The sequence below is a fragment of the Chelmon rostratus genome, chromosome 6, assembly GCF_017976325.1.
Source record: "Chelmon rostratus isolate fCheRos1 chromosome 6, fCheRos1.pri, whole genome shotgun sequence".
Taxonomy (NCBI): Eukaryota; Metazoa; Chordata; class Actinopteri; order Chaetodontiformes; family Chaetodontidae; genus Chelmon; species Chelmon rostratus.
Genome location: NC_055663.1, coordinates 23,419,377 through 23,491,465, shown reverse-complemented (window position 1 = coordinate 23,491,465; position 72,089 = coordinate 23,419,377).

Here is a 72,089-nt window from a genome sequence, read left to right as displayed (position 1 = left end):
AGGAGGAGTAAAGCCACTGAGAGGCTGAGGACGGGGGCCGGACCAATTAGAGGAAGAAATACAAAGCACAAGAGACTGCTCTTAGATCAGCCAAGCAGGGTAGTGCCAGGCCTTGTTTTTCAGCTCTCATACAGGAGGTTACCGGTGTGTCAGCTTGAGGAGAAAAGACCACTACCTGCAGCTTGTTGGGAAGATTGCTGTTTCTTCTTGTATCGAACCTGGATAACAAGGAGCCATAAAGACAGAGGCTGCTTTTTCCTGTTTCATTCGCATGTCTCTTGTCAGCTCCCTCGTGTCATTTGTCTGTATGTTCTTGTTTGTGCACAAGACGCTCGGAACAAACTGCCCCTAGCGAGATTAAAGTTGCTTGCATTCTATCGTGTCGGCGCTGCTGACGTTTCCTGGAGGCCAGAAGACGACTGTAGATGGACAGCTTTCCGAAGAGGCCATTAACAGTGCCGGGAGTGACGGAGAAGTTCCATAAACGGAGCAAAATTCACACCTCATGACTTAACCTCTCCCCGTTTGTTCGATGAGATGACTTCCATCAAACCATTAGCGCGCTCTGGTGGGACAATTTCTGCCCGACTTCAAGGTGAGAAAAGACCCTTATGGCGGCGAGAAAGGCGTCGCCGCCTCCCTTGCGGGACATGCGCAGGTGGCAAAGTGGCAGAGCTGTTGTCATGGCAACCCCCCTCATTTCAGCCACCCCTGGCAGGTTCTGACAGATGTGTCAAGCCTCGTGGTCGACTGGAATCGAGAGGATTTGACCCTTTCTTGCTTGTTTTCTGTCGGGAAGGTCTGATTCCGGTGCGCTCAGAAAAGAAAGAGGGAGCCGGAAAGCGAGGGAGGAGAGAGAGCAAACGTGATCAGTCGCCTCCTCCCAACTCTCCCCGCTGTGTAATCAACGTGACATTGCAGGTGGAAAGCTCTGGGAACTTTTTTTTTTTTTTTGCCAACAGGCCGCAGGGCAGGCTGCAGGGATCGCTGGCTGACAGAGGAAGCCCAGCTCAGGGACTTGTGATGTTTTCTCTCAGTCCATATCAGCCTCACACAGTCCGCAGCGTGAGCCCAGTCCCTCCACCGTCCCTCGGATTACTTCCAACGAACAGCATTTCTCGTCAGCGCCGTCGGAGCCAGGAGGAGAATATCGCTTCTGTCGTAGAAGATGCACGCAAATGCAATTTGGGTGTTTTTCCTGTGACCACTTGAATTTGAGTGACCCTTTGGGCCTCAGATGTTTGTTAAGGGCCCAGTTTACAACTTGCAGGGAAAAAATGAAACCAACCAGATTGTTAATATCTGTATTTTCTTACAGCGGTCATGTGAGATCCATTGAAGGCACCTCAGCTCTTAAAACTGGAGCAGTGATTGAAATTCCTCCACCGACATGTGGAAAAAAAAAAGTCAAGGGCTTGTGGACAACATGCTGTCACAAAAATAGCTTCTTTTCCCGCTCACTTTTGAGATTAAAGTAAATTGAACAACACTGGGTCTTCGGCTGTTGTTCAGACAGAAATAAGTGCGTTAAGCGCGAGCTCTGAGGGAAAAAAAAATCATCAAATAAACTTAATCAAATCAAATAATTTTTAGTTGAAGTGCAGGTGTAGTTTGGTTTTCAGTCTTCACTGTTTTTCCCTCTGGAGTTGATTGATGCATCAAAAGACAACACGCACACAATGCTAGACTCAACAAGCTCCTATTTTCAGTGACAGTGGCCGCATTCTCCATCAAGAATAAACATCCACGAATCTCATTTAAAATTATATTTAAAAAGACGCCTCACAACTTCAGATTTTGCCTCGTTTTGACTTTTTCTTCTGTATCAAAGTACACTTTATTTCTAACTGCTGGTATATTATCTTGGAATATTGCAGGAGACACACTGTCTCTGTATTCTCCAGTCGCTCTCTGCCGTGCAGCGAAAATGAGGTTAGACTGAATATAATCTCCAGTGCCAAAAACTAGAGCATCAGCTGGAAGCCAGGCTGTTTTGCAGACACAACATGCGACATATTTTGATGTGTCGAGCTTGTCACTAACACATTCAAGGTTAATGGTTCAAACCCACTGGGGCCACATGTACACAAAATGAAAGCACTCGTGATATTTTCAGGCACTTTAGATAAAAGCACCTACCAAATGGCATATGTTCCGTTACAAGTACAGACTCAGAGGGAGTGGGGAGCGTAAAGTGGCAGCGATTATGTTTTGAACCACATAATACAAAACATAATTGTTTGCAAATAGAATTTTCCACCAAAATGCTAAACGCGCCTTGATATGCTGACAGCCAAGATATGAAAACAAATTGATGGCTGCGGTGTGGAAGGAGGGTGAAGCACATACTGAACACACACCGTCACACACGGCGACTTACAGATTACGCTCAGCGCAGGTTTGGACAGCGTTTGCGCTGCATCCTGGCTGGGGCTGTTGATCTACAAAAGATGCCATTTGTTCAGCCATCCTTGCATTACTCCTGCACCATTTCTCCACACTCATTTTTGCCTTCTGCATCCATTATCGCTCGACTGATTGAGTTCGGCGATTCGGCATGCTGACTTAGGTCGACGCTACAATGCACAGGCTGTGGTGTCTGCTGCCGCGCTAATGCAGATTAGATGCAGAATACAGTAGATGCTGTCTGTGGAGACTGTGTCGGCTACCAGAATAATAAGGTTGTGCTAGTCTTATTAGCATTTGCTGGCATTGCCTGAAAATGTGTCTGCGAGCGTGTAGCACACTTGATTACGGGCCAAAAAATGTGAAGGAAGGTGTCCTCAGTGCTGCTCCTTTCACAGTCTGAATGACTTATTTTTACATGCGGAACTCTGTTTACATGATGGCACCAATAAAATATATAGCACACAGGAAATATACCAGACCGATTCCCTCTCTCGCCACTACAGCCTCATTACCCCAGCTGAATGCAACATTGAGTGAATGTCAGTGTTTCATTGCATATTGAACTGACTGCAGTGAAGCTGTTCCAGGCTGCAGCCAGACAGATGAGGTCTGTGGTACAGTTGTCAACATCCTGTTCTCTCAGTTTTTTTGCTGCTGCTTTTAGATCTCGACTTGCAGGGTGTCAGATGCCAGGCAGATGTCCATCTGTTGCAGTTTGTCAGCTACCTCTTAACCCCATCGGATGTGACATAGCACGTCACATTCGCTGACTTTAACAACATATCCTGTTTTTTTGGGGGGGGTATTTTTCGCCAAAGGTCACAACAGATGTATGTGCCAGAACTCCTGCCAGCGCCTGTATTTGTGTCGACATATTGTCATTGATGTCTCTGCACCAGAGACAAAGCAACCCCCCCCTCCCTTATCTCAGGGGACTGCTGCTGTGGTTGTTGATGTGGATCTCACTGCATAGGTGCCTAATTATAGTGTAAAGTGGAGAAGCATCTGAGACGGGGGTTCTCTGCATCCTCCTGCAGAAGGATTTGGGGAATTTCAAAGCATTTTGAGATTAAACAATTAAAACGGGTGCAAAATAAGGCCGGTGTAACACTGTCATAACCGCGTCATTAACATTAATTAGACTTTACGGTAGTTTATGACTGTCACTGCACCCTATCACGGCTTTATGAAGCTTCGAGACTCAACCACTTTACGTGAGGTAGCCTAATTAATTATGCATGACACTGTTGTAAAAACATTTCAGGGTAATAACAGTTTATTACTGTATTTAAAACCTGCCAGGACATGTTTATGACAGTTTATATCCCTGTGGCTAATGTCAAGTTGTCTCTAAAGCAGTGTCAATATGCCTCTGAAGTGACATTAACAACCAAAAGGCACTTTATAAATCATTTGTTTTGGCTGTGTTATAACACCCCCTTCAAATGAGATCAGACCAACATGATAAAAAGCTAATTATTTAGAGACAGGAACGAATGCATGTACAGATTTTCTCAGCGCACATAATGTTCTGTTATTACGATTTTAACTGCAACCAGGAGTGAGTATTGATTAACTGCCAGTTGGTTTCAAAATAAAAATGACTTTACAGCGACAAAGACTCTACAAGGCGGCTGACTGCTGCGTCACTTCAAATTTATTGATCAGTTGGTAAAGAATATGAGGTTTTGCTGTGCCAGCAGAGGTGGATTGACCTGAAGCAGCAGGAGGTGGCCCAGGGTTTAAGAGCAGAGGGTGGTGTCTGTTGTACATATTGTAAAGCCCTCTGGGCTTGTGAATCCGCGCTGCATAGATATAATTGACTCGGCGGAGGTTGGGTGCAGACAGGCTGGATATAGATGGAAAAAGTTTTTAAAAAACGCAGTTTGGTAATCCTGTTCTGAACTGGCTAACAAATGCAATACAGTTGGGCCTGTGGCAGGATCATGAATTCATCAGATCTCATGAGCCCATCCTCCTTATTCTGCTGCGTTAACTTTGATGCATTCTGTCTTTCTGGGTCTGCAGCAGGGCGCTAATAAGCAGAACGTCTGACATTGAAAATTTTGGCTTCTTCAAAAATGTTTTTCTTTTTTTACTTATAGCCTTGCTGTTTCCTTGTGCACATGCTGGATGGAAGAAGACCAAAATATTATCGAAATTTTATGCGTATCTGCTGGTGTGGGTATCCATTTGGGCAGTAAGCCTACGTTAAACGGTTGATCTGCTGTCTGCGGTCACCATTAAAATAGTGATGGGTTTCATGATTAGTACTCTCACACAGCACCATTTCAATTTGTGTGTTTGGTAAAATTTGTGCCACCACTGTACATTCTCAAACAGTGCATGGAAAGCATGAAAAGCCACAAGCTCACTTGAACATTAGTGCTGGAGGAGTTGCTTTTCCTTGTGCTCAATTATTCAGGCGCTTATGTCCCAGCGGTTGGGAAAGTAAGAGTTTTAGCTACGGATCAGATAAATCTTATGTGTGTGTTAAAAAACAAGGACTGCAGCTTATTTGAGGTTATACTTAAGGAGAGAAAAAAAACCTAATAGCCAGTCTTCCTTCATTATTTCCTTCTCATTTCCTTTTTTCTGTTTTGTTTTCTTCAGTTTTAGCTCCCTGTGCATGCCATTTATTCGTGAAGTCAGGACATATGAAGTTTTGTAAAGGCCAACTGACCCATTAAGTGCCCGTGTCCTAAACCATGATTGGCTATCTGCAGGTGAGAGGCGGGACCTTAGTTTGACGAGCAAAGCAGATATTTTAAAACCTTATTAAAGTGTTTGCAAGCCAACACAGGAATAGGCAAATTAAACTGTTTCAGATGTCCAGGATGGTTGTAATTAACAAATATTCCTTGTGTTACAGGTGGCAGTGAGTAGCTCCAGTGGCCTTTCACTGGTCTGTCAGTACCCTGCTCTACTATTGTTTACTTTAGTGTTTCATTTGACTTGTATTTGAGTTACAAATGTACATTTCTAAATGGAGACTGGCTCAATAATGTCTTGCACATAAAATTTTTGCAATTTTGTTTTGTGAATGCAACTTAAATCTTCTCTGTGTTGCCTCTGTCTATTCGTTTAGCACTGGACCTCCTTCCTTCGTCTGGCCATCCAAGCACCGGCTTGACTCGTGTAAACCCCAACAGGCACTCATGTATGGATTCTAATCTATGCAATGGAGTTTGAACAATATAAATTCACGTTTTTGCCTTAAACCTTTGCTATGAAGCTGCTGCATTACCATAATTCCTTTGTTCGGTGATTTATTAAACACACACAAAAAAAAAAAGTTGGGACGCTCTGTAAAACAATAATAAAAACAGAATGAAACTTTCCCACTCTTCTGTTGCTCCTGTCCCAACGTGTTTGAAACGTGATGGTGGCATTAAATTCAGACATTAAATTCAGATATCTGTAAAAATCAATGATGTTGCTGAGGTCAAACATTAAATATATTGTATTGGTACTGTTTTAAATTGAGTATATATCAAGAAGGATCAGCAAATGATCACATTTTATATTATTCATGTTTTACACAGCGTCCCAATTTTTTTTGGAACAGGTGCTGCACTATATTCAAACTTCAGATGAGCAAAAGTGCTGAGTCAAAAGACTCAAACAGAAATGTACGTTAAAGGCAAAATTCACCGTTTATCATTTCTACCAGGGTACGCCGAGCACCGTCCATGAATTACATCCAGCAGACAGCAGAAGAAAAACAGCCGCGATGCTCCATCAACCATTCCGGCTTCTTAGAAGGTCATGAGCGCCTTCATTGGCAACACGTGCGCTATATGTTGATGTGTCCATCTCTATCAGGCTGCTCAACTGCACATCAGGAAAGATGGGAATTAATTTAGAGGTTAATGTTTTAATTACTATTATTGTTGCTGAGGATCGCTGCTGTTTAGTAGGATCATTTAAATCATGCTCATATTCTATTATCTAGTTTTAGATTTCATTATTCCTTAAAAAATGAGAATCCAGAAGGTCTAAATGCGTTAGTCATTCACTAACATCTCAAGCTGAAGCAGCCACAGTCGGAACCTGCGGTGCTGAGTGGATTTACTGATGGGAGAAAACAGTTGCACTGGAGCTCAGTGTCACTCGGAAGCAAACCATCGCTAACAAAAAGGAAATGAGATGCGACTTGCATAAAGTATCACCACAATACGGATTCAGACAAGCGGATGTATGCAAGTCCCTCTGCAACACCTTGTTCTCTGATATCTTCCTTTGGCCTGGTTAACAGCAGACTACGATACTCCACACTGCAAGGCCAAGCTGAGCAATGCCGGGCGGCGGGGAGGCTGAGTGTGACTGCTGTGAATACCGCTGTGCCAGTGTTTGTCAATGATGTATCGTGTGTAGAATGAGGCAGCGGCTTGGGGGTAGATTACTTTCCTAAACAAGGCAACAGTCTTAAAGGGTGAGTTACTGCCCTGGCTACTGGTTTCTCGTCCAGGGCCCCTTGACAGCAGCAGCATCTTAATACTGGCTACCGACCAAGTGACCAAGGCAGCATATTCCCTGCCAAGTGGCAGCCGCCTGGCTAGTCTGACCAACTACAACAGAGAGGCTAGACACAGAATGCTGACAGACTCAGCACTGCGGGAGAGGAATCTCAATTTAATTCCACAACAGACTTGTGTTGTTCTATATTTCAGGCCGCGCTTGCGTGGGATGTACTTTATAGCAGGGGGGCTGACCTGAATGATGCGCATGTGCATTGATATTTAAAATAAGCAACCAACATACATGGTACATTTCATATAGTTAAATGTGAAACTTCCGCATGCCATATGAGCGAGGATGTTCAAACCCGCAGCAAGCTCAGCTGCCGACGCTTCAAAGCTACGAAACGGAAAAGAAAAAAAGAATCATGCAGGCTTCACAGGCATGGGTTGATTACCACCTACTTTGTGGTGTTTTATTCAACATGTAACTAATGATGCATCATGTTTCAGATCCTGATACTGTCTGTCCTTAGAATCAGCACCTGTCTTCTGCACAGAGCGTTTGTTTTAGAAGTCGATAGTGGTTTAGGCGCTGCTCTCTGCACACAAGGCGACGCCGAGGGCTCTATTTTCATGAACTCAGTGTGACCGGAGTGCGCCGAACACACCTCTCATTTGCAGGCCAGGCTCGCTTGGTGCACATGGGCGTAAGGGGGGGGTGGTAATCAGAAAGAATACATTACCATGCATTGTAGATGCATGCGTTCAATGCATGCGTTCCAATCACATTCTATACTTTCACCCCCTTTAAACTCTCCCCGTCATAACGCACTGACAGTTTGGAAACCCTTGAGCGTTTTGCTGTCGGGAACCTGCAGAGTTTCAAATATGAATACAACTCAAACATCCTGCCAAGAGCAGAGGATGTCTCTGTGTAGTTTCATTCACTTTTACGGACATGTTGAAGATTGACAGTCATCGTGTTTTGCGTGCCTGATTTTATTTGTCATCACAATGATCCACACAACAACCATCTGCACCCACCACCAATATAGAGCCCCGACATTCAGTTTCAACAAAATAAGGAAAGCATATACAAGATGAAATCTCTCAGGAGTAAAGCTTGGTGTAAAATCAGCCTGAATTTATATTCTAAGTGTAGAAGTATGCTATTTTACGTTATTTTTGCCTCCATTATTTTTGCCTCCATTATTTTTTTTTGGCCAGTTATGTTGAGCAGCTCGTCTAAGCTTTTAGCTGAGGTGAAGGCGGGCAGTCATGTCAGTCATATTTAAGTAGCAAGCCGTGCGTTGAATAATTCTGTTGAACCACAACAGAATTATGCACCCGCAAGCACTTTTTTAATTTTTTTTCATCATAAATTATTTAAAAAGTTCAAATGATGTTTCCGCTCTGTTTCAATCTGGCCAGCAGGGGGAGCTGCAGCCTCTACAGCCTACTACATCCCAGCTAATGCGTCAGGCAGGGGTATCATGAACAGAACACCTTCCTCTGCAGTGGGGATGTTTGACCAGCCCACTGGCTGGTGACAGTCTGAACAAATATCCAGAAACTTTATCCTCATGGGAAACAGGTTTTGGAAGCTGGAGCTGCTCAGCAGCAAGGTGCTCCCACAAGACAAAGTCAAAGCTATCTTCACCGAAACACCCACAACCCTCACAAACCTATATTGACAGTTAATCCATTCTGTGGTGAAAGACTTGCCACCTGATGGGAATTCAACAGTCCTTACTTTCTTGGAAAGAAATACTCTCCCAGAAACACTCTTGCTGTCAGGATAAAATAATTATCTCTTACTTTTGCTTTTTCTCATTTGAATTTAACCCAAAAATATCCGAGAGCAGCTTTGAAAAGTTTCATATCAGTGTAAACTTTGCCAGGAGCCAATAGGGAGCATCAGCACTCCGAAATAAGCTGACAAACACACAACCCTGGCAAATCATATGCTGAGTAAATTGTCAGGGCTAGCAAACAGTTGCTTAGCTACACAGCCAGCATCAAATCTGTCACCAAAAAATGTTATTCATGACTGCTGCATTTTAGCAATAATCAACTTCTCCCAAAAAGAAGTCGGCTGATGGTTTTATCTGCACTGATAAAGTGTTTCCCCGCCATTGATTGTAGTCGAGCAGGGGTATGTACAGCCATGTTTATTGCTCTTGTTGCTTTAGCGCCCCACACTGCACACGCATGACTTTTAAGCTCTTTTTTGGTCTCCCCCAACTCCAGAGAAAAAAAAAATCTGCCTTTGCTGGCAGATGTGAACATTCCTCGACTGGGAATGCAGCGCACAGCGTTGATGAGAGTGACGACTGTGCTGTGAAACAAGGATATCACTTTAGTGACTTATTGTAGTCTGAGATGCTCCTGTGAAGCTCACGCTGCATGCCACCGAATAACAATCTTAAATTTAATTATATCAAAATCAGATAAAAGTTGACTATAATTTCATCAAATATGCATCACTGCACAGCAATAAATATTTTTCCTCTTCTTAATATCTAGTATATAATTGGAGCTGGTTTTGTACGGCACATGTTTATCACATAAACTTGATGGCGGCATTCAGCATTATTCAAATTCTTGCTCCCAGCTTTTCTCATATTCCTAAATTCCTTGCTTGGCAGACTCACCTCACCCTAATATAAATTTCCTGTATTTATTTGTTTATTTTGGCTTGAAATAATTGGTTCCCATTGCCAAACCTACTCTGCTCGCCTAGACCAGGCATCCATGTGACAGTCTATTCTCCCATAGGCCTGCACGTGGCCATGATAAATTAGCTTAATGCCGTGCAAATATTAATCACATTGTCACCACAGCTGAGCAGGGAAGCAGTTTAGTACTGCAGCCGCCACGCAGCCTCATTTATCAAACCCCGGAGCTCTCCTCCTATACTAACCCTCCTGCTTGCTGTCTCCAAAACACAAGCTGTTCCCACCCAGTTTTCTACTGCCAGAACTGCCTTCAACTGTTACGTGAGTGGCACGGTTCACTTAGGTGTAATACTGCTGCCTCAAAAACTCATCCAAATCTACAAACACTGTATTTCTGAAATCGGTCCGTAGCGGAGGAATATCTGCAAAGTGAGATTTAATCACATCTACATTTGTAGTGATAAGAATTTCATCAATTTTTCAAGAATTCCTGCCAATTTTGCAGATAAAATGCATTTGAGAGTGAGTGAAGGGAGAGAAAATGCAAGACAGAAAGAGCGTTTAGGTTGTTGAACATGAGCAGACAGCCCTGACAAATAATGTCTGCAACATTCAGTGGATTCTGCTGTTCGAACACTTTGTCTCGTTGAACTTCCATTTGACTTCTCTAAATAAAAAAAGCGGGAAACAGATTGAGATTTTTGTCACAGCAGCTGCCAATAGACACCTTTTAAGTATTCCTCGCCCGTCCTGAGTGCCAGTGGGTCATGCAACTATGCAGTAGTTCTTTTTGTTATGTATGCCCCCAGCTCACCTCACTGTGCCTGTGAAAGGTAATGCCAACTTGTAAAATATGCTCAAAGATATTCACAAAGTCACCACTCCCAAATGATGAATGCGGGAGTGTGGCAGGAATGATTATCGCCCAGCACCGCCGGTTGAAGATGTGAAAATGGGCTGTTTACGCTTGAATGTAGTACAGGCATTTAAATGTAGACCATGGCGTTTTGGAGTCGGATGTATGGACAGCGAGCTATACAAACATCCCCTCGAAAATCACCTCGCCTCCACATGCGGGAACGTCCCGGAGGGCGGGAAAGTGGCGGCCCAGCATAGTGCCATCGCTCCCGTGAGGCACGTTCAAACTTTCAGATAAAAATCAGTCAATAGATGTAAAGGGCAGTCTTGCCTGATGTTTCCTGGAGCTGTTTTCACTGAATACAAATACTACATGATGCAAAAGCAGTTGAATAAGAAGTTTTTTTCTTTTTGGCTTGTAGTTCCTGTAGTAGTTGGGATTGTAGTGTTTACATTACATTACAGTTACTAATTCCGGTGTCGCTCAGCTGACCTTGACTTGTTTGCTGTCTTACTGGTCGTTTGATGGAGGGTTGATATCAGTTTTGGTTCACTATTATGAAGTTTTAGCTTAATATTACATTATTTTATTGCTGTAGATGTTTAACTAACTATATACTGTTGGGTAGTAATCTTATGATTGTAATCTGTATGAGTGTCTGTCTAAAAAGTCATCTTTTCACAAGATGAAAAAAAAACAGCCTGTTTTCATCTTTGTGGCAGTGCATTTTCCAGCTAATCCAAGGGGGGTTTAAACAGTTTACTTAGCTTAGAAGCTAAGAAGGAAAACTTAATCATTCAGTTTGTCAGAAAAATTCAAGCTCAAAATGATGCATGGTTTTCACAGGACCGAAAGGGTGTGAAAAACGGTAATCTGTAAAATAGTCAGTAACTAAAACTGTTGGACAAATGTAGTGGAGTAAAAATTTCAATATTTGCCTCTGAGATGAAGTAGAGTAGAAGTATAAAGTTGTAAAAAATGGAAAAGCTCCCTCAAATAAGTGCTGTCTTTGCACTAATTTGAAGTACAGTACTTCAGTAAATGTACATAGTTACATTCCATCACTGGCCACCAACAAAAGAGGAGAAATGCGTCTCTCTGTAACTCAAAAGTTATCTTATATACATATATTAGCTGTGTTGCTAATGGTAGCCACGGGTCAGGTTACACTGAGGACTGTGAACCCTCCAACCCTCCTGCTGTCTGTCGGGTTCACATTGAACAAGCTGCTGCTGGTCAGCAGGTTCCTCTCAGCTGCAGGAACAGCAGCGTCTTGTTTTCCTTCAGGTTACATACATGAGCTGTAACATGTCACCAGCAGGGCTGGGCTGTGGAATGACTTTTTCTGTTTCGTAATTAGTAACGTAATTAGTTTTTTAATGAGTAGTATGTAATGAGTAAATGATCCACATTTTTCAAGTTGCTTACCCAACACTGGTGGGTGTCAAAGAGTACCTTTGTCTATAAACTCAGTTGGGTGATGGTCTTATGAACACACTCTGCTGGCACTACACACTTTAAAATCACCACAAAGTTGAATTAACACAGCTCAGGACTTCATACTGTGGCCCTCATGGATGTACTGCAGGGTCGGTGATTCAGACTCCAGTAGTTTTAGGTAGGTGTACCTAATGACTGCACTTAAAAATGAAAAATCCAGCGACTCTACAGGGTTATTGCCTACATTTTGAACAGTAAAGACCCCCCTGTCTTTGTCTCTCTGTCTTTGCCTTTTTGTCATTATTTCTGGCCAGATTTTGGACACATTGTTTTGGCAGAGTGTGCAACGTGCCTTTGGCTGTTTACTTAGCTGGCAAAATAATTTTGGATTCCCCACCTACAATGTGCGGTGGATTAAAACCTCTGTTTTCCATTTAGTTTTGACCCCCTTTGACCTTGGAGGTCATTGCAATCACTGGCAGCACTTCTCACCTGCCGTTGCACAGTTTTGTTGTTGTTGTTGGACAATGCAGCTGCAGGGGATTTAAAGGTTTCAAATGAGGCTAAATAAATACATGTACTGTTCAGACTGTAGGTCTTACCAGTATGCAATGATCTGTACTGCGGTATAACACTTCGACCTTGGCACATTCAGTGGTAAATTTCGCAATACGTTGTAGGCCAAGAAGTCAGCCTATAGCTTCTTTCCCCCAAGGCTGCCACTAGATTCCTCCTAATTTTGCTTCATTGTAGGAAATCACTGTTCTAGAACAGGGACTTATTCAGTGGGACCTTGGGGAATGCTTTAGCCATTAGTGGGCAGTGCAGTGACCTTCAAACAGTCCATCCATTACCCTTTTGTTTCTTGGACTCTTTCCTTAGGAATGGGGGCTAGGTGCCAAAATGAAAGAAGCGTGCCAGTTCAGCTTCATGGTATAGATGGACAAAAAAAAAAAAAAAAAAAAAAAAAAAAATCCAGCCTAAGGAAGCAAACCAGGAAAATACTTCAGAGCCGTGTGTGTGAGTGTGAATGAAATGTAAAGTAGTTTGTGTTGTATCAGATGGGAAATACACCTTAATTAATTAATCAACACACATGTCACAAAGTGGTAAACGTTATATGTAGAATCTTCTATGTGCCTTACCTTCACCGGCTTGTATAAGCTTTTGATATGACCTTTTCTCCGTGTATCACCTGTGTCAGTATGTACTGCGCAACTGAAGCCAGAACACATTTTTCTACCTTTATTGCACTTAATAATGACTGTGAATGTGTCATCTACTGTACGTGTTCCCTTTCTCAGAGTTCTGGAAACAGACTTTCTGGTCTTTCTCTAATGAAGTAAATTCACAGGGGGGGTTACATGACAGCAGCACCTTTTTGACATTTCAGCTCGATAGTATGATTTCCTTGCTTGTTTTTCCAGCTAAAACAGGAAGGAAGGGACAGCTACATCAAATGAAAAATGAGAGAACGAAATATCTTTTGAACATGACCCCCCCGGTTTTAATGGATTTTTTTCTCTTTGAGTAATTGTTTAATTTCTCAAACAGCAAGAAGGAGCCAAAAAAGACACCTATTTTATAAAGATGCCGGAGTATTAAAACTAGATGTGTAGCTTTAGGGTTGTTTGGAGCGCTATAATTTGCATTTAATGTTTTAAGTTGAGAGCGGAGGGGAATTCTCAAGCGCATGGCACCAGATTTCAGTTACTACTTTGCTCTTTTATTCATTTTTTTTACAGTAGTTTACAGCAGTTGGTGCTGTTGTTCTTTGTGTTTATTTCTTGCGTGTTGCAATGGCCAGTCGGAACGACAGGAAGTGAGTCTCACATGCTCTGAATCTGCATCCAGGCTTCTCTGTTGTTTATGGAAAGCATTGCCTGTGAGGATTTTCCATCATTAACATGCCTTAAATGCATTATTGGTGACTATTTGGGAAGTGTTTGAGTGAATTGCAGTTAATGTTTATGCTTGTAGCATAGCTGCATGGTGGCTACGTGTAGCTGAGAATTTACCCAAACATGTTTCATAGTGTTTATTATTCAGCCCTTATCCATGAAATGTAATATCCATATATGGTGCACCAAAATATGCTTTGTTGTTTTCTTCCAGTTCCTCTCTGTTGACATTTTGATGGAATCTCGGGTGCTCAGGTATAACAGCGAAGGCAGAACAGTAATGTCTGGTACTCTGTGATGTTCAAATGCAATAAATCAGCAGCCTGATGACTCTACACTGAACTGAAACACTTGTTTTTTTCTCCAAGCATTGAGGGAATATCAGGTGTTTTGACCATCTCGCTTTTCTCCAAATTGTTATGAACTTTCCAAGTATCTCATAGCCTTCAACTCATGTCATCTACGCCTTCATGACAGAATGATGTATTACCTTACACACTGTCATTACTGAGCCGCCATGCTCATCGGTGGCTTGGCTTAGTCGACAAAGCAGTGGTTTTCAAATCTAACACCTGGTGTAGTAACTGCTGCCCTGTCTCCAAAAATTAAGTTTGTATGCAAATTATTTGTAACATCAAATACATTTTGAGGGAAACCTGCTGATCAAATTATGCTTTCTATGAACATAATGAGGAAATGTTGTTAATTAAAGTACCTGGCAAGCTGCGAAATGTTGATGCTGAGCAGATCAGTAAAATGTTTACTGTTTCATTTGTTTTCCACCAAAATAGGGAATCTTGCAATGCACTGTCCTCCTTCATTCTCAAAAAAAAAAAAAAAATCCCATCCACACAAGCACTGTTTTTTTTTTTTAATCTGTTCAAATGAAAATGCAAAGACACAAATCAATATCACACACGCTTCGACATCCAGTCAGTAAAACTCAGAAAAAAAAAAACATGGACTGCGAGCCAAAAACTTTTCCCTGCAAGTCAGCACTGAAGAGTCTGAACATCCTCGTCCTGGGAGGACTTTTCCAAAACGTCCATTTTCAGTGACCTAAAATACAGTTTGTGTGTGGATGAAAGTCCAAAACACAAAAAAAGCTTCCTCTTAAAAAGAAAGCTGTGTTTGTGGTGACTAGGCCTAAGAGACAGGGCTGTCGTACAGCAGAGAGGGGATGTAGACCACAGTCGCTGGTGTCAAAGGCCCTCAGATCACCCCAACCCCCTTTGTGGTTTTGGGGTAATATAACAACATCACACCACTTCTGCCTTTGCTTTGCAGCCATTATTTGCACCACCACAAGAGGATAGACACACGGGTTGTTTTAATTTGAACAAAGGGCCGATGCTCTTGTTGCTGTTGTTAGGGAAAGTCTCCACAGTTCATCACAACCTAATCTTATTAATGTAGTGGCTTAATACAAAGTGCTGTAATTGAGACCCTCTCATCCGCCATTCATTTTAGTGGGAAGATATTTGGCCGTATAATGACGAACACACCATCCCTGCTTGTAAGGGCCTCTGCAGTAGATAACTGCATTACACATGTACCGTATGGCACTTACATAGTGGTATAGAGCCATGACCCATGTCTTGAATCTTTGAAATCAATCTAATTAGCAATTCTGGCCCATGACAGGCTTTTGGTGTGCAAAGGTACGTCTTTCTGCTTTATTCTTTGCATCCACAGGGGGGCTTGCAGTTAAGGATGAGTGGATTTGAAGGAGTTCTGACACAGGTACAGGAGAAGCTGTGAAAATCATTAGCATGTGTGGTCTGTGCTGCGCATGGTGAGGTTGTATTGATCTTATTTCCCCCTGTTTCTGAGGCCCTCACAGCCTTATAGAGCTCAGATGGTGTTGATTATCTTGGGGGAGCCTCCGACTCGGTGGGTTGTCGCTCCGCCCAAAACCCCGAGCTTAACGAGCCTTCACCTTGACTGACCCAGCCTTCACCCCCATCACCGCTCACTTCTACCCGCGCACTAAGTGCATCAGGGTTGCAGTACATGCTCTTGCAGCGAGTCCGCTGTGTACCGCTGTGTTTTCATTCCAGCCTCCATAATTAATTGGCTTTGATGAGCATAGAGATGGATACTAATTGGTCGGTTAGGGATCTCTTTGACTTCACATGTTAACATGGGGATGACACATAACATTTGAAATGATTCAGCCTAAATATTGCGAGCGAAGTGCCTCTGTGGCGACACTTTGCCTTTGGTTATCCTGAATATTTACTGATCCTGAAATATTTCCTATATTATACGTTAAGAATAATACTTTTTCCGCCGTGTTGGCTTGCAGAGGGAAATGGGAGTTGCACTAATCAGTTAAACAGAATCAGAATGTATGTATTTACATATATATTGTAGATATATGTATTTGAAGAAATCTTTAATTTTGCAAATTGTATTGCATGAATTTCAAATAATGATAACACTGTCTGATGCTAAAAGCTGACTTTTACAGGGCAGACGGTGCAGATCTTTTCTCCAGCTGTCATTTGTCTTTGATCCACCGGGTTTGGAGCTCACAGTGGTATCCGGGAGATCTTTCAACACAAAATTGCACAACAAAACTTACAAAACCTTGGATTTCATTACAATCTTGTGGTCTTTGAATCAGTTAAAGGAGAATGATGCAAATGTTTGAGCACATAATTTGGTCAAGCACAGCTCCCGGAGTCATACCTGTGTGCCAGAGTTCAGGTTTGTGAGTGAATTCAGGCTTAGATTCGTCCTCTTTATCTCCACAGATTCTGGCTGTTTGGCCTCGTTTAATTATTCTTCTCCGGTCTTTCTTAATGGTAATGCCCTTGTGGAATATTGGTTTCTTATAAAAGCTAAAACGTGCCCTCCCATATAGATGAGCTGATCCTGGCAGACACTCTTCCTCGCTGCAGTAAATCTGAATTCAGTGACTGCTGACCGACCCACTGACTGTCTCTTTAATAAATCCTCAGATTCACCTCTGGTGCAAGACTGAGCAATCTCCCCTTCTTTTAGTCTTCCTCTAATTAGTCACATATTAGAAATGCAGTGAGAAACAATCTAATTAAGAGGGCCTGACTCAATTTGCTTGTGGAAAGTTCAGTAATGGAGGTGGAGGGAGCGAGGGTGAAACACAAGGGAGAGGTGAAGTGGCGAGAGGGAGCCTAATCTAAGCAATCTATCTCGCCATCGCCAAACCAATTAATGAACCTCGCCACACAGACATGCAAAGGACAGGCAGACGCGGGGAGCTTCAACCTGTCATGTTTGTTTATTGTGTACGTCTCTGTGTACGTTCCTACCTGCTGCGAACTGAAACCTATCGAGATTTACCATGCTGCGACGAGAGTAGCGATTAATCAGCACAGGTTGGACCATACGCGTAAGCAATTCCCTTCTCTGTGAGCGGTGCAAAAACGAAACATACTGACAAAGCAAATGCACGGAGATTAAGTCATTTATCTCCAGGCTAATTTGATTTAATACCCCTACTCGTCTTTAGACACAGTTTGAGTTGGATCGCATTTATCTTTTTTTTTTTTTTTTTATGGAATGGCGTCATTGACCAGCAACAGACTTACATGACGTAGCTTTGACTTTCAAGAGTGCAGATTTTTAGGAAAATGTGAACTGTGGCAACATGTTTTAAACATTGTCATGTCATCCCCTTCTCTCTGAAGGAAGGTGGATGTCTTCTCCGAGACTGTATGCTGCCCCCAACAATCTCTACATTATTAATTAATATTGTGGTTAATATACAGGTTATGACCATAGTTTGCATCCTGGTTTCCTCATGCCAAATAAATATGCAAATTCTGTACACATGTTGACGATGTGATTTGTCTTGGAGGCAAATCTCTGGGAGAAAAGTCGCCCTGTTACCTCTCCAATAACAAAAAGGTTTAAAAAACAAAGACCGCAGAGTTATTTTTTAAGACGTACAGTATTTTGTGAGGTGCATCCCGGCATGACTATTGTATTATAACAGCATTTAAAAAGAGCTGTTCTTAATGATCCATCACAACTCGGCAGAATGCTTTAGCGGCCGCTTGGAAAAGCACTTCATATCTTTGCTTGTTGTCTTTCTGCCTGCATGAAATGTCGAGGTAAAGGAGGAAATGCAAATGCAGTAGCTGTTAATATCAAAACTTTCAAAGTTACTTCAATTATGCATAACTGCACAGAAACAGATTTAAGAGGTTATTCAATGCAAAAGGGCCGAGGGGTCGTATTTTCGTAGACGTTTTTTCACTATTGTTTTATTATTCAAGGAAAATATTCAAATTGGTTTAGCAAAGAGGGAAGAAAGCAACACACGATGCACAAAACATCATGGAGCTCCTTTAACAAACTTTTAAATAGACAGAAACACACCCTAAAAGTTCAAATCAGTTAAAGGCACAGCTCATACGATGCACATGCAGTGAGCCGTGAGCTTAGCCGCTAAGAATTTTGTAACAGATAAAAGCAATACCTGCATCTTCTGAACCTCCGACAGTAGGTCAGCATTTTTCTTTCATTTCAGGCCCATTTGGTAGCTTGTGAGAATGACTTGTGCATGAAAATCAATCACATACGAATGCACAGCGTTGTCACAGTCCATAGCTGAATGGTCTCAACCTGAAATATCTTTTCATCTGCATCTCCGCTGCAGGGGTGAGGGAGTAGATTTAAGAGGTGAAATCAATACAGAATTATAGGATTGACCAGGTTAGTCTGTTTACAAGGAAGAAACCATCTTATTTTTTTTATTTTTTTTCGAGCTCCAGCTTTCTTCCATTATGGCAACGTATATATTGATTTTTTATGTCACTGTCAAAGTTAAAACATTTATGAGATCTTGAATGAAAAAAAGTCGATTGTAGGTTTGGAACTGTGCTGATCGTATAGATCTTCTGTGCTGCAGGGTTGAAGGTGTGTGTAAAGCATCCAGGTTTTAGAGTTTGTAGCTTCTTTGCAGTAACGTCCATGTTTAAAGCATTGTAGCTCACCACAAGTTCACTGGCTCTGCTGATGTTGAGCTTCAGGTGATTTGTTGCACCATGTGATGAAGCTCTCCATCAGTCCTCTGTGCTCCTCTGGAAAAAGTGAAGGCAGTGTGTTTGTACCTGGAAATTATTCACTGGAATCATCCATCTCAATATAGTGAGAACTTCACTTTAAACCAAACTCCCTCAAAATCTTTTGAGTCCTGACAGACGTGTGTGTGAACTGCAGTTTGAGGTGGTAATTCCCATTCATTATTTTGTCTATGCACCTGCTGTCATGATCCGGTTGATTTAGTTTTTCCACTTCCTGTTTTATGTTGAAGGTTCACCTCATGTGTCATCTTCTGCTTTACTTCCTGTGTTTTCCCGGCCTAGTGATTGTTTGATTTGTTTCACCTGTGTTCACCGTGTTTTCCCCTCAGTCTTTGTTTGTTTGGTGTTCCTGTCAATGTTAGTTCTTTTCCTGAGATTCTGTGATTTTGGATTTAGATTTAGTTTCCTTAAACATTGCTTCTATTGGACTCCCTTTGTTTGGATCTTGGTTGCCTCATTGGATTTTACCTTTTTCTCCCCTGGACTTGTTTATTTCTCATTTTTTGGACTCCTTCCTTGGTTTGAATTTTGTTTGCTGCATTGGACTTTTTTTCTGTGGTTTGGACCCTGACCTCCCTCACCTGCCTGTAAGTCTCCAGTTTGAGGTTAAGCTTCTTAATAAATGTGTTGAACTGCACCAGCCCTGCCGTGTGTCTGCATTTGGGTTCTCTCCCAGCCCGTCTGTGACACCAAACTCAACACCTACAGCATTTCATTATTAGTGAAAAGGTAAACTGTTACTTAAAGCATGAGACAAGTTTATGAACATCACGTTTGATCATTTAACATTTAATTTCAACATTTAACTGCATCTGGTTTGTGTTTTTAGCTACAAGGAGAATGGAAAGTCTTGATTTCAGAAATCCATGTGAATATGTCTAAACCAAGGTTTCAGGGACATTAATAATAGCAAAATACTAACTGAGCTACATACAGATTTAGAAAAACATCTCACTCATTATTGTCGGGCCTGCACACACTCTTATGATGTTAATTAGATGTTGTTGTTGCACGCCTTCAGTGTATTTATATTCTGTTCAGCTTGTTTTCCATACAGTCAGTCTTGACCATGCTGGTTAACTCAGTGCTTCCTGCCTCTTCTCAGGTCATTTGCTGTTGTTTTGGAACAAAGCCGAATGTTGTCTGTCTCGTAATTTTGCTAATCAACCATTTTTGCTCTTACGTGACCAAATCTCATGCTGCTCCAGATCAAAGCATTATGTTTACAAAGGTACCAAGTGCTGTTTCCCTCACCGAACACAATTTAGCTGACTTGAAAGCTCTTTCTCGTGCACACTAAAGTATTATCTCTGGGAAATTATGGCATATTGCAGCATATGGCCAGCGTGTTTTGATGATTCTCATTCATTTGTTCTCCCTCATCTGTTTATCTCTCCATAATCTATCTTTCACATTGCTGCTTTGCTAAAATAAATGTGAGGGAGGGCCTTTCGTCTGGCAGCAGAGGACAGATGTTGCCCAGTGTGAGACTGACAGTTTGCAGTATCCAGAGGCAGCACAGTTTTGCCGGTGCTGAGTCAGATGGCTGTGAGTTTACCCAGGGTTAGACTTATTAAAGATGCCGAGGCATCATTTTATTGTGTGGGCTACAGGAATGGAAAATGCGTTGTTGACAAGAATTGTGTGTGTGTTTGTCAGACAGAGACAGACAAAGAGTTTGTGTTTCCAGATATGAGGACCAGTCTGACTCCAAATAAATGAATTATGCACCATTATGCACAGGAAATTATAATCACCTGTAAGCTTTAGGAACATTAAATAAATGAGCTTCCCTTGCATTTGCTGATGGGGTTTCAGTTCAGAAAAAGCTTGTACCTTGAGATCTTTTTGTAACACACACTGGTCTGAAGGTCAAGAATGAGTTTCGATGCTTGTGTATAATAATATTCCTCCCAACTCCAGCGTTGCGTGAGCTGAAAATATGCACACGGCGTTCTGGGTCATGACTGATTCTTACTGATACTAGATACTTTAGCTCCATCCTGCCTACTGAAATTAGTCAGTTGGCTGCCATGTGCTCCCTGAAAGGTCATTGGCTCTTCCCACCGATGTTTAACTCCTGAAATCTGAGTATTTCTTTCGGCTGCATTTTCCTCAAATGTCAACATGAATAAAACTTCAATGCAACTCTCCCGTCTTACATTCTATATTTAAAGAATCTACATGCATAGATGCATCAGTTCTCCATCAGGAAGGCTGTGCATGTGCAAACAAGCAGGCACACAAGGAAAATTCGTAGCTACTATTGCATTAATAACTGGAATGGTATTACTGTAATTATTGGTATGATATTGTTGCAATACGTACAAATCGTAACCAAATGTACAATTACCCACTCAACAGATACAAACCATGCCGCGCAGTGCAGTTCTAACACTGAGAGCTATGTCTGCACTGTAGCATACGGTACAATAATAACATATAATTAATCCGTGCAAATAATCATGAAGTAGATGATAGAACAGACAGAAAAGTGACAACAGCAGAAGATGAAATGTAAACAGGGTGGGTGTTAGCATCCACAGCTGTCTGAGGGGTTACAGCTTGCAGAGTGATCGACATTGTCATTTGTGAGGCTGATTAATTAGAGGCAGGCTGCTTGTTGGCCGGGGCCACTGCCTGCGGAAATAAACCGCTGAGGTAGCAGGTTGATTCATGTGAGAGATGAAAACAGTAATGATCTCATTTTCATGGGATACTGCTTTCGTTAGATTCTGCTTCACTGTTTGAAAAAAAAAATGTTGGATGCAGTGATCAAATTTATTTTCAGTGATCAGTGTTGCAGGTGGGCTATACAAAAATCATTAAAAAAAAATGTGTATAACCCCTGGGAATCGTGCATTAAATCATAAAGATGAGTTTGTGACAGCCAACAGCAGCCAACTCAGTGTCTGTCACTACCTTCTGCAGAGCCACAAGCCACACTCCGGGAAAGATGCACTAGAATACACATTGTAATGTATATCTCTGCAGTTGTACATTCAATATCTGCTGGAAATGCACCTTCACTTCCATTGTCAGTGTGTCTCAGGGAAATGCATTATGCATCAAATGTCTACAGAGCACAGGGTCTACAGTATACACTGTGAAGTAAACTGTGTTAATCTCATGGCTTATTTACTGACAGACTTTATCCTTGGCCTGGGCTTTGAACTCTTGTTTTTTTTTATGTGTCTCTCCAAACCGGGGCGCTCCCCGTGGATACAGACTTCAAATGGGAAATATTGCAGAAGCCAGTAATGGGGACTTCTTGATCATTCTGCGAATACAGGCGCTCGCTATGTGATAAGACAGACTTTAATTACCTCGGATATAATTAAGTTCACGGACAACACATATTAGTAAATGTCAAATTTCCTGCTTTACTATGACTAAACCCAATTTATTCAATTTCTAAAACATCTGAAAGATGTCAACTACTATTAATAGAACTTGGAATATCGGTAAAATACCAATCTATTGTGAGACCTGTTTGATCCTTTTGATCTGTTCCATACATCACATACAAAAAGTAGTCCAGATATGTAGGTTGGCAGTTTTAAACATTATAGCATTCAGGCAAAGTCATGTTAAGCCATGTATGTATGGTGTTTAACAAACCACCAGGTATATATAACCTTTCCTAACATTCTTCTTTACACCTCATTCAAACGAGCCGGTGCTATTTTGTTATCTAACTCGTGTACAGTATAGATTACATCATTTTTCTCTCGCTACTCATTCCTTTGGCTTGCTGTTTGCTTCAGTAAGGATCATTTGGCTCTGATTAATGACATCCAGACACTCAATACTTCTGAGACTCAATGCACAGCACACTCGGCTGAAGACACTCTTTCATCCAATTAAACTCAGAAACATTGTTTGGCATTTTCTTGGCTACAGATGACAGACTCTCAGGTTGTCATGCTCGATTTATTGCAGACAATGATATACTGTATTGCAACTTCCCGGGTCCCTGTACGTGTGCTATGAGGCTGGGCGCGGAATCTGTGCATTAACATGACAACCTTTGCAGCCCAGTGAAGCAGGACTCGGGGCCTCGAGATGCAGAATCCCCACTGAGCACGCCAGTTGCTCTGCAGATGTAGTTTAATGGGCTACAATCTGAATTCTGGGTCACTTCTTTTCTTCTTTGTCTGCAGGCCTAGGCTGATCCAAAATACAGACCACCAGAGGCACCAATCACAGAAGCACCAGGTAGGACTGTCTACATAATACAGTGAATCTCATTTCTTTGTGTCACAGCTCAAAATACATGTAGCAGATTTCAAGGTACACACACCAAGGGGGATTCACTTTGCGTAATTGATGTACATGTTGCAAGATACCACAGTTTGCCATATATAGGCAGTACTTTTCCAGCCCTTCCAAATATATGGCTGCACAAGTATATTGTGACCCATTTTAGAGTCATAGAGACAGTTTGACCTGACTTACTTTGCTGCGAATTCTCAGACCTGCCCCAGCGCAAATACGCGTCACCGTCTGCTCTTGTTAATTCAAACAGAAGGCTGGTGTCTGTGTTTCCTGATAGTCTGATCAATGGGTGAATGACATGGAAGAATTTTGTGATAGGAGTAGGCTCAGATGTGTCTCAGGGTCTTTCGTCTGTGCTAATCGCCAGCTTGTCAGAATGGCTGCAAAGGTTGACATGCTGAAATATCTTGACACCATGGTCTTGCTGGGGAGCATAGGCACCCTTTTCTGTTGATCATTTGAGCCGGAAGTTAGCAGACGTATGCTACATTGCGCCATCACTGAGCTGTGGTTTGGAGGAGATGTTTTGATCCAAAACAGACCCGAGGACAACATGTCTGAACCCAACGTGCCTAAATTAATTTTAAAAAAGAACAAAAAAAAAACAAAAAAAACAAACAAAATCAAAAAACAGACCTGATCTGAAAGGGATCTGAGGACAGTCAGTACCAATTTAAATAAGCCTGAGGATAATTATACCCAATCCAAAGAGTAGTCAACCCGAACAGACCCAAACAAAGAGAGAACACCAACAGTGACTGCAACATGATGAGCAGCCTCCAAAAGAGCAGCGACACACGTCACTTTCCCTGCACTTCACAGTTTAAACTTTTTTAAAATGTTAACCTTTATTTAACCATTGAGATTTAAAATGTCTTTATCAAGAGAACCCTGTCAAAAAAAAAAACAAAAAAACATCTGTGATCAGAGATTGTAGTGACTCTATTTTGATAGCTGCATCCGAGGCAGAGCATCAGTTTATTGTAGCTGCTGTCTGTGTGCACTCAGCTTTTCCTGCCACATACATTTGGACTTGAGTGCTATGATCAGGCTATTGAAGACAGTATTGGCTGTGACTAGACGGTAAATGCTAGACCAAACTGCACTCCAACCTACCGTGGTTCCTCTGCACTCTTCTCTGCCCCCAAATGTCTCCGGCCTCAAATACACAAACCATTATCCTTCATGGACTCAGCGAATAAAGAAAACGCTGCACTTATTCAAATAACCGGTTCTTTATTTAGCCTTGCATTGCAAAAAAACAGTTTGTCTCCAAACAACTGTCTACTACTGCTGTGTATTCTGCTACAGCTGAGTGGAGCAACTACCAACAATTCTTGCTCAATACTGCCGCCTACTGGAGGGTGCACAAAAACTGAATTTAAGACAAAGTGTGATAAAAAATCGCCCCGAAACCGTCAAATACCTTCACCTCTGCCGTGTTTCACTTCATTCTAGATGAACGCGGGGTGGAGCTATCAGGTTTAGCCGACGCTTTGAGGATCCAATGGAGTAACGAGAATTAGCCACAAGCTCTTTAATACTTTTCATAGGTTTAAATATTTGTATAACCCACAGACAGACATGACGGGTAATGAATAGCATCGATTTATGAAAAAAAAGACAAATTATGAAGACATGAGCTTTCACTCCACAGCGACAATATATTATCTGACAGTGCGATGCTGCGCACTAGCATCACACCTTTAATGAAAACTGCTGGAAGGTCTAGAGGGTGGTTTCAACCATCATATTTCTCATTTTGTGCTGTTACACATTCAAAGCAAGATTGCTGTTATATTCGATTGTGAGTGCATTTGAATATGTGTTTATCATATGGTGTCCAAAGCCTGCCTAGGGTCCTAATTATTCCAGGGCCATGCTGCAATTCACATAGATAAAAGCACAAATTGAGCTTAAATATTTGCCAGAAGGACAGACTTCATACACACAAAGGTCTCTTCTAAATGAAAAAGACATGCAGACACAAGAGACCAGCATACACCATCTGACATGATGTGTTGGAGTAATTTATTAAATGTAATAGAGGCGACTTGAGCAGCTGGATTAGTTTGCAGCGTGTAACAAACCTTTTTTTTTTTTTTTTTTTTTTTTACTGGACAGTAAGTGCACTTTGAGAGCCTCTCTGGATATTTTTAAGTTGGAGGAGGTGTGCTCATGTCTCGAACCAAGGACCTTTCAGTCTTGACATGTTGACAGCATGTGGGGCACGGCTTATGACTCAGGCAGCAGAGTATCCAGCGACCCTGAGTGCTCCTCCGCTGTCAGGTCTGCAGCTCTGCCTCCAGGCTGTCTGGAGAGTCTTAATGTACTCTGAAGCTCAACTGTGCTCAATTCATGCTCTTCGCCACTTTTTTCTTAACCTTGCTATCCTATCCGTTTGCAGGGGGTTCACCCCGGGCCAAATGTACATGACTTCGCTCTTGTACCTGTTTTCTTTTTAGTAATGAACGCTGCATGTTCTTTTTCCATTATCTGGAGTGCTTTTCATGGATGAAAGAGATCAGACATCCTCAAAGCAGACTCTAAATTTTTAAGGAGCATAAAGTAATTGGCTACTTTTGTCCGCAAGAAGAAGCGTCTGCAAGTAAGGTCAACTATGCATCATCTTTCTGTTCACCTTACAGCAGCCTGTAATTACCGAAAAAGCTAGTTAATTAGGCTGGAGACCCATCAGAACCGTGAAGAGGTACTACAAGTCACCACAATGCAAACACTGGAATAATGTTAATACCTTGCCAGAGAACAAGGCTTCGTAGCCTTGATAATTGAAATTTCTTGTGACAGCGTTTGCTGGGTCACTGCATTGTCTTCCGTCACCGGGCAAATGAAAATGTGACTAGGCAGAGGAAACTTTGTCACCACATAGATGGACGGTTTTCCCTCCAAATCAGAAAGAACAAGCCTGAGTGACATTTAAAATATATCTCAGCAACTCACTGACCTGAGACACTGGTGTTGATCATCACATCTCTGAAATTACACTTGGGTAATTTGTGGTTTGACATTACAGACTGTAAGTTCGAGTGCAGACATCCCTAAAAACGTCTCCACCCATGTTAAAAGCAATTTTTGCTGTCAAAAGAATGCTGAGCAAAAAGGAGATTATTTTGGATGCTCTCTGGCACCAGCATATATGCACCAGTCTCCTACTAAGTGCGAATGTCCGCAGGCAATCTCTCCATCTGGCGGTACACTGCAAGCCAGACTGTCCCAGTCACTGCCCCATCCCTCGCTCTCCACGTCGCAACCCCAAAGACATGCACAGGACAACAACTTGCCTCTTATCCAACACCCCCCGCCCCAGTCTCAGCATCGTCCTCTGTCCTCTGGGTCCTCCGGGCTCTTTGATAGTCTCACAGGCGACATATGTGAGTCTGATTAGCATATGGCTGTGGGGTGACTGCATTCCCGAGCCCACAGCAGGACATGGTAGAGAAGGCTGCAGGGAGGAGTGTAATTGATTCAGAGCAGTCTCTCCCTGAAGCACGCTGGTGAAAGAGGACCCTAAAATAATTTGGATGTCTTTTAATGTACCTGAATTAGACTTTTTGCTCCTCGTGGTATTATAATAAAAGTGCTACAATGCACTGTTTGTAGGCTTTGTCGAAATTGCCTTTTATGCTGTATTTATTTATTGTCAAGGGAGCCTGAATGTCTCACACACAGTAAAGTCTGCATTCCCTGCTTATGTACACTTCAGCTGGAGACAGCTAAATAATGGAACATCAAGTGCCAGGTCTCAGCTTTACTTTACAATCTGAGGTGCAGAAAAAAAAAATGATAAAGGTGTAATTTAATTACAAAAGTCTGAAAAGCTAACTTCAGAAAATATCAAAGTAAAGCAGTGAGTTTTAGCAATGCAACTAGGTTATACTTCCTGCACTGAAATCGAACCAAAACCTCTGGCGTGAAGATCAGAGCAGAGCATGTCTGTGGAGCAGTTTGATTATTTATTAACTTCTTGTCTTTATTCTGCAGAGTCTGCTATATATAGACATGCAGGTAGTAAAATAAGTTCAATGTAAAACAGCATGTATGTGCATGATCAGGCATGTGACAGAACAAATGTCCGCACAGCTTTTGATAAACCTATCAAGCTATGATTAACCAAAGGATCATAAGATGCACTCATGCATAGATTGCACAATTTGATTTTGGACGGAGTTATGTCGATATACTTCACGATTTGGCGAGTAGACAAAATGTTATCTAATCTGTAACATGCTGGGTGTTCAGACAGAAAACAGGCCTCCATCCATTATCTGTAACCACTTATCGTGAGCAGGGTCATGGGGGGCTGGAGCCAATCCCAGCTGACCTGTCCCAACCTGTCCAGGGTTGGACCGCCAGCTTGTAGAGACAAACAACCATTCAGGGTCACATTCACACCTGTGGGCAAATTAGAGTCGCCAATTACCCTATCCTGCATGTCTTGGACTGTGGAAGAAGCTGGAGCACCCGGATACAGGGAGAAGATGCAGACTTCACACTGAAAGGGGCCAAACCCAGAACCTGGTTGCTGTGAGGCGACCGTGCTAACCACTGCACCCCTGTGTCACCCAGAAAACAGCTTTGTGTTTAAGGAAGTCCAGTCTAAAAATCCATGAATTTAAACGCCTGTCTGCATTATGCTTTTTAGTAACGTTACCAGACAGTATCTTATAATTTACTACAGGAAATTTTGTTCTCTGTCACAGCCATCCCAAATACACCATTTAAATCACATAGTAATCTAACAGGAATGTGTGTTTGCATTCATTCCATTGACCAGTGCAGGTCCTTGCCTGATGGAGTTGCACTGCACATTGCCACAAACATTGAGGCACATTTTGTTCAGTTCTGCTGCAGTTAAAATGTTTTTCTCCTGTGTCAACCTGTATAATTCCAGTGTGCAGCATATATAATCGAAAGGTAGGAGATTTTTTTGATCTCTTTATATATAGCCGTACTCTTACACAGTAGATTGTTTATTGGACAATAAGTGGCTTTTTTTTTCTTTTTTTTTTTAACTTCCACCAAAGTAAACCAGAGAGTCCTCACACTTTGAAAAAACACTGTGAACTGAAATACTTCAGCAGATGTACATTTATGCTACACATACACTCAAACACAAAGACTTTATCCTTGAGCAAAACTGGAGTAGTTCTTAAACGAGTACTCAAGAGAAGGGCAATAATCCTCTTTTAATTTTTCTTGGCTGATAGAAAAACTCAGTGATGGGCATCAAATCTAATATTTAACTTCTAAAGGCCACAGATTGCATCTCCAGACAGGTTTTGCCAGCACTTATCTTTGTCAAATGCCACCTTAGATTCTAGTTAGCAGCCTGCTCTCTCATGGTCTTAACTTCTTAATCTTGGCAGAAGAAAACTCAGAATCGTTTTGTCAGATGATGTCCCAATACTTACTGAGTGCTAGAGAAAGGTCACAGCAAGAGCAGCAATGCTTCTTTAATGCCATATTCTGTCACGAGTCTCTCCACATTCAGGGACAGTATTTGAGACTATGTATGCAGTAACAGTTTCAGGGGCTTACAGTGAGGTTAGCTTTTACATAAGCAGCCACGGCCCCGCACTGTGCTGTATTTGGCAAGTAATTTAGTAGAGTTGCACATAAAAAAAATAGTAATTAAGCTGTAAACATACAAAAAAAATCACCTCCAGCACAATCACAATGAATTCTGCCAAAAGTCCCTTTAAAGTGTCAGAATGTGATATCGTGTTGATTTCAGAATGACAGATGGGAGTAGAGCACCATGTTTTTGGCATCCGTCTCGGGTATCACATCGATAATAGCGACCTTGCTCTTTCGCACAGAAACTAGCCATCGGATTGATCGTGTGGATAATGTTATGTGCTCATTGTCAGGCGGAATTGCACCAATGTGTCGCTCCTCATTGAATATGTTGCATGAGGTCTTTTATTGCAAAGCTGACATCGTCAAAGCAATGTGCCTTTATCTCCTGGGAGGCTTACAGGGCCAGGGCGTGATTGTCTCTTTGAATTAATGGCCCTCTGTTCGAGTGAAAACTAGAACAGCAGCATAATTAAAATCCACTCTATATTCCGCAATAGCTCCCTTGCTTTACCAGGTGAGCAATGCTTTGCTGCCCATTGCCCTGGGTGTCTTCGCACTGCTTGGGAGGGTTTCAGTTCAGATCAAATGAAAAACTGAATGTATGAAACAGAATGAATTAGTATAATGTGATAAAAGGTCAGCGACGGGGTATATTAAAGAGAATTATTTAATTTAAAGTCAGTATTTTACTTTTGAAAGCAAAAGTCCTCAAAACGGAAGACTTCACAGTCTTTTTTGGTTGCTGCTACACTTTGAATGCTCTGCTGCTTGTGTAAAGCGTTGGAGGTTTGGTTTGAGCTGCTTTGGCCTCATGTCCATCAACAGTGTTTCAGGCGATGCATGTTGTGGACTGCTCTGTCCCTGTAGCCCATGTACGCAATGCCAGTTTAATTATTCATTAAAACGTCAGTCAATCATTCACAGTAGTTGTCAGACATCTCTTAAAAAGCCCAATAACTGACGTTCAGCAGAGCACAACAAAGACAGAAATCAATATAATATCATCAAAGGATAAAGCAGCAACGTTTGCTTATCGTTTTGTGGACACTTACAGCAGTTTGGGTGCCATATCCCCAGTATGAGTGCCTACATTTAAAATTTTCTGCATTTGGTTTGCCTTCAAGCTAGTAGATAATGTATCCAAACTGAGCTCACTCCCTACATTTTATGTTCTCACTGCTACCTGTTGCACTTCGTAACTCACTGCGTCAGTATTTTCGATCTGAACGCAGCCTGACAGTTGTGCTTGAACAGGACGTGCCTCTGGTATGCGGACAGCCTGACATTGAGGAGAGTTCCTTGGTGGTGAACTCCTCAAAGACCTATGGGCTCTGTTGTCATGAGAGGTGAACATGCAACGCCCAAACCCTCTCTTCAAACCCCCGAGCCTCGACGGCCAGGTGATGAAACGGGTCAAAGTCTTAAATTACCCGGGAATAGAGAGAGGCTGCTCTCTGTCTTTCTCACAAAATGCTGACACAGTGTGCGAGAAGCCCCAGCACGGCCTATTAGTCGAGAGTCTTAAAGCTGCAATTCATGATTGGTGTGCAGAGCCCCTTTTTCTCCCAGCCGTCAGGATCCATAGGGTTCAAGTCCACATGGTCCAAGCTGAGCTGCAGACCAGTGTAAGGAAACGCATTTTAACAGCTCTCTATGAGTCTCTTATTGTGTCAGTATTACATCCTGTTGCAGCTTTGCAGCTATCGAGAGTAAGCAAAAGTCTTCTTGTCTGAAAGCCAAAAGAGGCATGATGCAACACACAACCGAGTCACCTGAATAAACGCTGGCATCTTGCATTTCTGCAAACAACAGATATGTTTACATTTCTTTATGTTCAATCTTTTCTTTTTAATTTTCAGTTTTATGTTGTGACAGCGCTGTGGTTAAATTCAGACACAAAACCACATGGTCAGGGTTTGAAAAAGATCATGTTTTGGATCAAAATACCCAGATTTGTCGGCAAGAACTTGGGTGGAAAATATCTAGACGCTTCTTAAAATTACCTGTTTCGTTGCACCAAACACAGCTGGAATGTGTCCTACCTTGTTAAAAATATCAGACGTTGAAGGAAACAGGGCTTGAACAGTGCTACATAGCAGTCCTCCATCATGCCACCACCATCCCTTCTTCCTCCTGATGAGAAACGTTGATATGATGCATATGAAACGTACAAATTTAATGTATCTGTGGTTTGTAGAAATTAACAATGGCAACATTTGTGGCGGCTGGGCTGGTAACACAACAGCTTTGGCGTCTAGTAGCTCGGGCTCCCCTGTTCACACAGATGTCGATTTCGCTCCATTACTTCCTCTGCTGCTGTCTTAATGGTAGGACCACAATGCCACCTTAAACATCGGCTCATGAGGAATTTTAATCCTCAATCCAGATTGCATCGAATATTTGCTTGTACAGTTGTTTGCTGGCTTGTTTTTTGTCCTTTACTGGCAAAGGCAGATTTCTAGTTTTTGTTTTTGTTTTAGATTAGATTAGACTTGCACTTAGCTTTCGTTTTAACTCACATTCAGCAGAATTGTTAATGATGCACGATCAATCCATTGTTATCACACTCAAATCTACCTATATATTTTTATTTCTGCATTTATTTCTTTATTTAGACCAAAGCATGCATCATTTAGCTCAGTTTATTTTTTGTGTCAGCACCTGTGGTCACCCTGCTCTGTTTACTTCCCGTCAGTAATTCTCCAGCTCAACGCCTCTCCTCCCATGGCTTTTGCACACGTTCCGCCCCTTCTGGCAGGGCGCTCGGTCATTAGAACTAGATGGCAGCGTTGCAGAAAAGGCAGCCCCCAAACTGCCACTCTCCCTCGATAACAGGCGTTCTCCTCTTCCCTCGTTCTCATCCTTTCTGTCTCTATCGCCGTCTCCCAGACCATCCACTCCCTCCCGTCCACCCTGTCTCGCCTATCCACCTCTCTTACGCTTCATCTCCTCCTCCCACCTGTCTGAGACTCTCTTTGTGTACCGCTGTCTCTTTTAATTCCTCTCTTGCTCCCTGTCATCACCTGTATGTTTCATTGTTGGATCATGTCCAATACCCACCTCGACGCCCCTGTGGACCAAAGGCTCTCTCTCCTTTTTCAGTAATGACCTTGCTTGGTGTGGCTGGTTGGTGATGGGTTGTGCTGCTGCTGATACCAAAGACGAGGGCCCAGTGGCTCCTGAGCTATAAATGATTCATTTCCCTCTTCTCCTAGCGTGTGAACGAGCGCTGTCCTCATGGGGAATTCTGTAGATAATGATGTAGAATTGACATATGTTATGTATAGCTCAGATGTTTGATGCAAAGAGTAAGATAAGAGCAACATCAGAAGTGGGCATATAGTAAAGAGAGACGTTACAGAATGGCGACTATACCATAACAAGTGGCGTGTGAATACGCATGACTGGAGTTCTGATCTGTTACTGTTTACATATGAATGATTTATCCAGTTGTGACTGAACACAAACGACTTTATTGATTTTACATTTTGCAAGAACAGGAGCATGTTCATGTCAGAGGCATTCAGCCATCCATCAATTTGCTAAACCGCTTATCGTGTTCAGGGTCACTGGGGGCGCCAGTCTTGTCCCACTGCACATTGGGTGAGAGGCAAACCCTGAGTGGGTCATGAGCCTGGGCAAACAAATATAGACAGACAACCACATTCACACACACACACACACACACTGTTCTGGAGCTTTTGACTGCATCACACAGTCTTCAACATCAAGTTCAGTTTGCTCAGCTGCAATGGACATTTACCTCTAGGACCTTTCATCCATGCTGACTGAAAAGTTGAGGGTCAAAGATCACTCTTGACCTTGGAAATAGCAGCTGAAAGATGGTGCTCGTCATTGTCATCATCATCCTCGGTTCCATAGCAACTGAGCAAACGCCGCTCAAATGTTTCCTGCTTTCAAGGTCAAAATTGAACGATGAACCGCAAGTTAAAGATGTAGTTTGTGGTTTGCATTATGTTGCAAAAATTATTTATTTTTTGTCCACCTACAAAACCCCCACCTATGAGCAATCATAAAACAGCACAGGCTAAACAGCACCAATAAATATTCATTTGCAGTTTGGTTCCCACTGACCTCAAACTGTGACAGTCTGAAAGCAGGTAAACCAAAACCACAAAAAATATTTTCTGCCACCAATCAGCCTGTGGCTGCACCATCAAGTATAGGATTTAGAAAAGAGCCTCCCTGTGACAGTTCTAGAAATTGTTTGGGCAGACATAAGCATCTCAGTCTCTAAGAAATACATGAAAACCACACTGAATCCGTATAATGTCTGGTAACGTTACGTACCCACCTCGTTTTTCATCTGGCCCACATCAATTTAAATGCAAACCACATTAACCTGGAGAATGAGGAGATTTTTCTTAACTAGATAAATCACGGCTATTTCCTCTTTGCATCATAAAGACCATGCCCCTGATAAATTGCCCATACATTAGAGTTGTGTAAAGACCGATAATTGTGCCCTGATGTTGTTGATGAATCACTGCTCCTTGACTAAACAGGTTCTGTGAGGTTCAGATGAAAGTGATTCCTTGGCTGAATGCAAAGAACTGCACGTGGCACAACCACCAGCAACATCCCATCATAACTAATCCCTGCAGTAAAGGAGATTAGAAAACTGGCACTGCACTGTCTTGATGGTTACACTCACAAATTGACTGTATAGGCGAAAAGAGCAGAGCTTGTTGACTTGCGGAATTATTTCATCTGCGAAACAACTGCAAGGTCAAGTGCTGTCAAAACATTCTGCCAGGCAGTGATACAGCTGGATCACGTGCACCAGTATCAAAGGTCTTCTAAACGATGACTGTCCCCTGCACTGATCCATCACTATAATGCTAATCAGGCCTGTCCCCATGGCAAGAGGCAGCTCCAAGCCACATCACTTGAAAAGCCTCATTTGTGCCAGCAAACCATTTAGGCTCAATTCCCCATGAATTATGGCTTGATTCAGGAATTGTCAGTTCTCTTCAGGCTTTTAGATGATTTAAAAATCCACGAGGAATCTATCGCAGTTACACAAATGCCGGCCAGACATTTGTCCTGTTGATTCATTTCTGACCAAAGTCTGAGGGGGAGACATTGCTCGTGACATTAGTGTCACTGATGTGTATGGGGATCAGTGTTCCATGCCAGCTGCATGCAAACCATTCATCTCTCGTGCGCGTAGCATTTCTTTGGGCAAGCGGTAATTTATACCACAGGCGATGACAGGCAGAAAAATACCTCACGTGTTTTCAAAGGCGATATGAGAGGGGCTTGTCTAAACGTCCCTGTCCTCCATCTGTCTCCACTGGCCTTTCGATATGCGCACTTGAATCTCTTCATCCGAGGCTCTCTGGCACCAGCATCCTGTGGATGGCCCTATAGGCAGACGGGCAGAGAGCACTTCACTTCCTCCCACACTCATCTGCAGATTTGAGTAGTGGGCTGTGGCCAGGGAGATGCGCAGTGACAGACCATTTAGAAGTAATGTATCGCTGGAACATAATCAGCCAGACTCACAGGAACGTAATTTCCCTCAGCCACGGCGATATGACTTTTTTTTAAATTAATGCTGAAAGCAGTTGATTTCATCGAAATCACAGAGAAATCTGTTAAAAAATCAAATGCATAGATTTCAAAATAATGATGGATGAGATTACAAAAAAAATACATATGCTCTACTTGTGCCAAGCGTAACAAATTAGTGGAAAAACCTGAATAAATGAGTGGAGAAACCACTGGTTTGAATCATATGTTATGGCCTTCCTTCACACTCATTACATCACAACCCATTTGAACTACTATGGAACCTTTTGAAGTGACATGTAAGACGGCGCTGTTTTCCTCCATTATTAAAATATCAAATGAGGAAACGTGTTGTGGAATAATGGTGTTCCATGCCTCCAGTAGAGCTCCAGAGACAAGGCAGAATTTAAGCTGTTCTGGTGGCTCTTGATGGGCCACCACTTTATTACAGTCAAATCAAACCAACTGTGTTTTGTCTATTCAACAGTACAAGCCCTACATATAACACAGAACTGCATCTTTGCACAGCATTACTCCATTTGACACCCGTAAAGCACGGGCCGTGCCGTACAGACGGAAGAAGTTGTCGAGGTGCAGCAGTGAATGTGTCGACTGGGCAAACAAATGTGATGAAACTGCTTCTTTTCAGCGGCTTTGACATGTCAGTGCTGGAAAATATGACAGTGGTGTAGCCGTACATGAGCAGTTTGTGAGATTTGATAGAAAACAATAGCGAATAGATAAAAATGTGTGCAGTCTGTATCTGGACGTGCTATCAGGATAAGGAAAGCGCGCTTTAATTCAAGGTGCAAATGCACTGTGATCAGAATACAACCGCGTCTGCCTGAACACACCTGGAGGTAGCCTGGCTCAGATTGTGCTCGGATCTTAGGTCGGTGTAAACGCAATTCAGACGTTCTAATACCAGGTGTCCATCAGGTGGGAGTCTCCTGAAAGGGTCAAGCTTCAAATCTGCCAACATTTCCCATAAGGTAATACAACACATATATAACAGTGTTTCTTCCCTCCACTCCCCCCTGCAAGGTAAATCCTTTCAAATTTCACGCCTCCAGTTTGTGACACTGTCTCAAGCTGAATGTGAGATAACCCTGGAGGTGTTATCAGGACTATATTCTCAGAGTTTAGAAAGCTGCTTTTTTTTCTGAGTAAACTGATGTTCATTTGTTAAATGAGTGGAGTGCCACTTTAATTTACCAGTGGTCATTTACTGGCGGGCCAAGTGAAATCTATTTATTCTGTGTTGTGTCTATGGAGACAAAACAACAGGGAATAAATAAGGCAGCAACAAACTTGAAATCTGAAAAACTATGAAAAAACTATGACAACAGAGTATTAATCCAGAGCCTCAGGCATGTCTGATGTAGGCCTGCCTCCCTGTAGAAATGGGCTTTGGCTGTGTGGGAGAGAAACTGGCTCAATTGTCAGAGAGGCTAAGTGCTAAGGCAACACTGTTAGTCATCGATTGCAGGCGATAAGGTGGAGGGTCACATGCTATTTCCTGTGGGAGCCCCTGCGTTCTCTTGTGTTTGGCTGCGTGTTTGTATGTGTAAGTGTGTGCAAATGGAAATATACTCGAAGGTCTCACACGAAGTGAGAAAGGGCACAATCATCCTTTATTGTATAGAGCACCGCTGCAGCTGAAACGCTACAGGCCAGCTTGACTTAAACACGCTTTTGTACCGCGGATTGTTGTTCATCTTGATTTGGTCGCCACGGTTGGCTGATCCCCTCTGGGGCCCAGCCACCCTCAAAATGTATTCACTGTTAGCATCGTGTGTTGTTTTGGATGAAAGAATCCACCAAATGGGATATGCTGTCATTTAATAGCTCCCAACTTGGGAGATTTTTCAAAGATGTGCAATTTTCTTAATACCTGAACCGTGCTGTCTCAAACAAAGATTTGGCACATACAGGGTCTACACTGAACGAGCCGAAAGAAACTACAATCCTATTGTTTAGATTTTCACCTGAACTGTAGTTAATTGGCAAATGTAAATCATAAAAAAGAACAATGCTGACAGTAAGTATGCATTTTGAGTATATTTGTCACTTTTATTTTTACAACTCCAGCAGTCCCTAAAGGTACAATATATAAAATGTAAAAGGGGGCAGGGGACGATGTGGCAGGCAGCTAGCTGGTTAGCATGCTAACTTCAGTCGATTTCACTGCAACACAGCCCATAGATGTCTTTGACATAACGGCAGATTTGTTACTTCTATTCTATTAATAATGTTATTTCATTTTTTCAGTATTTGAACTAAAATTCTGGCCATATCTTGCTTGTTAATCCTTAAATCTATTTGTTTGAGTGTTGCCTGAGCACCCAGTGTCTCCACCAGTGTGATTCTCCACTACTTTTTTATTTTATTCATTTTTTTGCTCTACCAAAGAACCCAATTTAAAGGCTTTATTGTTTTCGTGCCCCCCTGGCCTTTACGCCTCGAGTGAAATACGCAAAACATGAAAGCCTACCAAGCAAATGGCAATTTAACCATGAGGGCAGGTATTCTTGCACACAACCGTTCTATTATGCACACATCAACAACAAAGCGCACCAAGACCACAACTGGACAAGGCTTCGCCTCCAATTGCGGTTAGAAAGGAAACAAGAACATGGCGATACGACAGGTATCTTTGTTCATCTCAGGGTTGACAATAGAGCTGCCTGCAAATGTGACAGTCCAGTCAGTTAATATTCAAATTCAAGTCAACTTGTTATTGCCAGTATGCTAGCAAAGGGAACATAAAATCATGTTACAGTTAATCTGATGGAGCAGCAAGTGACTCAGCATACTCTATTTCTAGGGGATGATAATCTATAGAGTGCCACACAGCATACTTTATTATACACGTATAAAAAGTACTGCATAGATTAAAAACATTCACTTAATTTGTCATATTGTCTGTTAAACAAACACAGCAGAGCACCAGCAGTGAGATGTAAAAGCCATGAACATGTGATTCGAATCCAGACCAGCACGTGGGGCTTTGCCATATATTTGTCTTTTAGTAATTAATTGTATTAAAGCCTAATTAGAATGAGGTGTAGCTATTGTGTCATTCTCTGGAGCTGTAGTAGTTAGCTTTTCTTGTATTCCCAGTTTTGATGTCCTTTCCTTAATTGGCTTTCTTTTAAGCAGCACATACATGGTTGGACCCCCCCTCCCAAGGGCAAACAGCCCTGCAGTTAGACCTGAATCCCTTTCTCTTTGCTTCATTGTTGTGCACTCTATGGCGGAAATCCCATCCCTATACATTGTACAGTAAATGCATATTTATGGGCTCAAGCAGTAGGTGTTCGTCACATTCAGTATTTCAGTAACTATGGCAACAAGACATTTGCTGCTTGTTTTGATGAAAGACAAAGGCTTAGTCTAATAAAAATATCTTTTCTAGATTATTCCAACATCACATCAATTCTGACCAGCAGTGCTTGAAGGTGTGGATCAATTTGAGGAATTGATGTACTGCTGTCTCGGCTGCCACAGTACTTTTCTGGTGGATATTGTGCACGCTGCATGCACACAGCGCAGCACCATAACAGGCATGTCATGAGTCCTCTGCAGATTAAGAGCATACCATTTGATCTGTCATTAATATATAGAGTACCTTTACATATGTGCCAGTCCAGCCGGACATAAGGTACAGTTATTGTACATCATTAAAGGAAGCACAGTGATTGCGCTGAGAAGCAGCACTCGCCCACCACAGCGGCACAATCCCTGGCAGCGCTGCGTCTGGCTCGGCCTCACAGAACGCAGTTGCCGTTGTTTATGGGTGGGAAGTCATACCATTTTTTTTTTTTTTAAAGCACTAATGACTCCTTCTTGATGGTGCCCTTGTTGTTTCACTGTCTCCCTCTGCCTACACTGTCACCGGGCCAAAATAAGCAGGAACAGGAACTGTAGTCCATGGATGATAAATAAGAAGTGGGTAATCATAATGTCTCTTTTCATCCACTCAGCAGCAGTTTCTAGCCGACACAAGCACTGGTGGAGCAGTGATCAAATCTGCAGGCAGAAGATGTTCATCACAAAAGAATGAATTAATTATTTTTCTGCTGGGTTCCTATTCACAAAGCTATATATTTTCTTTTTTTTCAAGTTGATCATTAATGAGACCTTATAGCCAAAGGGGGCGTTTTAATATCCTATATTAGCACTTGTGTTATGTATTATGTGTCTGAATATGAGCCACTGCAGAGCAAGATGACATTAAGATGACATAATGGATATTGAACATTTTAAAATACTCAGATTTGTAAACCCGAGTCAACTCAAATTAATGGTAAATTACAAGAGTTATATATTACAAGTGATGCATTGATATTGATGAATTTATAGTTATACATACTTTATCGTTACATAAATAAAATGTGGTCACAGTCCAGAACAAAAACTGAATATTTACGCCAAAATTATTCAAAGTCATTCTTACAGTTATATATTCAGGTGCTTTAAGGCTACAGGTATCTTGTGTCACATGTCTGATACCAGTGGATCTCCAAAGGATGATAACAGCCTTGATAAGAAAGTATAAATAGCTGATGTCTAATCTAGAATGATTAGAGCGCTTTGTGTAGCCACGCGCATTTGCGTGGGTTAGAGAAAAAATGCAGAAGGAGAGCGCAGCTTTTAACAAGGCCTCATCTATCATGGTCATGAGCTGACAGTACATGTCGGCTTTCCTCTGTTTCACAAATCCTGCAGAATTTTCTCAGTGACAGGTTTACACATGTCCTAAGACACTATACAACAATGTTGCTGATTTCAATTTCTGATTAACCAACATACCATTATTTGCGCTGCAGATAAATGGGGAACTGCTGTTTAGGCGTGCACTCAATTTTACAAGCCTGCAGAACAGCGACAGCTATATGGGTGCCATCATGAAAACATATTAAACTCTTATTCATCTGCCACGAATGAACTTAGGGTGATTGATTATGAGTAATGATTGTGTAATTTAAGTCGCACAGAGGCTTATTAATAGTGGGTTTTTCATTGTCATGCTCCTTGTCACAGTGCGACCCTGTAAATGTAGAATGTGCTTTTTCCTTTATCTTCTAAACACTGCAGCAGAGTTATTCAGACCAACAGAAAATACATTATGGTTAGAGAAAATGAACAGGTCATATTCTCTTGTATTTCTCAAAGAGTAGTTGAAGCAACTGCTGTGATTTTTTTCTATAAGTTGAGCATCGCAGTCAATTCAGATCAATTTACAAAAACTGGCTGAACAATTTCCTCGGGAATAATTTAGATGAAGGGAAGGGGACAGGTTAAAGAAGGATTTTAAGTCTTAAAACTTCTGAGACGTACAGTAGGAGGTCTCAACCAATGGTCTACACCGGGGCAGATCCAACAGTGCCCTTCCTGTCAATGTCACTTGGCTCTTTACAGATGAAACGTCAAACTATGGCACCTTAAAATAACTTCCTGTAACCATAGTGATGCTGCCTTTAGTCACGTGGGAGTGAAGGTAATAATGGGAAAAATTCCCACATTTATGACTTGGATGTTAATGACAATCGTATTTATGAGCAGGGACCGGTAATTCTGATGTGTCATGATGATATGATAATAATTCACAGAGAGAAGTTTTCTCCTTTCAAATTAGCAGGCGATGCGCTTGTCTTCCGCTCGTCTTCTGCGTTTTCCCTGTTACAACTTCGGAGTTGTAACAGTTCAAATGTCACCTCACTCAACCAATTGCAATCTGCCACATGATGCCTAGCAACCCGAGACGCCAATAACAGTCTCAGTTGAACAGAAGGGCCTCCATTTCTTCTCCAGTATGAAAATCAAGCCAATCACGACCCACTTTGCAGATGATTGGTGCTTTGAAGAGTCGATGAAATTTTGAAAATGCTGATTTGCCATTTCAGTGGTTACTGACATTTCCAGACACAAATAGGGATATTACACACAATTTCAGCTGATGGATACAGTAAATGGCCTCAATGTAAAGATATATACACATATATATATATACACGTGTATATATATATATATATAAATATGTATATATATATATATATATACACGTATATATATACACATATATTTCCAGACACAAATATACACGTATATATATATACGTGTATATATACGTGTATATATACACATATATTTCCAGACACAAATATACACGTGTATGTGTGTATATATATATATATATACATATACATGTATGTATACATATACATGTATGTATACATATACATGTATATATATATATATATATATATATATATATATATATATATATACATGTATATGTATACATACATGTATATGTATATATATATATATATATATATGTATACATACATGTATATGTATACATACATGTATATGTATATATATATGTATACATACATGTATATGTATACATACATGTATATGTATATATACATGTATATGTATACATACATGTATATGTATACATACATGTACGTACATGTATATGTATACATACATGTACGTACATGTATATGTATATATGTATATATACATATATATGTATAGCGAAAATATTGGTACAGAGACCTTAAATCTGAATATAGATGGCTAAACTTTAGATTTCATGAATGAATGAATATATATATGTATATATATGTGTGTGTGTGTGTGCACACACATATATGCGCATATATACGTGTGTATATGTTTATATGTACAGTATGTGTATTTACAGTACATGTATGCATATATACATATACACATATATGTGTATATATATATATATATATATAAGTGTGTGTGTGTGTGTGTGTATGTATGTAAATCTAAAGGAAGCATGAAAATATTCTGTTTCGGTGCAATTGTTAGCAATTTTCATTGAACTTGGACTAGGGTGAGGCTTCATGCAGTGGTCCCATTGTGTTTTTTACAGTGATTCTGACAGCTGGGGATAGAAGTTCAGTGTTACCTTTCAAAAGAGACCAAAAGCCTGCATGTACTCCAAAAGGTTCAAGAACAGCTATCAATTGACTTTGGGTTTGACTTGGACGGATGTTTGAGGCTAATTTTTTTTTTTCTAATTTCTCTTGTAAGGGGTTAAAATACAATGGGTAGAAGTTTGCAATTTGGAAAATATTCAGTGATGTGTTTCTTTGGTCAAGGTCACAGAGCCACTGGGAAACAAGAAATGACTTGATAAATGTACGCCTCACTGAGTGAGGAAATCAACATGGATGTTGGCCATGTACTTGTCCCCTCTGTGTAAAACATGGCCCCTTTATGGCCCCTTATTTAGAAAAATGCCATATTCACTCCTGCGTCTGCACCTCCACATAAGGATTCCTCTCAGTGTATGTTAATGCACAGTGTTTATCGCATCCTCTGTGAGAAAGTTTGACAAATTGGCTGGAGTTTGGCTGCCAACAGTGCTAAGATCAGCCAATTCTGTCAGCAGCCGGAAATGATGACAGGACAAAAATGTAAGTCAACAATCTGTTCCTCTAGATGATTAGGAAGCTACCTGCTGAGAGCAACTAGGTGCTACATCCCACCTCATGTCTTAAAATATGCATGGTGGAACATTTATATAGTTTAGAAAGTAAGCATGATACAATAGCTCAGGGACAAACGGTGATTCTTTGTCCGCTCTTTGCATGTCACATGGTCAATTTATAGTCCAAAGACAAGGAAATGAAATGATAGGTTGCATGGTGAGTATTAACACCATAGCAGTTTTTGCTTTTGTCTCAGATCTACCAGGCATTCAGCCCATGTTTGTAATCCAGCTCTGGTTTTTAATTCATTCCTACACACATAAACATGCACATAAGCATGCATAACATGGAAACAACAGCACAGTAACAAAGCGTTTTTATACATTTTTTTCCCCAGTTTCTACATTCACACCTCACTGGCTTCTCACGCAGCAAACGCTGCCAGCTGTTTAAGTAGAGCAGTCAGGAAAGTAAGAAGAACAAGTGCCAGTGATTGCAGCTGTGGTGGTGGGTGCGCATTTCTGCCGCCAATTTCCTGCTCAGGCCTTGATTCAAACTAAATAAGCCATACATTAAGGTCATGCTCAAGTTTGTAGTTCAAACTTCTAGGAGTGTTTTTTTTTTTTTTTTTTTTTTAAAACTAATTTGAGCTACTGTTTCAGCTGTTTTTCCTTTTTGTCTGCCAGCTACAACAACAAGCCCGGTACTGCCAAACTTGAGACCTGAACCCGACCAGAGACCGAGGCTATATTTTTGTTATTTTTTCTTCGAAGTCAAAACTCTTGAGAACGGCTTTGTCAGAAATAAAAAATAGATTATCTGACACAGCAGTAGACAAACAGAATATGGCACTGCAGCCCACAAACTGCTAGCCGAAAAAGCTGTTTAGTGAAAATACACACTACCAGCACATGACATTATCTTAACATTAGAAATTACCACGTTTTCCGAGTACTGGCTACATGAACGGGGCTTGTGAACTCTTTCCCAGCTGAATTTGACAACAGTCCAAGCAGTAACAGTCCAGAGCAGGAGTTCGTGTCGCCACCATCATGATGCTCTTTAAGAGCAGCGGTTGTGGAGGAAGAATCTCATCCACCACACATGGTTTTATTGCTGTCCTCCTCTGGTCCACCGCGGTGGCTTCGCTCTGTCTCTCTTCCTGCGTCCCTGTGGCCATAGAGCATCTGCTTTGCAACACATGATCCACATCAACTCAGAGGATTGGCAGAAAGAGAGATAAAGAATTACATTTGAAAATAATCCAGCCAGAGCTGTAAATTTTTGCCGCAAAACTGCCCAACTATTATATTTCTATTTCTCTCATGGCTCAAATAAATGACTGAGTGCCCTTAATACTGATAAATTTCTAATCTTGAATGTTGTTCCATTGTGTGTGCGCTGCTTTCAGTCTGACTGAAAGCCGAACTGTTGAGAGGCCCTGACATAGTATGGCCTCATATTTCTGAGGATGACGGACTGATCTCTGACTGGAAGGCCGCAGGTTTGTTTCCCTCCACAGCCAACCTTGAGCAAGAAATGACTGCCAGTGAGTCAGTGATATGCATACAGTACAAGTTTTTATGGCTCTGGACACATACGCCCCTGCCATATAGAGCAGGTGACAAATGTTAATTGATTTTAGGGATTTCATTAACACACTCCACACTATCTTTTTAAATCTGTGGTGGATGACTGATGGATATTTAAAGATTTGTGTCTCATTGTGGCAATTTAGAGGATAATTTGCGAACAGATGATTGAAGCTTTGGATTTTCTCAAATGTTGTCATGTTATTTAGTCATTTCATCCATATCACTAAAAAAGTTAATGTAAAAGCGATAAAACCAAAACCATCTTTTTTTCTGATTTGGATTAGAACTGACTTTTTTTTTAAAAGAAAGTATCACTTTCATTTTTAAAGTACTTTTCATCACATTTCTTTAAATATTTCTGCTTTTTTGGCTTGTCCTGGTGTTCTTTAAACCAGTGTTTAAAGCAAATTATCACCATTTTCAAAGCCCTTTTTTCTTCCAAGTAAGACATGTGGCAAATGACCCTCGTTCCTTCTTGCATCAGTGCAGAGCAGGTGACCTTTTTCTTGATTTTTGAAATGAATTAGGAGGAAAGAAATAGCCCCCAGCCTAATCTTCACCATGCTGTGAAACCAATCCAACTACTGAACACTTTCAAAGCCACCGTCTCCCACCAGCAGTCCTCCAGCGCTTCCCATGTGCTTTTGGTCAAATAATCCATTCCAAAGGTGAGAAATTTATTTAATTTTGAGTTTCTATGTAACTGGTTTACCGCCATGAAACTATACTGAACTGTTTCTGTAAAAGACCAACACGGTTTTCAACACAATGGCGAATGGAGGTATCATCTTGTGCAATGAAATTTAATGCAATTACACACAAGCTTGTGGAGAGCTTTGCTTCCTTTGTTTTGTGATTCGATTAAGTTTGCATGTGGAACAAGGCAGCAGAGATGGATTGCCGGGCCCGCGGCAAGAACACAGACAAAAAATCCGAGGAAGACCTCAAATGATAATGTTGTAGGTACTGATCTCAGGACTGCTGGTCTTTGGTTTGCAGTCTAACATGAAAGTTCAATGGACAGCGTGAAAGAAAGTTTTCTTTATGTAAGAAAATTTCAAGGTCTTTTCAAATGAGAGTATTTCCCTGTGATGTAGTTTTTAAATATTTTGTTAAATACATGTTATGAGAAAATGATAAAGGCCTTAAAGACTAAATGTCAGTAGTTATAGTGGTAACCCCAAGAAGTGCCTTTTCCACCGCTGCGGTGGTCCCTTGCAGCGTTGGCGTGGTAAGCATGCGGTAACATGCTGTTCTCTTTTCTGCCACCAGGAGTCGCAAACATCCTCTTTCATCACGAGTCTGTTTGGATGCAGCTTGTGAATTCTGTATCTCGTATCAAACAGGCTGTGCTGAATAAGTAATCGTACACTGTTACACACAGGGTGGCAGATATTTAATAAAAGATCATTTGGAACATAATTAACACACTTCCACATGTCGCGGAATATCAGAAATTTGGCTGCATAAAAACACTCAACGCACATTCTGTAATCATTTCAAATATTGATATAGCTGATGACATTGCAACTGTAATTAAAGCATGGTTTGATATTTAACTATTTAACTATTTGCCACAGCTGCCTGGAAACAGTCCCCTCACAGTCGCTCAGACTTTCTCCATGAATAAACCATGGCTAATATTTCCCTGACTCCTGTCCAGATTTCAGGACATTGAATATAGCCTGTATTTAGGGCGTTTAAATCAGCAACCCTGATTTTGTCTCATCATTGAACTAAGCAATCGGTCACAGTCTGGAGCGAGCATGAACCATTTCTACAAATTCAACAGCACAAGTGCTGTAAAAGTAAAATGCTGCACAAATCAAATAAAACACACACACACACACACAGAGAATCACAGCGACAGGGCGTCAAAAAAAATGAAGAAGCTTTACTTTGTGGACAGAGCCTATGTGTTGTGACAGACTGCTCTTTTACTCCCTGGTAAACTGGTGATTGTTTCACAGCCGCCATCAAACTCTGAGCCATTGTGGGCAAGAAAGGCGGCCGTCTCTCCCTCCCCTCCCCTCCCCTCCCCTCCCCTCCAAGCAGCACACTGATTCATAATCATATAAGCATGTCAAACCACAGTCACAGGGCTTTTTCTCAGCAGTATTTCATAAAGTAGGCTACCAGCCGATGCTAACACCCATCTACCGTTTGCCCATTAGGGCTGTGCATTTCTGGAACAGACATGTGTGGCTACATACAGTTCCCCTCCTTCTTTTGGTTGGCCATTTAAACATTTAAAATCTGCTGTTTGGCGTGCTGTCTAATCTCAATTCAGCGTGACGTGGCATCACATCCCAGGCCACAGCGCTTGAATGGGTTTACTTTAGAGTGAGCTGGCGACCCCAGCTGCCGTTATGCTGGAACACAGGTGCGCTGCAACACAGGTGCGCTGCAGCCACGGCAAAGGTGTGACTTTCCTTCGGTAGGGTGGGACACTTTAAGACTGTTCTATCACTTTTTCCAACAAGCCTTTATACCTAAATTGCAATACCGTCCAGGATGGCACAAGACTGTCTTTTTTGGTCCTCTATGGTGAAGATTTGTAAGTTCAGGACACTAAAATGACCTGATTAAGGTTAAAGAAAGAAACCAGTGTTTGCTGTTGGTAGTAGACGGGGGTGCTAATTGCTCTCTGGTGTCATAGTCATACACCTCGTACACCTGGCCGGTCCCCCGACTTCTCTTAGCTCTTTGAACAAATGTCTGATTTTGTTGTTTTTCTACTGAGAACGGTTTCAGTTTTTCCAACAAAAGCTCCATTGTGGTCCTGAAGCCCTTTCCTTTCCCCCGAAGGAAAAACTAAAACTGAACAACCTCTGGAAATAACAAAGACGTGTGCAGTAGTTCGTTGAGTCGAAAGAAGATGCCAGCAGATTCCTCAAGCCACAAAAGCCACTCGGCTTTTTCATGAAGATAAATAATTCAGCAATTTATATCTGTTAATTTTTGCCCCTGCTTCACATTCAGGGAAAAAATGTCCCAGAATGCTGTCTAATTATTTAGACAAATAATTTTGTCTGTGTTGATCTGTTATGGAAAAAAAAAAACAAAAAAAAAACCACTTGTCCACATATCAGTTTTAGGCATCGCAGTTGCATGTTCCTAATTAATTTGCTGTTTTGCAAAACTTCTGCTTGTTCGTGCAGAACAGTACTGGACTTTGCTGTTCCTGTCAATGTTCATTCTGATGACTGCTTTGCTCTTATATTTAACTGTAAAGGTCTTTGATTTAGCACCATAAAACATGAAATCAGTCACCAATTAGAACTATTAGAACCATCAGCTCAACTCTGACCACATCCGATTATATTCCAGTTCACATGTGAGAAGCCCCTGTAGTTCCTTCCAGTATTATTAATGGGAGGCGTCACACAACCTCGGGTTTGTGACACAGGGCTCATACCTGCTCAGTTCAAATGAACATCTTCAGGCATTTAACCCTTTTGAAGAGTTGTATTCCTATTTAGCTTTTTACTGTCTCCATTTCCTGAGGCACCCACCAGTCCCAGGGTGAGATGTAGCATGGAAATTTTAGGTTTAATTTTAGGTTTGCATTTCAAGATGGAACAGTTGTATTCAGATCATCTCCTTCAGCAAGATTCATAAAACACAGTTATCTGGGGGGGCGGGGGGGGCCTCTCGCGATTCATTTGAGGCAAACCTTTTACTGACACTCTTGGTATTTCTCATCTCGTTATTGGGGCTGATTATAATTCATAGGCTATATTAAATGTCAGAGAAAGGCCAGGGATTGTTATGCAAATGTTAAGCATAGAATATGTTCTTTCATTCAGATTTAGTTTTTTTTTTTCCCCTCCACTTGGTTGGAAAAAAAATAGAAAGCAAATGCCAGAAACAATTTAATTTGTTGAAAACACAAAGATCCTCCTCGTTTGGATTAATCCATGTCAACACGTCAGTTTGTGATTGTTCAGCATAATTATCTTTTAAATAATCAGCTGTGAGGATAGAATTGATAAGAGAAATATATGGTAAAATGTGTTTGCTAGAATCAACCATACCCTGCCAACCCTTATCGCACACATTAGAAACATTGATCTTTCTGTAGCCGTTGACCTTTCGTTAAACGCCTCCTGTGAACATCGGCTGTCCAATCACAGCTTAGAAACTGCAGCCAAGCCCCAGCCAGCCTGTGAAGCTTTGCATTTCACCACATGTTGGCGTGCTGAGTGATAATCTGTAGTGTTTGGAGGGTGGTGCCTGTGTTGTTGTATTCCTAAAACCTGAAAGACAAGGGCAAACGTGTGAGGAATCAATTAAACTTTGTCTTTATCTGCTTTAACGTAAGCTGTTAATGTTAGCATGTCTGGCTAACTACCTTACTACCTACACTAGTAACCAATGTTGTGTCCAAAGGCAATAGGTATCTTATTAGCTTCTGACATTTTTTGGGGGTTACAGGTTACTTTAAAAAAAAAAAAAAACCTGTTCAAGTCTGAACTGTTTGTGGATAAGTCAATCTTTGAGCCAAGATGCAACTCTATCAGAATTTAGAGTAATAATAGCAGCTCAGTCCTGCTCCTTCTCAGCTAACTCATGTAGCTTTTAGTATTAGCCTACATTGGCTTGCTGCACTTATAAGATCTGCTACCGAGAGTCATTCTTTTAGCGGCGAGTCCACAGACGTCAGCTGGAAATGAGACGCCTGCTTTTGTTTACTTCTGTTTGGAATCGAAGGCCTTGTTTAAAAGTGAGTTTCTGTAAATTAGCCATCGTTATCACAGTAAACTCCATATGTGCAGCATGACAACGGAGAGCTTGACAAGTGTAGCGACAGTAACGAAGGAGCGCTGGGCTTTGGCGAAGGGTCAGTTGGCTTTAAACTAAACACAATGCATGATTTATTTTTCTTCCACCTTGTTGCTGCCGACTCAAAACACAGACCATCTACCTTGCCGTCTGAGAGAACCTTAATCATTTGGCCGTTCTCTGTTTATAGATTGTGCAGAGACGGCTGATCAGCCAACAGAATACATAACGCTGACATTCAACAGCACCATGAGGATTTCTTCCATTTTAAGTAAGGAAGCTTTATTTATAAGGTGCCTTTCACAACCAAAGTTAAAAGATGCTGTACAAAATAGGAAAAACAATATAAAAACACATAAGCTATGCTAACACTCACTTCATCAGTGAGTGTTAGCATAGCTTTTTAGCACACATAAAAGACATTCATCAACTGAATGAGTGTAGTTACATTATTTTACAGTATGAAACATGATAATTGCAGGTATAGTTTGCTAATGCGCTCTCCGACCAGTGTCCAATCATAGCTTAGCACCACTGACTGGTGATCCTCTGCATTTAAAGAGCTGAACAGTTCCGTGTTAGTCTCTACAAAAACCCAAAACAGTAGAGCATAAGAATGAAAAATTAATTAAAAGTTGTATTTATCTGCTCTCAGAATGCAAATTAGCATGTTAGTGACAAACAAAGTGGTAACCTAACCAAGCATCACTCCCAAGGTAAGGAGCACTTCGCTAGCCGACGATCTTCTGTGAGGTTTGGGTTCTGTTTAAAACAAATGGGAGCTGCTATATCAGAGTGTAGGCTAAAATTAGTGGCTGAGTGCTTGATTTGCGGACGTTAACACTCAGTTAAACTGGTTATCTGAGAAAACGGTGCCATCACAAATAAAGGGGATTCCTGTTGAAGCAGGTTTTGTGTGATACTGTGACAATCTTTGGTGCTTCTTTAATTTGTTGTGTTGCAGAGTTCATTGGATGAACAAAGCTCTAAATAATTAAGCCTGTAGAAACTGGAGAGGTGGTGATGAGCAATCTGCTGCTGATCTGATGCTTGATTAAAAGCAAGGCCAGGAGCTAATTCATTGGCCTTTAATTCCAATGGCAGGCTCATTACCCTTAAGGAGGTGGAGAGAAGTCACAGAGGTTTACAAGCATTGTCTGACTTCCTAGGGGAAGCAGAGAAGAATAATAATGCTCTTTTGGTATGTTTCCTTGGTACTTTCTCTGCATCATTATGCAAGCTTAATAGAGCCCTGATGAACAATGAGGGCTGTGGTGGCTTCCCATTCAGTACAGCTGCTGTAAAGGTCTTATTTTTGCTGTTACACAACCAGCTGCCTCATATAATTGCTGAGGTGGGGACAAACGGCGAACTGAAGCTCATGGACAAATTTTACGATTTCATCAAAGTGTGATTTAGCTTCGACCATGGCTGCAAAGGCCTATTAAACAAATGGGAAACCTGCAAGTAGCATCTGGCACATTAAAACTGACCCCCACATAAGTCTGCTCTGGACTGGTGCTCTAACAGGTATCGGCAAATTGAGTAAACTGATTTAAACAGTAATTTAAGCCCTTTTATGAACCTCGTGCATATTTTGGCTCATGCAGGAGAGTTAAACTACTTTTCTTTCTTTTGAATTGTAATTCTTTCTGTCGGATGCAGTGATTTGAAGCTCAATAGTAATCTGATTTATTTTTGTATTTTCTGTACTCTCACTCTCTTTGAATACTTAGATGGAAATACATGGTCAGTGTCTGTAAGGTCCAATGTTTGCAATTGACACACGGTTAAATAATATCTAGTTAACTGTGCATAGAAAACTGTAACTGATCTGACATCCCATACTTGTGAGATAATTTATCTAACACGACAACCGTTATTTACTTGTAATTCCTATTCTTTATAACGATGATGCTGCATAACACTAATTTTACAGCTGTCTTAGCTTTAAATTACTCTTAGATTTGTGATGATGACGGCAATTAGCAAACGGCACAGATGCTGAAATGTGTATGCAAAGCCCAAATTTACAAGCTTTATCAGACTCATTCTCTACCAGATGCTAGCTCCTCCTATGTTCATTTAGACCAGACAGGAGCTTAATCACCACATGTTGATATAAGATCACATACATCTACTCAAAACGCGTAATGGATCCAACAAGCAATGAGCTGGGTCTTTTGCAGGCACCTGCCATGCACTAATGACTTTTTCCCATCAACAGATGAGTGTGAGAAACAGCTTATAAGCAGAGAAATCTAGCGTCAGGTGAAGACTGTCAATATGACCTTTTAGTAGATATGTCTGACTTCCTCACAGAATGCCTTTCTTTTGCTACCACATACTGTACATATTCAATCACCCTCGTGGTGTGTGACATCAATATTGAGAACACTTTCAGATGGGTTTGTCCAGTATTTACTGTTGTCTTGTGTTGGTGCATGCCATTATGTGTGCACATTGTGTATGTTTAGCATAAACAACACAAAAGTTAAGGATATTCCTGGAGTATAATAGCCTGCTGAAGCCCTTACATTTAGACGAGAGTACACACACACACACAACCTCTTGCTTTAAAGTATCAGAGCCACAAGGATTGAGTTAACAAGTTCCTGCATACAGTGACTGCAGTTAGGTGGTCAGAATGGGATATATAAATTCAGCACTTAGTTTATTTTTGTATTACTTTTAGGATATGTACACAACACTGACACATAATGAATTGTGATTTGAGAGAGGCTACTGGCAAGTGAGTCATGTGGTAGCAGAGGGTGATTATGAAAATGGATGGCAGAGATAGTGTGAATGCAGTCATTGGTGGAGCATGTTTTTGGGCCTCTTGGATACTTATGTTTGGCAGATTGTTGCTTTTTCCTCCGTGTGATACACTAAAACCTGTGTGGCATATTTTACAAAAAGTGTGACTTTGACTGACATTTCTCTTCATTTAGTACGAGTGATCCTCCTCCCATTCGGTGAGATACTTGCACAAACTTTGAATGTTTTTGGCAGGTACTCCATCCCTCTCATGTTCATCCTTCTTCTTCCTTCCCTTCTTCTAATTTTGACGGCATCAGTTAAAGTGAATGTCTCGTCGTCAATAGATGTTACAGCTAATGTTCTACAGACCGCCACCTGCTGTACCAGAGGGGAATTTAGTAAACGCATCAAAAAGGCAGTTATGCCTCCTGTCAACTTATTCATTTATTTTACAAAGCTTAAAAATACAGGAAATTTACAGGAAACAGCAGGAATGAAGGGTGAAATATGGAAGAATCCTGGGAAAAGGGACGATTGATAGGCATGCTTTGACTTTGAAAATAGATAAATGGAATGACAGGCAGGATTCTCCAAAGGCTCGTCAAAATCCAACCAATAGTAATAATAGTTTAATAATAAATAAGGCAGCGTAATTCTGAGATCTCTAACAATTTTGCTGCGGGGTACAAAGCTAAGGTCAAATTGCAACTGTGACCTGCATTTAATTTTGGGCATTACCATAAATTTACAATTTATACTGTCCATAGTAGATGTGATGTACACTGTATTGCATGGTGACACATGTAAGGTAAACTGTCGCGCTAACATGCTATCCTCGAGGCACTATAGCATGTGTCGTGTAGTTTAAATGTAGTTGTATGAATATGTCAGATATAAATATGGAGTAGCTGTCTGAGCCTTGTCTCTGAGATGTGACGTTAATGAATTGATTGAATATTATTTTGTTATCACCACTTGTTCCGTACCTCTGACTTTAAATAAAAATCCTAATAAGTTTGAGTACCCGTGCTTATGTGGATTTGCGGGTCGGCGTGAGACTGTGCTGGTGCAGCATGTAACAGGCTGCGATGCCGCTTGTGCTGCTTTTCCATCAGAACTCGGTGGGGCAGCTGAGTATTTTGTATTGCCAAGCTAAGCCACATTAATGAGTTTCCCCAAGGTCACTGATGACGAAATCATATGACTGATTGGATAGGGATTCTGTATTAACAATCACATATGCAGCCACTGGTGCACGCAGAACACCTGGGGCCATGTATTCATGAAGAATGAGAAGAAAATGCACGTGAGAAAGTGATTAATATCAAAACAGTGCAATTCAACTTATATAATACATATTTTGATGTTATTATCCACCTGTACTGTATTTATCACAAACACACAAACACAAAAAAAACCCTCAATACTCCTTGTTGAAGTCTGACATGGCATGAAATGAAAAACAGATTACCCAAATTTGATGCTCGAATCTCATTCTGTTACCTATCAAAACATGAATAGAGATGTAAGAGGCACACTGGGTCCCAGCTTGCGTTGGGAACAGTGTCATTGTCATCATAACCTGGACCGAGCAGATTTTAGCAAGTACGCGCTGTATTTTGTTCACACTGGGGTGGTAATCAGTTGAGCTAACTGGACATGCTGTGCTTTTTACAGGCTGAGGAAACAGAGGCAGATGTTGTAAATAGGGAGCAGGGACGCATATCGCAGCTGGTCAGGGGCTCGCAGCCAATGTGGTCTGTGAACAGGTAGGGGGAGGAGGGGCAGGGGGTGACCTGAAGGATGTTTGGGGGTGCAAAGGAAGTGAATCTTGGGAAAGGGGCTGATGACAGCTCCTGATGTCCCTCATCCTTCAAACTCCTGTCACATTCTTTGTTTTGACTTCCCAGCCACTTCTCAAAGGATTAACTCCTCAAGTGTCCTTCAAAACTCACTCCAATACTGAGTCTGCTGAGGGTACTCCACACTGAAGGAGGAGAGTGTTAAACTGCATGATGCCTTTACTGCTCGACCATAAACTGGAGACATCTGTCAGGATGGATACTTAGAAATGCAATGCAACGCACGCTTAGCCTTTTCTATGTAAATCCAAAGCATCCCCAAAGATACATGAACAAAATAAGGTTTGAAGAAGAAGTCAGGCAGAACTTATCTTTTTATGATGCTTCCTACATTATCTGTGTGTTTACATTAGGGGCAGTGGAGTATGATAAGTCAGGGTCCGTGCAGACACACTGTCGCCGAGTTTTATTCCATTTCCACTCCTCACCATATGGAGAGGGTGCATGGGATGGCGCTTAATGCGGCTAATCCTCCATGCAAACACCCAAGCTAAGGCAGACCGGGCAGGGCGTGGGTGTAGTGTCTGGAAGAAGTTTGTTTTCTTTGTTTGTTTTATTTTTTTCGATTGTGTTTTAGCGTTAGCGGTGCAAACAAGTGAGAGGAAGATAAAGGTGCATGAAGTGAAGGGGGTTATGATTATCAATGCAGTATGTGCCCTTAATTACTCAGCTTTCGGCCTAGTTTGAGCTCTTTGGAGTGGAGACTTGTCCTTGAGTGACCCTTTAATACTATGTTTGATTGAGCTCTAGTTCATCATAATGTTGCAGCAAAATGTGTTAAAATATAATCTATTTTTTAGTATGGACATGTGAACCACCACTGGCTACTTAACCCGTATAAGTCACTTTCTATACGGCTCATAATGGCCAAGTCATTACTAATTGATTGGGACATGAAAGATTGGACTGCATGGTGGCACTGTCATTTTTTTCTCTTTGTAGCAGCAGGCAGACACCCTGTGGGAGGGTTCCCCCATCACGACTGTAGAAATCAGCAGTCTGTTTGCATGTATGCCATGTTTCTCAGTGGCCTCGCTCGTTATTTGCCCGCAAGCCATGTCGCTCGCACGCAAGAGTCAATATAACATCGGAAAGCAATTTGATGGCAGTTAAAAACCAGCCAATTGAAAAGTCATTGGAGATTCTAACTACTTCCCGCTTAAACCTGTCAACACCTTTTTAGAGCAACACATGTTCGTAACCCCTTTTGGGAGCATTAGAGTATCTCACATCGCAAGGCAGAACAATATCCGAGCGTTACACTGTTAGCCTCACTACTACTGTTTGCATCAGAAACACTGGTAAGGGGAAGCTGTGAATTATTCTAGAGACAAACAAGCTTGAAGGAGCTATAAACAAAACAAGCCTCGTTATGCATTTAGCATGATGTCAACATGACAACACAGCTATGGATACAGTGTACACAGAATGTGAAGAACAAGTATGCAGTATCTCATCCAAAGCCCCAGTCCAGTGAGCTTATTTTCAGTATATGCTGATATATTATCTTATTCCATGAATTTAATTATTTTATTGTAAGTTTTGATGTAACAAAAAGTGTAAAAAATGTGTCAATCCTTCTTTACAAAAATAGATAAAAGATGCACTAACAGAATGTGTTATAGAGGGCTATAGGGTAGCATATCTAAATACACCTGCAACATCTCTTTCCCAATTCGAATTTAAATATTGCTGATGCTGCAAAGTCCACTTAACTTAGTGTAAGTTTGCACCATAAACAGGTTGTGGTCACCTGTTTCAGTTTTAATGCAGTGATGAACAATGGCCTATTTAGTGTCGGAGCCAGAGGAGTAATAAACAATAGGAAAAATCCTTAATTAAGACACTTCCTGTCTCTGTTATTTCTCTTGAGTTTCCCTGGAAAGTTTTATTTTATTTGTGGCGTTTCAATATTGTGTGTCTGAGGAGAAACCAAACCTTGGCATAGTGAACTCATAGCAACTAAAGTAAAGCCGCGCTCCTGCTGAGAGACCAAGGTATGGATGCATTTACTGCTAACTTCCCTCCAATGTCATTGCCAACATAATGAGCCCTGGCATTCAGCACTTCCCTCGTAGCTGACATGATTGCTGTGTCACTGTGATTAGCCCTGACCTTCCATCTCCAGGAACAGAGTGGTTGCGACCCCTCGTTGCAACTGGTAATGAGTATCAGGACCTCAACTGTGACAGCCTCGTGTAAGGGTCAGACTGGAGACGAACCCAACAGAGCAACACTGGTGACAGTCAGGCACACAAGTTCAGGACATGTGGGCAAACAGGTAATCAGCTTTAGGCTTTTGTGTAGAATTGATTCATTCAAAAAAATCGAGTTTATGTGCCTAAATTAAAATACCTGCTTTTGAGTGGCATGTGCTTTGAATTACAGTACACAGGTCTGAAACTGATGTCAAATCTAGTTAAGTGTCCACATTTCTTGAACCAGCAGTTTCATACATGGGCTTATTCAGTAGATTTCAGCCTGGGACTGGACTGGGCAATCAGCCCTTGACCTAAACTGGGTTTTCTGGAACTACCAATTTTTACTGACTCTACTCACAGTATTTTTGCAAAATAAATGTCTACTAGTCGCATTTCACCGTAGTGTTATTAATCTAATGTTGCCATGGTGCAGGCATCATGTTTGGATAGGCACATACAGTATAACAGGGATAGTTTCTCATGTATGATTAGAGCCCGGCTGCTGGCATGCTGCCCTCTCTATGTCCACAGGACAGGTTCATGAGGAGGAAGCATCTTCACCATTTACTTTAAAACTAAAAGAAAATACTGCGACCTTTACATTAAAATACATTTATTTTGAAACAGGTGAGGGAAGTGTTGTGTTAGCGGCTTCACTTACTACAGTGAATGAATGTTGCAGAAAAAACCCCCTGCTGTGACAACGCGCAGGTAAATCATCATAAGGTGATATCATGTGTCATAGTTCGTTATGGTGCCACTAGGATGAATGTAGCAGAGCCCATGCAAGGTGGTGCAGGCATTGGTGTTTTACACATTAACTGTAATTCTGATCAAGCTGGCTATGCTATCAAATAGATTACTGTGCACAATACTGACTAGTGGTTTTAGTAGTTGACTGCTTGACCAGTGGAGTTGATGAAACCCCTCGTGGCACCACCCATGGAAAGGGCAGGGCTTATTTACACTCTAGAGGGTCTGCACACAACACCTTCCTGGCCCACTGCCACACATCCCTTGCAGTTCAGTCTGGAGGTCCTATAATGCACACCTTTGGTTAGTGTTAGCTGCAGCTGAGGACAGACAGTGTGAAGGTGAAATAAACCACATTACTGCACTAAACCCATGACGTGCATCCTGTGGCAAAGCTGCCAATTGCTGAGAGCAGGACACCAGGACTTAATGATGACATCTCATAGTAGGTGGTCAAGATTTCAAAATGTGCAAATTTCAATTATTGCCACTTTAAGGACAAGCAGCAGCAGGGGGATGAGAGCTGTCATAATGTCCGTGACATCCTACCTGAGAGTGTGTTCTAAAGCTAGTGCTGCCAATGACCAGCCATTAGTGCTTGGCAGCCGAGCCTCCAGCATTTCAATGTGAAACTGACATTTAGAAGAGAGCAGATGATGCTATTGACACTTGGATAGGCAGTAATTAGTTCCCCCTTTAGCATTCATTGTGTAAGGCATTTCATCACTAAATGTCAATTATCATGGCAGCTCCATTCAGCAAGTAACCTTCAGTTATTACTGTAAGCATGAAAGGGAAGGGTGCCTTTAAGAATAAGCTGACTTTATCCCAATTCAGACAGGTCTCTTTGACTGGACTAAGTGATATGGAATAACGTAACATTCAGATATCCAAGGTGGTTCAGCTGCTTCAAAGGTTACCTGAGGAATGGAGATATACTTCAAACATGAAAACGTTAGTAATTACTATGGAAGTACATTGCTAAAACGCGCACATGTATCTCTGTATGTCAGTTTAAATATATGTTGGTACTGCATTGCTATGCAGTATTCTTTATACGCACGATCAGACATGTCTGCCTCAAGTTTTGGCTTTAATCACATAACTTATGAGTTATGAAATATGGTATGTTACAACATTTCATTGCCAAATCTTCAGCCTGTTGCTTTGACAGGTAAGGGTCACTAGGCCAAAGTGTATGTGTGTGCATATAATAATACATGGAGGAATATGTTAAGTAATGTGATGCACAAGTTTCATTTTACCCAACCAATTTCATAACCGACAGTGACAGATCTTATGAACCCGGAAGAGGATCAGCTGAAATCATTCATCCATTCGTTTTGATCCATTCATGTTGGGTGCTGCTACTGTATGTGTGTGTTTGCACGTGTGCCACACACACACACACACACACACACACATACACAGGGGTATTGAAGCTCAGAGAGGGATAATCTGGGATGGCTCCAGGTTGCGGCTCAGTGCATCTCTTTTGAAACACATGCACGTATGCACATGCACACACACACTCACACACACACAGTTAGATTCTCCAGAGGCAGGCATCCTCTGGCTCTGGTGCAGCAGAATGAACACTGGCGCCACATTAACCAGCCCTCTTCAAAAAGCTCTCTGAATAACCCTGCTACTCCAGTAAAAATATCTAATCCAGGTCTCTCAGACTTTCTGCTGCATTCAATCTGATGTTTGTTTTCTACTGCGGCCAAGGACTCAGTCAAGTCTGATTTCAGCATCTTGTTACCAGAGGGAAACGCTCTGCAAGTGTAGGAGACTTTGGACTTCAAACTAAGGTGCAGAATTTAATTAAATAAAAGCGTTGTTCACCCAAACTACATAAAACATATTTTCCCCTTCTCCTCCAGGGTTGTCAGGCTGAGTTTTGGATTCATTTGCCAGGTTTTAAGATATCAATCCCTTTGGTTTCTTCCTCCAGCCCACTACCTTCAAGGTGAATGGAAAGTTATTTGTGGTTGCTCACCTCATTGGAAAGTGACATTTTAAAGTGCAGCAGCACATTAGTTCCCAGAATCAATTTCCACATTACTCTGGATAACCCACAGAAGACCATACGGACATTTCTCACTGCTTCACAGCCACTTTCTACCTAAAAATAGTCCTTATTGCTCCAGTGATTGACTATGAGGTCTGAGTCACCAGGAGGACAGTGTGTGCCTGGTCTGTTTTTTTTTTTTTTTTTTAAAGAATACAGTGAAAAAGGTAAAACATTAATGATTTTGTCAAAACACCCACTGGAAGGAATCCTTAGAGATTTCAGTGGTAATTTGGATGGTTGGAATAAGAACACGTCAACATGCAAGTTCACATTTACTGCTGTCCAGCTTTAGGCCACAGTGTGAATACTGTATGTATGACTGTTAAAACAAACGTCTTGACATGAAGGCAATATTTATGGTCAAACCATTAAGACAAAGCCACTGAATTGAATGATGACATACATCGAAGAGGAGGTGGCACAGTAAGGTTAATAATTAATAAACAGTTCATGGATAAAGTTGACAAATAACAATGCAATAATTATCATAATAACCATGACAACAAACAAGACTGCTGACGTATCCCAGACACAAATTATCATCTCATATTTTCAGAATAAATAGATTATGGTTAGCAGAGTCATGTGGAAGAATCTATTGGTCTTATTTTTGCAATATTACTACTTCCCCATTGAGAACTGAGAGCATGCAACAGAAAACGAAAAGGATCAGGGAGTCACCATGGTGACGGTCACAACAACATCTCACCCCAACCACCATCCACGAAAGTTAAGTACGATGGAGCTAACATAAAGGAAGAGTCACAGCTTGCTTAGCTTAAGGCAACATTTGATTATGATTAGATTTAGGAAACAATTATGGTTTGGGTTTATTATTATTATGGTTATGTACATGACAGAACTTAAGTAAGCTATGCAAGTTAAAATAAATCAGCAATGCCTTTCAGACGGGACAGCAGCGGTCTGCTGGGTGAAAATGTCATCCACCTTCCTCCAAATGCAGACCTTCTTGCTTCTTATACTATGTCACCTGACTTCCTCCTTTGCCCACGTCATTAATACTGTGGCCACTAGAGGTCTGTTCCTAACAATAAACGTAAATATGGGTCGTAATACAGACAATGGCCATTCTTCTGTGAGGATGGGCTGAATTATCTAATTCTTCTGCTGATAAAACACACTTATACATCTGTGGTGATTTGCAAAGATGAGATATGTATCAAGTTCCTGCAATGTCTGAAATTCAGATCCAGCCAGAGATTGAATTCCAGCCTCTGTCACTTGTAGCCCCATGTCTAACCCATCCTCCTTTTTCACACTCTCCTGTGAGTTATCAAATGAAGCTTATACAGTATATGCTCATATCAGATGTCATACTAGGTCAAGCATGCGTGCATTTATTTTGTCAGACATAATTAAACATTACATGTGAATGCTCGGGGCTAGTGTCTAATTCAACGTGGGTTACCGACCACTTGCTTAGGCCTCATTGCACAGAATTAATAAAACAAAGTGCAAACAAACCACACATCTTAAATAATGCAAAGGTTGTTCTTTATGCAGACACAGAGTTAAACTTTTGAGTGGCTAACAGTGGGATGGAGTCCTAACTTTTTCATAATCTTTTCAACATTTATGCCTTTTCATCTAAAATATTCATGGAAGGGCACGGGAGGTCACATATTGCAAGATTCTTGGCAGCAAAACTGAACAGTTGGAGGAAGTTTCCACTGCAGGTAGCCCAGAGTTATGAGCATCACACCACCAAACAAATAGCTGGACAATGATAGCAGGCTAACAGGGGGAAAATAACTCACTATAGCTCTATGACACCTTAATATCCTTTTTTTTTTCCCTCTGAAAAAGAGTCTGCTTTTTAACAGATACAAACAGTTCTTTCTCGTTTTTTTGCTGGATTGATGCTCAGGTAAGTACAATAGTTTTTGACATTGTGGTTATGCACCAAAAACTAAAGTTTTTCCAACAGTACAATACATATAGTGTATTTAAGAAAATACATGCATAGGTTCACAGAACCCACAAAAACACAGACAGCAAAGCAACAGCATATTTTCATGAACTTAAAAAATAATATCTGATGCATAATTCATAAGGGACCTATTTAATGTTTCAGTATATTCCAGTGTCTAAAATCTGGCAGCAAAGATGCATCTAATAATCTGTCTGTTTTGTGCCTGGATAATGAGCCCAAAAATAAAAGCAAAAACAAAAAACAATCACGCCAAACTAGTTCAGATGTTTGACCAATAGTCAGCCCAGCAAATTAAAATTCAGCCGTACTGTCCGCTGCACTCGATGAGCAGCACGACCTTGGTTCTCCAGACGAAGGTTATATATCCAAAATAGCCATAATACCTCTGCCGTGTCACTGAATGCACAGTGCACCGCCGTGTGTGACACTGCCACTTTTCATTTAATCAGCCTCTCTATTGTGAAGCAGGTAATACCCTCAAGAGCTTTCCTGACAAAACCTTCATATGTCTGAGTAAATTAATGAAAAATTGAATCCCAACTCTGAAGGCACTTGTTTTGAGATATCAGCCACCTTTGCAGTGTATTTCAGCTGGCAACTGTACGGTAGTTTTTTCCCCCCTTTATTTCCATTTTTTTAGGACAAGTATTCTGTAAGTAGAGCTGTTATGAGAAGGGGATTTGCAAAGTAAAGTCAACTACACCTTACATTTTAACATAGATAATCCTGTTCTATCCTCTTTTGGCAAAAAAGTGTAGCCAGCTGCACTTACATGTAATCATTTTGTATATAAAACGCTGCAGTATATCGAGAAGAGGCTGTATAGGCTCAATTGAGGCATTTGCAAGCGCAGTTGGTGTAATTCATCAATTAATTTTTCAAAGCCTCTGTGCATGCCAATGATAAATGTCAGCCCTTAATTATAACATGAATTAATGGCTGTTAAGATGAGACAATCACAGTGAGAAAAACTTGTTTTTTTATGTGTTTATTCTGCAGTATTTGTCAGGTCAGCCACAAACATGCAGGACTTGCATACAGTAGCAGGGGGATGGATAATTTGTATTTGTACAGCACCTACTGCAGCAAGGTATGCATTAGTTTTAGTCCAGTCAATAAAGTTATTTAGTAAGAACAATGGCATTTATTACCCAATATTTTCAAGATGAACTCCTGTCAGCTATTCAGTAGGGTGGCTTGGTTACCTTTCAATTCACATTTTCCAACTGTAAATAATTCTGCATCACTCTACCCTAAAATCAAACCGAAATCAATGCTTTTATTTCAAATTTTCATTTACAGTAATTTGATGACTGACATCTGACTGTTCGATAAACTGATCTGAATTTGACCACTTGTGAACGTCACCCATTGGGAAAGTTACAAGTTCTGCTGGAGTGTAGCTGTAGTGCTCAGGGTTTCCAAGCAAAGGTGGAAATCTGAGTTCAAGATTTGTTGTGCATTAATCAAACACCGGTTGGTTCAAGTCTGCAACGATCGGCAACTGTTTCATGTTGTGAAACAAGGGGTGTGTGGGGGGAAACAGTAGCACTCGACACCGCAAGCCAGAGAACAAACAAAGAAAACAAAGCCCGACAACACAGCAGAGGACAAGTGAAGGCAGACTCAGTAACAGCAGCCCAAAAGTAGCACAGCTGCAAGCAGTGCAGCAGAGCAGACTTGAACGAGGGGCATAGTCAGGCGACGCACACTGATACCAATACAAACAATATGAGCACCGGGATAGATCTGGGGAACAATAGTCATTGTATCTTTGACTTACAGACAACAGGAGGAACAGAAGCAATCAATACACAGCTAAAAGCAAATAAACATAAAAGCAGCACACGGAGAGAGGATTGTTAGTGTAGCTATTGAGCTGGAAAGCAAGCACAAGTATGTGAAAGACCGTCTCAGATAGAGTCCTTGAAGGCAGGGAAAGATGAAATTGTCCGGGTTTATAGCCAAGCCTCTCTCTTCTGTTCTGAGTCAGTTATATCGGCTTCGCTCGATAATTCAAATATAATACGTTGCTTGTTTATGTGGAGCAGTATATGCATCTGTCATTTTCCAATGCCACCTGTGATCCCCGTGATCCCCCAAGGTGCAAAAGTCTGCCAAGCACACACGCTTGTGCTCTGTCTATTGAAAAACAGTCCCGCGGTGAATAGTGCCAAAAATCTGCTATAATGGGCCCCAGGATAATGATTACTTTGAGTGATGGTATAATGAGGCTTTATAAATATGCATGGGTCACAAGGGGTAGTAATATTGTGGATTATTAAAACTGCAGGGTAAGAGGTCAAGCTAATGAGAGGGAGCCGAGGGGGGCACAGGCACAGCCACCGACACAGGAATTAGCCAGGCCAGATGTCTGGAACATAGGTTGTTTTCACACAATGGAACAGTAAACTAATGCCATGCCGACATCACCCGAGCCGAGGCTAAAACAAAGCTGCCGTTTCCAGCATTTCCAAAATGGACTCAAAACACAGATTTCCTTGGCAAATCGCAGTCGTGAAGGTCGTTGAAATCGAGGCGGGGGATTCGACAGGAGCTTTTGCTGGCTGGTTCAAATAAAGATGAGCAGGATTTAAAGCAAACAGGAGTTGCAGTGGCTTGCACTCTTAAGCAGATTGTGAATAGGACTCGAGATGCTGTTGAAAATGTCCGTCACCTCTGTGATTACTGTTTCAGTGAGTGTTTTAAAGAGCTGTTGGCGGGCAGAATGAAAATGCATTTCGACTTGGTATAAACAGGACAGAATGGCTTCTTCCACTAAGCACCTCACATTAGCCGCTGGTGGAAATGCTTGTTACAAGTCTTGCTTTCAGACAGCAAGCTGCTCCCTCTGTGCCTTCCACCCAGCAAAGCTGATGTTCTATATTTTGACGAGGCGACAACAGGGTGCAAGTCTGCTGTCATGGCTACCTGCTACATCAGATGCTACCAACGACCTGTTCCATAGGCTGCTGCTACCCCCCCTCCTCTGATCTCATCATTTCAAAGTGGGCTGGAGCTTGGAATAGAGAAAGAGGGTAGCAACATGACAAGGTTAATATTGCAAGTTTATTAACTAGAATCAAAAACATTGTTTGTTGCATTGTTAACTAAGCTTTGGAACTCTTCGTCATCATTGTTGTGGTTGCCATGGTCACAGGGCGAGTGGTGGCATCAAGTGGAAAAAGTTCAACCGCAGTCAACTCGAATGACCGCTGCTGCCCACCTCAGCGTCAGGTTTGCTGTCGTGTTTACATTGGAAACGATGGTGGCAGCGGTGGGACACTCGCTGTCTGAAAGCACAGATGTCACTGATCAGAGTCAGCACAGCGTCCAAAAAAAGCAAAGTAAATCACGAAAACACTGGCAACAACACAAAGCTATGGAATATATTATAGCAAAAAATAGGTCTGCATTTTGGGTCGCTGTTTTTCAACATTGTTTCAGGTGATCCATGTCTGCAGTGATAATGAATTTGCATGCACAATGACCTTAATATGTTTCACACAATGGCTCATTTGTGGCTCAAAAAAACGGCTGCTCCATTAGTGTTCACTGCAAGTTCATTAACATCAGTCTTAGTGGCTTATTACTGTCTGCCTGATTCCATACTGCTTAACTGAGGCGACACCTGAATGACCCATGGTATAATTTTACTATTACAACTCCAATGGAAACATTGGCAGCATTTGATTTTTTATATATAATATTCATTTAGTAGTCAGATCATGTTTCATTCAAGGGCTGATTGCACAAGCAGGCATTAGTTTTATATGTGTTTTTAAGGTGAGAACTGATTTGTTAATATCCATGATGTGTAAGCAAAGATGTAAAGCAGATAAGTGCTTTCTGTTTGCTGCAGTGAGTACGGTGCAGTAATGAGAGATAAATGAGGACTACAAAGTGTTTTCACTGAGGTTTTGGTTTAACGTTAGACTAATCATGGAAAGTTAGAGTCACAGACCAGGAAAAGCTGGTCATCAGTTGCTTTGGATAATAATGGTGCATCTTCCCCTTTAGTGGTTATGCAAAGAAAATCCATGAAGTTCTCACTTATAACTTATAGGCAATACAGCAGCTAGTTGGCCAGTTTGATTGTGTAACAAGCTGCTAACTCCAACTGCCAACTTGAGCATGTAATTAACTCCTCCATTGCTTGGTGAGACTTTTGCTGAATTAGGGACAAAATGTTCCCATTGTCTAAGGATCCGGTGCTCATTATGCGATAGGAAGGGCTGTGCCTGGCCCTTATATACATCTCTCTTTCTCTCTCTTCTATTTTATCTAAGAAACAATGACATTGCGAACAAACGTAGAACAAAGTTTGCAAAACTAATAAGACCAAAGGTATGAGCAGGTTAATAACAGTATATTTCCTGGGTGAACTGCTTCGTAAGCACAAAAGAATGAGACCATTACAAGTGCATCAGGCAATTTAAAATAATGTACTTTTATCTTATTGTATATAAAAAAGTACCTAAAAAGCATTTTAACTTTATTATTAGTCGGTAGAGGCTTCTTTTTTTCTTGTGACTATATTTTTAATGCCTACAATTTACTTATCGTCTGTGTATCTGAAATGTTTAAAAAATCAATCTTATTTTTTTGTATTTTACAATAAGTCAAACTTGCAAAAAAGCCATTTTATACAGTACACTATCTTGCCACAGTCTTATTCTATTCTCACACAATCCTGTTTTGGAGTCATTTGGTGCTGTAGAACTTGTAGATAGGGATGCAGTAAATACATGCAGTTCCTCCATGTCCAAAAACAAAACACATCTTTCCATTAATTACAACTCATTTTATTGTAAACTGATTCTATATTATTCATTATTCATATTTTATTCTGAGATCTCCTGCAACCCTTTTTGCACAGGGGTAAGATTTTATAAGAGGTAAATAAACATGTAATAAATGTAAAATATTTGCCGTTGCACGTGTGGCTGTGTGCATGTTTGGACCTACAGTACAAGAAGATCACACACTTGGAATGTTGCTCAAAATTCAAAGCCCATAAGCCAACCATTTCACGTCTGCAGAGGACACACAACAGATTGCTTGAGCGCAAGCAATTTGTAGCGGTGTTGATGCAATCGCACACATGCACACACATCAATTCCACCGCTTTCTTTGACGTGGGCATGCGTACGCTACACTGGCTGGGTGATCCACGGGGAAATTCAGGGGCTGAACACTTCCTTAGGGTCACAATGGTGTTGAGAAGGGAGAAATGCTGTCATGCACAGAGCTACGATTTTGTGCCTGCATTACCCCGGGGACAGCACCGCGAATGCTAAACAAGGACAAGAGCAAACGCCTGGATTGCAATGAAAGCTGGGACTGTCTTCTCTGTGCATGGACAAAAAGTCCAGGCTTTGCAATTTAATAATTCATGGTTGTGTATGATTGGCTGCAAGCACTAAGCCTGCAGAAGCATCTGTTTGCATCACATAGATAAACTGCAGGTGCAACATTTCTTCATTGTGGATTTTTACTGTAACTTTTAGGAAGAAAAGAAGGAAAAAAAAACTGCCATCAGTCACTGCCACGTGCATAAGTCTCTGGGTGGCAGTATGCGTGCAGACATAGCCCTGAAACAATCAATCCAACATCCAAGCTTAGGACTATCAGTAAATATTGACTTCACACACAGATAGCCAATTACTGTTTGCCCAGTTGTTTATTGGCCATTACTGTACACACAATACACTGATTCTGACCAACATTTTGTCCTGATAAAGTAAGAGGTGAATCATTCCCATCAACAAGTCTGTATTATTGGAACAAATTTTAGCATCTCTGACACCAAATAACAATGCTGCTTAAGATGTGCATGTAAAATCTGGTGCGAATCCCACATATGTGCCACACACATATAACCTTATCCGTAGCCACATTATTAATATGCTGTGTTGCTACATTAGAAAATGCAAAGTTCCTCACAGAATTCCCTCCTGTCTACTATAATTTATTCAATATCATGTTCATCTTAAAATCTCTGCTGTCAAGATAGCACTACAGATGAGAGCGAAGTATACTCTCCATTGTAATGGCTATTCCTGTACAGATTTCAAAGGATTAAAAATTAATTAGTGTTTGGTCACTTCCACTGTGAACAGTTGTCTCTGTACTAAAGACGCTGTGTCACAGCTCACCTTGCATTTATTCTTGAACAGCAACATTGAGCAGGCAGAGACGGGACGACGAGGAGCGATCACACATTTAACTGTTCCCCGCCTGCAATTTCTGCAGCATGTTACTGTTATTTAAGTGATGAATGAAAAAAGAAAACTTTTATGTGAAGTCCCAAAAGAGGATTTTTTTAATAACTCTTTTGCACACAAGTAATTCTCTTGGTTGCACAAGTTATTATCTTGTCTCTCTCCAAAGACGTATTGTGCCTCACAAATTTTTATCTTGTGCATACAAGATAAAAAAACATATATCTTTCAGGGCTTCAGGGGCTCCATAGATTATTCAAATAGAAATACTGTCTTCTTCTTCTGCCAGCCTTTTAAAGGAATAGGAGGAAACAGCTGGCCTGCTATATCCCAAGACACCAAAATTAATACATTATATCTCAGTGTTTAATTTGTACATGAACCAAAGAACAAAAACAACAAGTGGAAGTTTTATTGGAGGTTGTTTGCAGAACTATTTCTTGACCAGGCAACGCATGGAGACACCGGAAAAATTACTGCTCTTTCCCATGAAATACTTTTTAATTAAAATGTAAATTCAAAAAATGTACACTTTGGTCTTAAAGTTGTCAGTTTATTAATTACGCCTACAGTAATGCAGTCTGATGCAACAGCAATAAAGCACACTTTCATTAAGGTTATAAAGTATTTGTTGAACTTGTTGATTCAACTTTACTTTCATTTGCAGCTGAAAAGCAGTTAACTTTTAACTGAAGTTCACAGTGGAGCAGCAGGATGGAACAAGCTTCTCAGGGCGGCAGTCTGGGAGGAATCAAGATTGAAACATAGCTGAAAAATGTGACAAAAAGCTTTGAAGACAATCTGGCAAGTAAACGGAGAAATCTGGCACTGCGTCTGAAATCACTCCCTCATACACCAATTCAGCATTTCCTGAATGATGAACTCTCTATATGGTAGTAAAGTGAAATATCAGACACTTATGAATCATTGACACTTTACGACACCATATGACAGATATTGTGACGTATATATGTGATTTGCATTTTGGAAAACGTTGCACAGATAGTGAATATGCAACGTACACTGCCATTCCATTGTTGGGCAGTGAGGGAAACCACACATCATCATTCCAGAACAGCTATATAGGTTGATTGCCAACAACTTGCCCAAAACGTCATATATCACCACGACGATGACGGTGGCTAGATTTTGGAAAAGATCTTCACGCACTTTTTCGTGTGTGATGCAACATAAGTCCATTGTGTATATAAAAATGTTAACTTTGACATGAACAGCGGCTGCTGGGTGAAAGTCCGGTGTTTGTTTGACCCATCCATCAACCTCACCTTCCTCCATATGAGGACTTTCTTGCTCTTTGTCACCTGACTGCCTCCTTTGCGGCCGTCATGACATCTTTCGCCACAAGAGGTCACTGACCAACAAAAAAGTAAATATTGGTTGTAATTCGCTACTTGCATGGCCACCAATATGGTCGTTTTTCTGGTGAGGACGGGCTCAAGTAACAACTAAGCATTGATTGATGAACAGAAATCAGTAGGTGTTGTAATATTTGACATATTTGATTAATTGTTGTCACAGGACTCCATTTACTAATAGGAATTATAAAAGTGGAGTTTGTGCCACCCTGACAAAGCTAAGTGTCGAGTCAGGGAGATGTCACTCATTTACACACTGTGCATGCCCACACAGTCCTGAGAAAAGGTTGAATAAGGATCGGTATAATTACCTGTGTGGGTTTAGCATTGGTTTGCGGCGCCTTTTATGTGTTGGCAGAATACAATACCTTTTCAGTTTGACTGTATGTCTTCACTCCTTTGTTTTGTTTCACCATGTTGTGAAAGAAACTCTCTGAACTCCCCAAAGTCCGTCTTTGTTTGCCTTAAATGGATATATTTATTTGACTTGGCCAAGGAGAAGAGCAGACTCAACAGTACGTCACAAGCAATCTTGTGAGGTCGGAAACAAAAAGTGTGGATTTCTCACAAAGTGCTGGTGATCATGACCTTTGAACATAAGCATCCACTGAAGTCTGTTCTCTACAGCTATCTGTATCACTCGACCTAGTGGTACAGACAGTGCTGTCATAACAAGGTGAGAGGGTCACTGCTTCTTCAGCTCTTACAATAACAGAGAATTTAGTAATATTTCAGTCACATTCAGTCAGTTCTACAACAATCACAAGCTGTCAATTCAGGCCCAGACACCCCTGTTTTTCCCATTTTTCTGCATGGCCATCTCAAAGCATTTTAGTGTTTCTCCCAGGAAACTACCATAATTATGAATAATTACGTTTTGTATGTTTGTCTGACGTCATCCAAGCTTGCAAGCAGATTGCAACCAAGTGACAAGTGCAATCTTTACAAGCATGAAACCAGGCGCTTTTTAGAGGCAGCGTTTGGTTTGTCCACTCCACATGCTGTACAAACATGGCTGTGTAACATGGCAGACTCTGCAGAAGAGTACCTGCTCGCTCTGCAGAGATAAAGAGCTCATTCTAAGGCAGGGGTCGGCAACTCGCGGCTCCGGAGCCGCATGTGGCTCTTTCATCCCTCTGATGCGGCTCCCGAAAATAATTAATGAGCATTTAACTAAAAAGTATTTTATTTTAGTTCGTTCATTTTGAAACAAATCGCTCGCGCTCACAGATGACAGTTTACGATCCTGCGTATACGATGCAGGTGACGGCGCACAGCGCTGATGTGCAAGACGCTCTGCGCTGAGGTTCAGGAGCAGAAATCACATTAACCACGTTTGATTAATATTTTAATTGCCTATTATTTAGCATATATTCATATTTTTTCATTGTTCAGTGAAATAGTCCTTTTATTATTCAGGTTGACAGCTGACTGCACGCGTCAGTAAAAGACTGACGGCACGCAGAGAGTGGACGGTATTTTTACCTTGCTGCCGGTGGAGAATTTAAGTTTGGTGTTTTTTTCATAAATGCAAGAAGGACTCCAATAGACATTGAGAATTTTACTTGAAAGTACCTTCAACCCAACGTCTTTTTGTCGGACTTCAAAATGTTATTGTTGCACGCAGAAATGTCATTTTGTTTTCTCTGCAGTCGTTCAGCTATTTCATAAATGCAGCACATTATCGCTTGTTTGTACATAGTCTAAAGGCAAAAAAAAAAGCATTATATGCAGCGTTATTTTATTTGACACGTCAAAGGGGTTTTGTGGCTCCCAGTGTTTTCTTTACTGTGGGAAACGGGTCCAAATGGCTCTTTGAGTGGTAAAGGTTGCCGACCCCTGTTCTAAGGGAAAGAAAACACAACACTACTTATTTCCGGATGATTACACACTAATGAAAACATACTTATATATAATATGAATATTATATTCAATTTCCTTTTTACATTTCTATTATTATTATCAGGTCTAGCTTTTCATCTATGCAGTACTTTAGTTTATGACTGACTACGTGTAATACTAATCCCATTACCCAGAGACATTCTCATTAGCCTCTGCTGTATTTTGTATTAAGTGCTTATTAGTACATGTTAGCACATGCTATCATGCTAAGATGGTGCATATGGTAAACATCATGCCAGCTAAATATTAGCATTTACCTATTGATCGGGGCTGCCCAAAGTGAGGCCCTTGGGCCAAAGTTGGCCTGTCGTAAGGTTTGATTTGGCTCACCAGATGTTTCGAGTGCTAAAAAAAACAAAAAGCATCTAATAAAAATATGATATAAATCACTGTTTATGCCCTTTAAACCTGTAGGATTATTGATTATTTTTCATGATCTGAGCATGAGAGGTAGAGTGATTTGAGCTGGAAGTCATTAAATTAAAGGAATTTGGGATCCTAGTACCACTTCGCATCTTACCAAGATAAAACAATACAGTGGGTGTTTGCCTCTTGCCCTTTGACCACCACTAAGTTTCAGTTTTGGCCCTCCAAGGGAAAAAGTCTGGTCACCCCTTTTTGTTTGCCAATTTACAGCCAGTAAGGATAAGAGCTTGTATTGATGCAATGGTGAGACTAACACCAATGAGACCATAACAGTATATTTCAATGTGTTGCATCTCGTCTTAAACGGAAAAGTAAAGCTATTCTAAAGAAATCTTGTACGGTGTATTAATCAGTTTCTGGCAGCTTGCACACTTGAGGTGATAACATTCAAGCCAGCTGTGTAGAGGACAGTCGTCTTCATCCTCTAAGGCCAACCAAGCGCCTCGATCACTAAAGGGCTTCCGCTGACAACCATGGCTCCACTGAAGAGAGAGAGATATCCTCGGAGCTCTACCCACCAGCCTCCCATCCATCCACCACTGATTCTTAATCCTGTCTGTAAGCTGAGCACAGTGGGGTGTCCTGACCGCTTATGCCACCCATACTCTTAACCCCTGCCTCAAAGTGTACGCTGATTTAGAGCATGAATCATCAGTGTAGGATTATATGGAGTGAGTCATGTCAGCCAAGGGATGCCCGCTATGCTTTTCAAAGGATGTGTAGGCGGAAATATTTTGCAATGTGCGTGGTTGGTTGGACAATACTGGAGGATACATTGGTGTTAGGGCAAAGTCTCTGATAAATATATCAGGTCCAGTTTAACTTTCTCTGAAGTTGCTTCAGGAAGTAGCCTACTAAGTTTAAGAAAACTGAACTTGCTGTTTTTGTCTTTTTGTCAGACTTTCAAGAGAAGAACTTGCCTTTGGCTTTAATTTAATTGCATGCTTAGATTTTGATATTTTTTCTACTGTGAAACACATTTCTGACCCGGTCGTGCATAAAGAGGGTGAAAAAAAAAATCTCTTGATGCTTTTGCTCTGATTTGCATGTCATGTACTGCACGGAGTACATTAGCATATATCGGATTGTGGCCATGACTAGCAGGTAAGTTTGTATCTGTGTAAATGTGATAAAAAGGAGGTGCTGATGAGAGCTAGTGGATGCCACAGCTATATAAGGCGTTCTGTGAGTTGTTTGCAAAGTTAGTTGCTACGCACCCTGCTGATATTCTATCCTACCCAGGGTGTGTTTGGATCTTGGCTATCTGCCCGGTGCATCAGCCTCCTCCCTGTCTCATCTTTCCCAGCCATCTTCCCAGCTTGTTTATCTGTTTCGCTTTGTGCTCAAGCAAGGGGCATTACTCAGCGTTCAGATACACAAACAGCTCCGATTGTAACGGCTTCTGCCGAGCTCGCTTTCATCCCCGCGTTTAGCTGCTCGGCATCACCTGCAGTGGTTTCACACAGAGATATGGCGAAATAATTTCATTAGCTCCCACTGTTACGTTATGTGCGGATCACACTGCAGTTCAGATTGAGGGAGAAATAAGGAGGAATGGAGAGACTCTCTCCTCCCCTCTTCCTCCTCCCTCCTCTCTCTCAATCTCTCATCACACACTGCGGCTCCTCCCTCCACCTTGCCCTTCTCCAGATCCCCTCCCCTCCGCTGTCTCTCTCTTTCTCTCTGTCTCCATCCCTCCTTCATTCCCCCTCAGTCTTTCAGCCTCGCTGAGACCAACAGAGGATACACCCTCCCTATGTGTGTGTGTGTATGTGTGTGGCTTGCCATGTGAAGCACATGTGTCAGCGTGTATACACATGTGGCTCCGCAGCTGTCGGGAAGGACTCATGAAGTGCTCTGGACTCGGATATCAGATCCTTCTCCTCATGCATGTTTGCCACATTTTTTAACAACACTCCAAAATCCTCCACATTAAAGAATCTCAAATTTTTCTCCTCTCGGGGCAGCATCTCGATGGAATCTTCAATCCTTTCCCCTGTATCTTGGATTTAATGAGCAGCCACCGTGGAATGAAGCAAGCAATTTCTGGATTCCCCTCTTTACAGCTCTGGTAAGGATATCTCTCTCCTGTCTCCTCTTCCCTCTCTCCCTCTCACTCTCTTTCTGTACATCCGTCTCCTTTTCTTGCACTTTCCTACCTGATTTACTCCTCATAACATATTGACAGGTGCAAGCAGTACACATTATGGAATAGGGGAGCAGTTAAATGAAGCAGAGCAAGCTATTTAGGACGTGGAGAGAGGGAGAAAATGAGGATGGGGCTGGCTGGGGAGTGTGAGAGAGTGTGGGGAAAGAAGCAGGGAACAGAAATGTGTGCCGACACCAGCAGCGTTGCTCATGCTGTCAGAGGCTGGAGGGAAAAATGCTCCACTTGGTACTTGCTATTGATCTGCTGTTATTTTCAGCTCCCGTCCCTAAGAGATAACTTTG